The 72089-nt window shown below is 38.3% G+C and overlaps 1 protein-coding gene across 1 annotated transcript; it reads left to right on the forward strand.

The window, feature by feature from the left end:
• Positions 1 to 21341: 21341 nt before the first annotated feature.
• On the forward strand, positions 21342 to 40455 carry LOC122817222 (actin-binding Rho-activating protein-like). Its single transcript, XM_044090441.1, has 2 exons — positions 21342 to 21960; positions 37084 to 40455. The coding sequence occupies exons 1-2, from the start codon at positions 21388 to 21390 to the stop codon at positions 37519 to 37521; spliced, it is 1011 nt and encodes a 336-aa protein (XP_043946376.1). The 5' UTR covers positions 21342 to 21387; the 3' UTR covers positions 37522 to 40455.
• The last annotated feature ends 31634 nt before the right edge of the window (positions 40456 to 72089 follow it).

A 72089-nucleotide genomic window follows, 5' to 3' on the forward strand; every position in this document is an offset into this window, starting at 1 on the left:
ACATAGGCTGTCTGATGATTTTCTGGTACTTTTTGATAACCCCAAACATTCCCAGAGGTAGTTTTCTCTAAATGCCCTATATTCCAGAATAAGGTCTCCTCTTAAATATCTAGATGAGACATTGTACAAGTTCAGATATTTTAGTCTTTTATAATAACTTAAATTTTCAAATCCATAGATGCTCTTGATATATTCCTGCTGTACTCTTTCCAGTTTATTCATGCTTGTTTTCTTATAAGGTTCCATATTGTTATTCCATACTCAAGTCTGGGTCTGATGTAACAAACACACAATGACTTCATTTTTGATTTCCAAGACTTTATAAATCTTTTTATACAACCTATAGTTCTATAACTATCATTAACCAATTGGTTGATATGGTTAAAAAACTTAAAGCTAGATCTAGCCACATACTCAGGTCCTTAAATTAATCTACAGTTTCAGTCACTGTGTGCTGTATTACATATACCCAGGTCCTTTAATGAATCTACAGTTTCAATCACTGTGTGCTGTATTAAAAATATCTTCCGAATCTCATATGCTTAGTTTTTCATGCATTTATCAGCATATTATTCTCCTGTGCCCAAATGGTTAATTTAGTTAAGTTCTTTTGCAGACATGCCTTATCTGCAACATGTGTAATCAGTTTACCCAATTTCAGGTTATCTGCATATAGCCTGTAGAACACCTCAAATCAAAAAGTTACCTCTGAAAGATGCAATTTAAACAAGTAAGGGGCTAGGATGGAGCCCTGTGGGACAACTTGACTGTAACCAAGAATTTCACCTGTCCAATTGCTGTGTGAAACTTACCATGTCCTGTTTTTAAACCATGCAGCTATCCATCTTATGAAGAGTACATCAATACCTAGTTATTCTAATTTACTGATCAGTGTTTTGTGTATGACCCTGTCAAATGCTGAAGTTAAATCTAAATAAATTACAACACAGCACAATTTTCATTCATAGCTGTTATTACACTGTTATAGTGTTGCAGGTGGTAATGGATCTATTTTTCAACATATGGTGTCAAGTCCCATCCAGTTTTGACAGAAACTTATCCAATATTACTTTTTCCATTATTTTTCCACAACATGAAAGTAGACTTAAGGGTCTGTATGACTCTGGGTTTGTCCTACTCCCCTTTCCCTAAAAGACAAGTTTAATAAGCGCATGTCTCCAATCTCGAGGAATCTCTCCATATTTATATAACCTAGTAAATAATAGATAAAATGGTACTGTAAGTTCTTGGTGAAGTGTTCTCAGGTCATTATTACTAATTTTGTTTCCTCTCTGTTTTGTTTGGATCCCGTTTCATCACTTCTTTTTTCAATATAATCTCATTTGATTCTAATATCTGAGGTTACCTGGATGTCACTAGGACAACTTATCACCTGGATGTCACTCGGACAACTTATCATCCCTTTTGTGGAGCCAAACTGTTTTGCATATGAATTTGTAAATATATCTATAAACTGTTGTGTCTGAGAATACATTTTAGAATCTACACAGTGTATCAATTTGTGTGTCTTTACTTCTTCCACATCTTATGTATCTATAAAAAGGTTTCCTATTATGCTTAATATCTTTATATAAATTTTCTTCAAAATTTTCTTGATCTTGTCTCACACTGTGCTTAATTTCCTTGTCCAAGTTATTTATTTCAGTTTTCAAAGTTGTAGTTCGACATCTCTTCCTTTTTCTTATATTTTTTGTCTATCACCTTAATCAGGTTATCTTGCTGTTATGGAAATATATCCCCCAATGTTGTATGCCTATATCCTGATGTTAAACATTGTTTTGATTTTTTTAATCAAACAAAAAAAAAGAATCTGTAGTCAACAGAAATGAAAAAAAATTGATTCAGAATATAGCAAAGGAAAAAAAAAAAGGTGACATGGACCATGGCCAGGCAGTCATACTCTGTCAAGAAATGAATGTGGGTGGGGAGATGGGAAAATATTTATTAAAATCAAAAATACATTCCATAGTAACACAAAATTGGGCACAAATACATACAAGAGAAAACAAATTCCTCTGTTGCTGATAGTGTTTTTCCCTTCAGTAAGACATATCTTTTTCCTATAACTTCCACAGTCTATTATTTGTTGGATTCCATCAAAAACTTTATAAACCAAGATATAATTAGTAAAATAACTTTTCTAAAAGTAAAATACAATTCTTGCATTACATACATGTTACCATAAAGCCACACTCACTACTTTCCAGTTCCCAATTTTTTTGTTTCATTTGTAATTGTTACCCGTCATAGAGCAGTGACCTCGTGAACCTTCTTCAGGCTCAGACCGTGAGCCCTGTCTAGATTACTGACTTACTCAGAGTCACACAATAGAGAAATGGAGGCTGAGGGGCTCAAATCCTGTAGCACAGGACACAGCTTGTTAACTCATACAAATAGCCCTCTGTGATAAGTGGCAGATCAAATAATGCCACACTTTATAACCCAAACCCCATTTACCACATTTGCATATGTAACATGTTTCAGTTGGTTGAACCTGGTTCAGTTTTCATTTGCTAGCAGTAAACATCCAAAAATTGTAACTCAAAGAACATTCAAAAAACATATGAGCAATAGTTTCTTTTTGATATAAACAAACATTCAAAAAACATATGAGCAATAGTTTCTTTTTGATATAAACATTACCACCTGCTGCAGTACCCTTCATCCCATTGTTTGTATTTTTGAAAGTCCTTTACTGGAACCCTTTCATGACCAAACATCCAGTTCACATCTCACATACAGACTGGAAAAGACACCTCATTCATTATTTTCTTTTATACCTATTCTTAGTTCTCCAGATTTCTCATTCCATTGTAATAAAAACAAAAACCTCTTACATCACTCTTTCATATAGTTTTTTCCTGCTCTCCTCTCTCACCTTCTCCACTCTCATCTTTAATAACGTAACCTTTACGCAGCCTTAACTGTCGCATGAATGCTGCCTTTTAAACACCAGTTTTCTACTTTTGCTATCATTTTCTGTTGATCTGCTAAGTCTCATCCCCACCTTGTTACATATCTAACACGCCACTAGCTGATTTACTAAGTAAACTAGTAAAGAAAACACCACTGACTTCACAACACTAAGTCCACCTTCTCAAACTGTATTTATACAATGCACCTTAGTTCACTGGCTCTAATTTTGAATTCAGTAATGCCATGATAAAAAATATTAGTCTCATATCCAAATGTGACAGATATAAATGAATAACAAAATGCAGGCATGAAAAAGGGTTTAACTACAAAAAAGTATTTTTCCTTGATACCTAGCCCATCTGTGAACCATACTTTCAGCCAGCTCCAGAATGACAAACAAAAAGAACATAAACCTTTACATTTCCCATTAATTATTGTAAAATCTCTCTTACTTTCCCATTCACTATACACTGTTAACATGTTCAGCTCATTCTTTTACTTTTAATCAATACAACATTTTCATTTTATAAAACCTTTGGCACCTCTGTTCCTGACACATGTACATACCTGAAATTCACATTCTCTGCTACAGCCCTAATAAATGTATTAACTAACAGTACATACAAAAGTAGGGTCAGAGAACATTCATGATGAATACTCTCTTTGCATAGAAGTACCTATTCAAACTTTCAAATCAAAACTCATTCTCCCTTCATCCTGCAATATAACCCCCTTAGATAACCTGCAAACCTATTATGCAACCTCATTTCACTTTATTTATTTATTTACATTTGTTGACTGGGAGTGTCCGACTGGATGTAGGCCCATTTTCAGCGGAGACCCAGGGAGAAAAGCTCCACAGTTAAAATAAACAGACAGTAGTTACATTGGATTACATAGCGATTAACAATTTAACATAGCAATTACTTACAACATATTTACAGATGAAGAACATAGTACATCAGTAGACAACTAGAATCTTTTCTGGGAAGTACATAACAGACATTAACAAATGTTACAATAAGAAGTTCCTGCTGTATAATAAGTACTAGGCTTATGAGCATCTGAGCTTGCTATAATCAAGGTAGTTAGTGGAGTGGAAAGAAAGGTAGTGGTTGGATGGGGTGGGTGATATTAGAGTGGGAGTTGCAAGGGCATAGCCAGCATGTTTTTAGGTGCGCTTTTAGTAAAGTTTTGAAGTGGGTGAATGATGGTACAGAGGTAATTGTGGGTGGGAGGGAGTTCCATAATTTGTCTATGGTGCAAGAGAATAGTGCTTCACCAGCAGAGTCACTGGCTTTAGTGATCTGCAAGTGATTTTTGTTGCTGGATCTTAGTGGTCTGGTGGTACGATAGGGTTGGAGTAGATTCTGGAGGGATGGTACATTTAGTGGATGGTTTACTAGTTTGTGGGCAAGTGAGAGTTGATACCATTGAAGGAGGTGAGGGAGTTCAAGCCAGCCCAGTCCAGCAAGTGAGAGACAGTGGTAGGATGCCCCTGTGGCGAATTTGGCGATTTTGTTGTAGCAGGTCTCGAGCTTGTTTAGATCACATTGCCTTAGGTTGGTATATATTGGAGAGGCATAAAGTAGGGTGGAGATAAGGTGGGAATTTGCTATTGAAATCGTTGCTGCTTTGGTGAGAAGTTACTTATTTCTGTATAACGCTCCTAGTTTTTTGGGGACTTTTTTTATGGTCATGGATATGTGAATGTCAAATTTTAGTTTATTGTATATTTCCACACCTAGCAATTTGGTGTGTTCAGTTGGGTATATAGTGGTGTTGTCTTTTGCTGTGATGTTAAAGTGAGAGTTGTTTTGAGTATGTTTGGTGGGTTGGAAGATGAGTAGTTTAGTTTTTTTGGGTTGAGTATTAATTGGGCTTACATTTCTTACATTTACTTACATTTCTCTTTAACCTCCCATTATGAAAACCTTCTTTTATTTTATTAGAACATATTAATCTATCTGCCTCTTCTCTCCCTAGTCAGAAATGTACCATAATATTCTCTGAAAAAAAAGGTACTACATCCCTTGACCACACTTATCTGAAACCTACGATCACTTTATTCAACTGCACTGCTAACCTAGTCTAAAGGAGCTTCATACAAAGGATTATGATAAGGTCTCTGATCATAACCAGCTAATCATATGTTTGAGTCATGGATGCCATCTAAAGCAGCTTCATACAGAGGATGATGATAAGGTCTCTGATCATAACCAGCTAATCATATGTTTGAGTCATGGATGCCAATAAATTTACCTTGAGGGAAGTAAAGGATTAATGCAAAGATGCTGGCTTGCAGACTTCTTTCTGTTTGCTGTCAGTAGACCAGCATGGCTTTCTTAGTTTTTCTGCTAGAGAAGGGAGAGGTGAGGGTGGATGAACCTCACGTGCCTAAAGGAGTACATTGGATGTGTGGTCAGATAGGTGGAAGAACTCTATATCAGGAAAGGGGCAAAGGTGCATCCAGGGATAGAAGTGAGGTTAATTGCCATACATATCAACCTGTAGATATTGAAAATAGGTACAAAGACCCTTGAAAAGTAGGTATAGCCACCAAAAATCAGGACATCTAATTAGTCATATGTCAGAACTATCACAGTTTTATGACTAATTGCATATGCATTTGACAGAGCAGTAACAATGTCAACTAAACAGACTTTGCTTTGACTTGGTCTCACAGGGGAGGCTGATAGGAACATCAGAGAGTAGGAATAAAACTGAGGAATTGGCATACCTCTCAATCTCTTAGCTCAATAAATCTGGACAAAGGCAAACATAAAGGAGGATAAAGGTCCAAAAATAGGGACATATTTTAAAATATTGCTCATATAAATTTAGAAAGTTGCTAGAAAAATAGGTTTTGCATTTCTGTGCATTTTCTGAAGGATATGAAGTCTAATACTCAAATGCCTGTCATTATCTAGTGACTTCATTTCCAGAAAACCACAAATTTTATGAAAAAAACTAAAAATATAAGGCAAAAATCTGAACATTCTGAGAAAATCTGGACAGTTGAGAGGTATGAACTGGCTAGTTGCATTGTTGAATAGCGTGGTGAGAGGGACAGTTACAGGAATACAGAAGGTGAGTGGTGGGATACCGTAGAGGTAGGCCCTAGAACCAGTTAATAACAGCAATGACACATCTAAAAATATTTGCTAATACTAGCCAAGATGTACCCAAAAGCTTGCCTGTATAATATGAAAATTCTGATTGCTAGAACTGCAGAATCTGCTTTTATCAACTTTAAAGATAGCATGGTGACAAAATGTGCTTATTATTTTGCTGGACGTTATGCAAATGCATGAGAGCTGCTGCAGCATGATTACACTGGTTAGATCCCAAACATCTGTAAACATAAAATGACTAGTAAGTAGAAAACTGAAGTCGTGTGTATTTCCTTTAACACAGGTAGAAATGCAAATGTTTTAAGGGAAAGTGTTGTAATCCAGTAGCTATAGTACCTGTCTTAATAATACGTGATGTGATAATTGACCAAAGACTTTTCCAAATTCAAAGAGTTTTGGAAAGCATGGGGGAGGCAGGGTAAATGTTCAACAGGATATATTATCAGAAATACTTAGCCCCATTATAGAAAAAGTCCTACAACTGGAAAACTTATAAGGAGCTAAGATTTGGCACTGGGTAGAAGGGAAAGATAAATGTGGTACTGAATCTTATGAAAATACCTCAGTAATAAAAGAAGTACTTGTGGAGATTAAAAGGGAAGCACTGAAGGACCCCGTATTTAACCATATATTAATGAAACTGATGAACAGAAAGATCAATCATACTGAAAAAAGAAACAGAGAAACTTAATCTTCTTCTAGACAAAATCATAATCTACTTTTTCTGGTGCCCTATGCTGATCACCATTCCGTTCAATTTTTAAGTTGCAGGGCAAAAAAAAATGTTTCTCGCATTCTTAAGGGGAAAAAAAACTATTTCTTGTTTTATTTCTTGTTTTAAACATGAAACAAACCACTTGATGTGTTTATAGCAAACAACTCACTACATCTTATACAACATAAGAAGCGCTGAAGTGCTTATGCCCTGACCACAAATGCACTATCGTCAGTCATTTCTGAATACTTGCAGTACAGTACCAACTGACCAGCATCTCCCAATCATGATGTTTTGCTAAATGAGTATATCAGTTCCCATACCATGTCTGTGGGTTCTTCTGCCTGTCACATTTTCCATATTGATTCAACACTTTTCATAATATTATATCGTAAGTCAATTCAAGGCTTATAACCACAGAATACTACAGTTTTCTTAGAACTATTTGAATTTCAACATGAATGAAGGTATTATTCTATTCTAGTTTAGTCTCCCTGACAAGTAGTTGACTCGTTTGTTATTACCTCATACAAGTCCAGTGAGTGAAATCTCTCAAATGTGCAAAGCATTTAGGAGTAACAAATCATAGAAAAAAATTTAGAGGGGGCAAGACCCCTGCACCACTAACATCACTGCTAGTTATATATACAGCAAATTTGAGGTTGTACCATCACAAGGAAAGGGGAATATGTGGTATATAGGCAATTCACCTTTTAGGTAAAATCTGGTCATACACTTATGACCATACAAATGAGTGGTGACCACAAGTCTGTCATAATCAAGCCTGGCTCCCTATTTTCTATCAACATGACTGCATGTTTCCTTTACTTTTTGGATGTTACTATTTTAATAATTACATATTGGAGACATTTGACAGTGTTAATCATGCTTACTGAATGAAACAGAGCATGAACGTCTCTTCCTTCCAGAAAAACAGTACATTTCATCAGCTTAGTTGTACCAGCTCTGTGGTACATGCAATAAGTACTTAGTGCTATAGTGTATACTAATGGATAGGTATGGGTTCTAATCTCCAAACAATAACATAATACTGTACTTAGTGCTATAGTGTATACTAATGGATAGGTAGGGGTTCTAGTCTCCAAACAATAACATAATACTGAGTTAGTTCTTCTGTTTAGTATTTAACACACTCCATAGGAACAATTACATTATACAGCATGCATTTCAGCATTTACATTTCTGTTACCATCATCTTCGTTATTAGCAGCATAGAACTTTTTAATGTGAACTCTCCTTAACGTTTGAAACAAATAACACATTTTTGTTTCCAAGGAGAAGCTACATTTCTTATTGTAACTTTAGGCTTACAAGCAGATTTAAGCAATTTATCATTAACTAAGTGTTCCACTAAAGTCATTAGCTTATCACAGTTTTTAGGATCACTTTGCAACACCCATTTTCTTATATTACAAGACAAAGCTCTCTAAAACTAGTCTGCCATGAAAATATCTAACATTTTCAATTTGCTATTACTGCCAGGTTCTAGCCATACTTTTAAAATACATTATAAACCATGCATCTGCACTCCAAAATATTTTTCAGCAATAAAAGTCTGGTTAAAATTCTTAGTAGTTGTACTTCAGAGGTTATTCTAACCCTAGTCGAAAGTTGCTATTTAAATTTTTCATGGTACATATAATCAATTTCCACCAAGTCCACAAACATTTCATTGTCTCTGCTGTCAGCTAGGGTTACAGGTGTTTTGTCCAATCTGGTCAGTCCCAGTTCTGCTTGGTTACCATGGTGACATACTTCTTAATGTCATCAGGTGGGATTCCACGCCAACATCTTCATAGCAGGCACAAAGTGTGATGTTTTAGATACCTGCTCACCAACCACTGGAAAGTTTAAATTGTAACATGGATGTCAAAGGGGAAAATCTTGTACTGAAATAGGCCATTGGGGTTAGAATAAAAAAAGCATCTTTCTCCTTGGTTTCCTTAGTCTGGGTAGCTTACTAGAAGCCCTTTGTTAAGTCCAGTACAGGTAAAAGCTAGTTTTTCATAATTGTTCAGTTAACACCTCTACTTTGGGCATAGGATAACTATCAAGCTTAAAATTAATATTTAATTTCTTAAAGTCATTACAGAACCTAATGGCTCTGTATGGTTTTGGAACCAAAACTGTAGGGCTATTCCATTCACTGGTAGAATCGTTAATGATCCCCAAATGGATTTTGTTTGTGTCCTCTCACACCACTTTGCTTTGGGATTCAGGGATCTTATTGGGTTTCATGTTAACACTTTCCCCAGTCTGGTTTCAATATGATATTTGATTAGATTGGTCTTCATCAGCTGTTTGAAGAATATTTCTTTGTTCCACAGCAGGAGCTCCTCTACCTCCTGGTTTTGAGGTGTTGAAACTCTGTCATCTGCTTGCATCTTAGGTATTGAAAACAATTTTCTCCATGTCTGTTTCCCAGGCATTGCTGCCAGACTTACTACTGTTGCACATCAAAATATTGGTGGGATATATTTGTTTGGGCAGTCTGTTCCTTATCTCTCTGACTTTATAATTTATATTACTTAGCTTTTCTCTGACCTAAAAGGGTAACTGACACTTTGAGAAGAACTTTTTCTCTGCAGACAGAAACAAGACTAATAATTGGTCTCTGACTAGACACTTTCTATTCCTGTTGCATACTACCTGCTGGGTTCTATATCCCCTTTCACTATGCTCTTCTGAACAGGATGTCTTCTTCTTCCCATATCTCTTTGACAATGTTTAATATTTTCTGGGAATGCCTTTCAGATGCAAGTTGAAAAGGACTAAATTTTGTTGACACCTGTTGTCCCACTCTGATTGCAAATAAAAAGTAAGTTAGAAGCTGATCCTAGTTCCTCTATTCTCCTTGATGGCTTTTCTTAAAATGGACTTCTGAGTCCTACTGAAGGTGTCCATCATGCCATCAGCTGAGGGGGGGGGGGGGTGCACTGAGGTTTTAAGTTATTTCACATTAAAAGATTGTCATAGCTGATGCATTATGGGTTCTTGATCAGTAAGTACTTTCTTTGATATCCTCATTCTGAAGAACAGCAGAACCAGTTCCCTACTATAGCTAACAATAGCTGTTCATAATGGGATTGCTTCTGGATACTTAGTGGATTCTAGATATTATGTAGCATAACCTAGGATTATGAGTATGTATGTACTCAAATCCCTTACTGGACCTGACCATTAGTCCAATGATGTTCATCACAATCTGCTCAAAAGGCACATCTACTATAGGCAGGGAGATTAGGGGATGTTTTGAAGCCAGTGTTTGAGTGTTTTTTTAGTCCTCAATGCATTCTGCTCAAAACATTTTGATTTGTTTTGTTATGCTCATCCAATAAAACTTGACTAAGACACAAGCCTTAGTTATGAAGTGGTCCTTAAAGCGTACATTTTTTTTTTATGATTAATACCTACTCCAGAGCCATTGTACTGAGACCTCAGTTTCCTTCTTTTTAACTTCTTTTGACTTCTGACTTGGTCTTCACAACCTCTTTTTGATATACCTTTTCTGACACCTGATTGCAGTTGTCACATTTTACGTGTGTGTGTACACACACCTTCCCTTCACTATATCAGAAACATTTGGTATAAGTAAACAATCCCCACTCCCAGTTACTTGCAGTCCAAAGTCTTACAGGCAGAAGCTCACATATGCTGCTGCCATGGAGACAGAGAGAGAATAGAGTTGCCAGTTGCCATTCTAACACATAGCACAGTTCAATTCCAGTAAATGCAGAAGACATAGGGTTGGAGTAATAGAGGGTGGAAACTTAGCTGTTAGGATTCTGGATAACTAGGGTATTTAAGCTTGGGTTAAGAAGTGGAATTTGGGATTATGTTTAGACAATGACTGGAGAATTTAAGGAGTCAGAGGGGAATTCAGGTTTAGGATGTGGGAGGGAAATTTAGGTTTACAAAGAAGGTGGAGAGTTTAGATTTTAGTAGTGAATGCACCTCCTAAACCTAAATCCTCAAAGGAAATTAACGTTTAAGGAATTAATGTTTAAGGACTGATCAGTAAATTTAAGTTTAGGGAGTAGGAGAGGAGTTTAGAGTTAGGAAGCAATCAGAGTATTTCAGGGTTAGAATTAGGGAGTGAGATTTCAGGTTAGTATTAGGGACCAGATGGAAGTTTTAAGGCTAGAGTTGGGGTTCTGGGAGGGCCAAACTGTGGGAGGGCTATGTAATCTACTAGGGTCAGACCAATGAGAGGAAGGATACTTGCTGTTTCAAGCAAGTCAAATGCAAGCCAATAGCATGTGAGCATTTGTAGTAGACCCTTTATATACAGTGCACATATTCCATTCTTGTCAGCATTTTGCAGTCTTTCACAAACACCACATTTACATTCACCTCTTAAAAATATTTTATTCAATCACCTTACGTCAGATAAAATGAATAAGAATATTGTTCAACTACCTAACCAGAACTTATATAACTATATATAGATATAGATATAGATATAGATATAGATATAAATATAGACATACACACACACACACACACACACACACACACACACACACACACACACACACACACACACACACACACACACACACACACACACACACCATACGATTTGTTGAATTTAATTGACTCCTTCAACTGGTGTACATGTTTTATTGAAAGCATGTAATGCTTGAATGCTAGATAGATCAGTGCTGGGAACATCAACATTTCATAGCTGTACAAGGTTTCTTTTTGTGTGTTGGTGAGTGGGGATTGTTTACTTACACCGACACTTTCTGATGTAGTGACGGGAAGGTGTGTGTGTGAGTGTTTGTAGGTTAGGTCTAGAGTAAGGGCTAGGTAAGGGGGACAGATGCAATGTTTTGTCCACATGGTTATTTGAGGTATGTGTGCACATATGTGTGTCTGTGTGTGACTATGTGACTGTCTTATGTAGTGGTATGGTTAGGGAAAGCATTTTTTAAAAGTATTTGTGTAAATATTTGGGCAGTGTTAATGGTTCGCAGACATGAGTACTACATCCCTTACATTGCAGACATGAGTAAGGTGTAATATGGGGGAAAAGCCTCGCCCATCTATCCTTACTCATGTGTGATAACTCTAAGCCTGCTGCTAACCCTATTAATCCTTACTCATGTGCGATAACCCTAAACCTGCTGCTGTCCTTAACCCCAACCTTACCGTTTTTTTTTTATCACTTTTTCCAAACATTATCAGTATTCAGACAAAGTACGGCTGAAGATTCGGTTAAGGACTAGGTGTTTTTTTTTCCTGACTGGTAAAGGAAAAACATATGCTTTCCTTTTTCAATTAGTTTAGATTCATGGCTGTTTGATTTTGACATTTATTGATTTTGATCTTTATTTTTCATGTTTTGTACATTGATATTTGTTGAAATTGTGTGTGTGCATGTGTGCGTGTATATATTTATGATCTAGTTATACACACGAACATACATCTACCACACGCACACACACACACACACACACACACACACACACACACACACACACACACACACACACACACACACACACACACACAGACATTTTCACACAAAACACAATACAAAAGTCAGTTCAACTCTTCTGTCATGTCACTTGTGTAGAAACACAACACATCCAACACAAAAATGTCAGTTAATCTGTTCAGCTTTTCCATTATGTTATTTATATACAACTGTAGTCGTTACTTTAGCATAACAGCACCCCAAAATACCGTAGGAGTCTATACTTCAATGTAAATCAATAATTTCTGAAATGCAAAGTAAAACTTACTATAGTTACATCTTAAGAGTGAAGATCTGTTTTAAAGCAAAGAAGATAATTGTTTTTGCCGCATATTTTGTGGCTGCAGGTAGCATTGTTGTTTGGATGTCTATATGTCATCATGCTGTTTGACTGGTGTTACAACAGTATATAGTCTTAAGTGTTATATAGTACAATTTTACTCATTCATATGTATTATAATGCAGAACCTTCCTCTCTAGGCCTCTGCTGAAAAGGAGCTTTGCCCAATTGAACTTTCCCTGTAGCAAAGGCAAATACATACATTAAATAAATACATAGTCTACTTAACACATTAATCCCTAGTCATGCCTCCAAGTATTTCTCTAGGATCAGCCAACTGACATCTTATATTGTCTGTTGATATTTTACATTAACAATTCTAAAACCATGTTACATACAGGCCTTCATACAAGCTACTGATAAATTTTGTCTTAAAGCTTACATGATGGGCAACACAACCACATCGATGCTTGACCTCTGTTTAGTGCAACTAACAATATATTAAATGTTGCTCATATACTATTTATCTGTATTTTCACAATTTTCATATTTCTCTGAATATCTCAATAACCAGGCAACACAGATGTAATAGGTTAGCCTCATATGAAAGCTCACAGATGGACAGCCAAAACTCTACTGAAGTATTTGTAATATGAGTGGTTACTCAGCTGTTGTAATTTCTTTAAAAAAACATTGCAAAAATTAATATTAATTTTGTTTATTGTGACTTATAAAAGGCAGTTTAGATCTAACGGTTGTTGTGTACAACATGTGCTCAAGACATATTTGCTCGAGACACGTGTCCTCACTGCCACTCTCTCATTTTATCAGGTACTCTAACTCCCAATAACATATCTCCCATAATGTTAACTATCCCTTTCTGAACCCTGATCATACCCCTAAAGACTCCCACTCAGAGCCAAACTCTAAAGTACCCCATTGCTCCTTAAACAAAACATCCCCTTCCCCTCCCAAACTCTAAAATCACAATAGCTAGCTAAAGTCATGATCACTCCCTAAACATAAAATCCCTTCTCTTACTCATTCTGGATGTCTCCTTAAACATAAAATCTTCTTTACCCTCCAATCCACGATCACTCCCTAAACTTGATACCCCCCCCCCAAGTCTCGATTGCTCCCTTAACCTAAAATTGGCTATTCCCGTCCCCTTCCTTAAACCTAAATTCCTGATCGCTGCCTAAACCTAACATCCTCTTCCCCTTCTGTCCACAATCCCTCCCTAAACTTTAAATCCTCATCCCCCTCCCTAACCATAAAGTTTCCAGATCATTCCTCAAACCTAAAATCTGTGTCCCTTTTCCTTACTCTAAAGTATGCACTATATGCCCAATTCCCTACCCTAAATCTAAATGCACCCTCCTGCTCCCACTCCCCACTTACCTGGTCTGCAAGCACTTGCTTCTGTTTGTAGGACACGAGCAGATCATGTGGCAGCTGCATGCTGAACTCCCATTGGAGTTTAAATGTGAGTGGCTGCTCAGATGATGTAACAGATGTTCGAGTTTCTGGCTGTGGTTTACTGGAATTTGAGCAGTTGCTGCTGAAGTGGCTGTAGAACACCTGAATCTAACGAATACAATCACTGTAAAGAATAGTTTGTGTTGAACATAGCTCCATGGGTAATTAATATGCTAATGACCCCAGGTGGCCTTTTTATTAAGCCTAGGCAATTCTCCCAAAGGTGAGAATCAAACCCTGTACCCTGTACTTTGTGTCTGTAAGGTAAACACCTTAACCATTATGCCAACCCCCAAACCTACTTGCACATCTTTGGTTACCCTTATGCTTCTAGAGATATTGGATTGTTAGTTTTAAATGTAAGGATATAACGTAACTTTGACCAAAGGCTCAGGAGGCAGCCATTGGAAGCTAGTGTTCCAACTTCCAGAGCTCCACTGAATGGAACAAGAGCTTGTTAATGTAATGTAACACAATTAAAATATTCTATGCATTTTGATGCTTTAGGAATTAAGACATTATGACAAATGTGGTTAGACACACTCATTGAACACCTGCAGCATCATTTTGGGGTTGATGGATAATAGAAGATACATATCCCCATTAAATGATTTCAAGGTTGTTTATCTAGAATAAAATTATATGATTGGAGGTGTTAGGCTATGTGGAGTATAGGAAGCTGATTACTTTTTAGGCCATGGAATACGTTGTGTACATTAATATTTTTAATGACTCAGGGAGGTCTACTTGTAGCTTAACATGTTTAGTAAGGTTTACTTTGCACATGCATGTAGGTTTCTTAGTATCATAACAGAATACTAGGGTATTAACATGTCCTAATTACAATGGAGGCAAAGTTTAGGTCTTTGGATCATGTGTTCATGATGCTATTTGTTTTACGGATGTGCAACATGTCCATCAGGAGGATGCTTTGTAGATCAGGCTCATCTGCCTGTAGAAGACTGTATACATAAGGCCAAGGCTTTGAGGTGGTCCACATAGGACTTCTTTTCCACACTATTCTTGTTGTGAGAAATCTCTGTGGATTCCCTAGCCTTTACATATGCCTGGCCAGGTACATTCTGAAGAGTACACTCCACTCAATGACTGGTCTTATGAGAAAAGAGTACAATGGAATAATGACATGCTCGGATGTAGATGTCATACCCCTGTTTATAAGTTGTGCAGCACAGAATGACTTCCTCACTACAGTAAACACATGATGGTCAAATACCAAATCACTTTCTACATAAATTCCCAAAATCTCTGACTACAGAGTCCAATCTTTGGGGACTTTGGGGAGTATTGTCAATGTAGTAGTTTGCTGGGGTGGCTGTGTTTTGAAAAGATACCATGACGCACTTTTTAGCACTGAGTTTTAGACCATGACTCTGGCACCAGTTATTAGTCCATGTCAGACCTTCTTGAAGGATACTGGTGTCTTGGGGGATTCAATGACAGCACTCAGTTTGCAATCATCTGCAAACTTTAGTCAGCAAGAGGCCCTTGACATTAGCCTGGACCTCAGAGAAGTAAATGCAAACAGGAGCAGCCCTAGCAGTGAGTCCTGAGGCACCCTGTTACCCCACTAGTAAGTGGATGCCTTTCTTTTGAAGTAGACTCCCCTAGTCTAACTTCTTGTGCCCTGCCTGTAAGCCAGCTGGCTATCTAGCAGGTGATGTAGGGAGTTTTATCTAGTTTAATGAACTTTTTTACAATGCCTGAATGGGCCATTGGGTTAAATCATTTGACCAGGTTGAGGTAGGAAGTATGCACCATTTTGCCCTTGTTCATTGCTTTAGTCAGATTTTCAAAGAAGTCCACCCTTGGCAAATTCAGAACCAATGTTAACTATTTGTGCATGTGTATATTTTGACTCTACTAAGACTACCTGAAGTCAGCCTACCCCTGGGTATACATGCATTTTCCCTGAATGCACATACACTGCAAGTTTGGGGAAATTATTGGACTAATTTTTTGCAAAAGCCATGTCCCCTTCACCCCCATGTGGGCACTTCACCTGTTCACCTTCTACATTGCCCACCTGATCATGAAGGGATTCACATCCAGATCTAGTGAGGTCATTGTTCCCCTGTACTCTTCACTTATCAGACCAATGATCGAGTACAATGCCCCATTTGGGATGTATCTCACCTGACATCTGCAGCAATTGGAGAGACCCCAAAAGTTCCTCACCAAAAGGATAAAGGGACTCCAAAATCTGTCATATGCTGCCAGATTGAAGAAACTCCAGCTCTATTCAGTCGCATACCGTCTGCTCAGAGGTGACATGTGCCTGACATACAAGGCCATGTCCAACCCGGAATTAATGGACATGCTCCACCTCAAAAAATCCAAATCCACCAAAACCACTAGAGCAAGCGACTTAAACCTTAGCACGGACATAAATAGGACGTGCTGGAGGTATAGATTTATCACTCAGAGACTCCCTATGCTGTGGAATAAAATCCCGGTCCATGTGAGGCAGAGCACCTCGCTGGCTCTGTTCAAGAGAAATCTTGACCTGTGGATGGGAGATCGTAGGTTTACCCCGGGAATCATCTCTGTGTCACTGCTGGACAGAGGCACAACAAACTAATGGGCACAGTATTTTTTCATATAAGGGGTGGCGTAAGCCACAAAAATTTGGGCTAGGCTTATAAATGCCTTAGGGCAGATAGCCTAGTATAAACCTATGAACCTATAAACCTATGAACCATGAAACCTTCCCCAACCTATGTACTCCAACTCAATGGTTGCACAAACCTCAGGAAAAAGTGAATGCAACCTTTAAGAGTGAAACATACTTCATATTACAACAATTTTACACTATGGTAAACATTTTAGGAGCCAATTCATAGGGAAGATCGACTCAGGAAAAATCTTTTTAAAGGATCTACATTTGTACTGATGTAAATCTCTCATGTAGCTTTAATAAGAAAATTTAGTAGCAATTATTAAATGGTTTTAGCAAGTAAAAACGGAAAAAATGGTGGACATTTTGAACCTAGACGATACGGATACTCTGATATATATATATATATATATATATATATATACATATATAAAATATATTAGTATTACTTCTCTTAAGTGACACTATTTCCTTTTACTGTATACCCTTCTGCCAAGGGTATGTTTTCTTTTGTAACAATCAGCATCTAAATTTCAGTGAACATTTATCTTGGGTCCCCAAAGTACACCTTTAAATAAATTATTTCAAAGATATGTTTGCAATTCCTGGTGAACTACTGAAAATAAAGAAATTAATATTGTATTAGGTATTCTCTCGTTATATGCTGAAAGCACCAAAGAGTGGATCCAATGTAAAAAAAATTAAACCCCCCCATCTGCATCCCTTATACCTCCTACTAAATATATATATATATATATATATATATATATATATATATATATATATATATATATGCCAACTCCAAGATTGCACAGCAATGGAGAAAGGATAGGATAAATTCCTAGACACCTCTGTTCCATGATCTCGCACACATAGCAGCTGGCAGGCCTAAAACAAGGGAAAAAGAGTACTCCATCATCTGAACACTCACTCACTCTTACAGACTGAAACTATTTTAGTTTAAATCTCCTTGTTTAGATGAACAGGAAAAAATGCCAGCTCACAATATATAGAAAGAGCCTTTCCTCAGGACTTACTTCGGCTATGCAAACTATTTTCAGATAAACACATATTGAATGAATGACAGCACAGTGTAACCTCAAATTAATTTTGCTTTGTCATGGTGATCCTAACAAGGGAACCATCTTATTTTTCTTCAGAAGTAGTTACACTGACTTTTGAATTAAACAAATTAAGATATTTATATCACATGTGTGCTTGTGCTAACTGCTGAATACATTTTTCAGTGTTTTCATCAGGTGCTACTACCACTGAGATAATACTGACCACATGACATCAGTACAAATTTTGGTAGTTTATTCTGCTCTCTTTAGAGTTGCATATTACTTTATGTCATGTTTAACATCAACTCACGGCAATTACTTTTAACGTTTGTTGCTGAACTTCTTAGAATATATTAAGTAATCTATGATCGCCTTATCCTGATGCTGTTGGCAGTGTATGCCATCTTTGTTGTTCTTTTTATCATCTATATATTCTGTATAGTATTGATATGTTTTTAGCACATATTCTGTATAGTATTGATATGTTTTTAGCACATATTCTGTATAGTATTGATATGTTTTTAGCACATATTCTGTATAGTATTGATATGTTTTTAGCACATATTCTGTATAGTATTGATATGTTTTTAGCACATATTCTGTATAGTATTGGTATGTTTTTAGCACATATTCTGTATAGTATTGATATGTTTTTAGCACATGTTCTGTATAGTATTGATATGTTTTTAGCACATATTCTGTATAGTATTGATATGTTTTTAGCACATATTCTGTATAGTATTGGTATGTTTTTAGCACATATTCTGTATAGTGTTGGTATGTTTTTAGCACATAGTCTGTATAGTATTGGCATGTTTTTAGCACATATTCTGTATAGTGTTGATATGTTTTTAGCACATATTCTGTATAGTGTTGGTATGTTTTTAGCACATATTCTGTATAGTGTTGGTATGTTTTTAGCACATATTCTGTATAGTGTTGATATGTTTTTAGCACATATTCTGTATAGTGTTGATATGTTTTTAGCACATATTCTGTATAGTATTGGTATGTTTTTAGCACATATTCTGTATAGTATTGGTATGTTTTTAGCACATATTCTGTATAGTATTGGTATGTTTTTAGCACATATTCTGTATAGTATTGGTATGTTTTTAGCACATATTCTGTATAGTATTGATATGTTTTTAGCACATGTTCTGTATAGTATTGGTATGTTTTTAGCACATGTTCTGTATAGTATTGGTATGTTTTAGCACATGTTCTGTATAGTATTGATATGTTTTTAGCACATGTTCTGTATAGTATTGGTATGTTTTTAGCACATATTCTGTATAGTATTGATATGTTTTTAGCACATATTCTGTATAGTATTGATATGTTTTTAGCACATATTCTGTATAGTATTGATATGTTTTTAGCACATATTCTGTATAGTATTGATATGTTTTTAGCACATATTCTGTATAGTATTGGTATGTTTTTAGCACATATTCTGTATAGTATTGATATGTTTTTAGCACATGTTCTGTATAGTATTGATATGTTTTTAGCACATGTTCTGTATAGTATTGATATGTTTTTAGCACATGTTCTGTATAGTATTGGTATGTTTTTAGCACATGTTCTGTATAGTATTGATATGTTTTTAGCACATATTCTGTATAGTATTGATATGTTTTTAGCACATGTTCTGTATAGTATTGGTATATTTTTAGCACATGTTCTGTATAGTATTGATATGTTTTTAGCACATGTTCTGTATAGTATTGATATGTTTTTAGCACATGTTCTGTATAGTATTGATATGTTTTTAGCACATGTTCTGTATAGTATTGATATGTTTTTAGCACATGTTCTGTATAGTATTGATATGTTTTTAGCACATATTCTGTATAGTATTGATATGTTTTTAGCACATATTCTGTATAGTATTGGTATGTTTTTAGCACATATTCTGTATAGTATTGATATGTTTTTAGCACATATTCTGTATAGTATTGGTATGTTTTTAGCACATATTCTGTATAGTATTGATATGTTTTTAGCACATATTCTGTATAGTATTGGTATGTTTTTAGCACATATTCTGTATAGTATTGATATGTTTTTAGAACATATTCTGTATAGTATTGGTATGTTTTTAGCACATATTCTGTATAGTATTGATATGTTTTAGCACATATTCTGTATAGTATTGATATGTTTTTAGCACATATTCTGTATAGTATTGGTATGTTTTTAGCACATATTCTGTATAGTATTGGTATGTTTTTAGCACATATTCTGTATAGTATTGGTATGTTTTTAGCACATATTCTGTATAGTATTGATATGTTTTTAGCACATATTCTGTATAGTATCTGTATGCTATTAGAACTCTACCATTGCTGTTGCTAATTAGTTTCTATTAACTACATATATTCTATCTTACACTGTCATTGTAAAGATTGCCAATATCACCCAGGTGGTGCCTGAAAAGGGTCCTTCGCCAGGGCACTTATCTGACTAACAAACATAAAAATAATATAAATATGCAAAACATTGTGGCTCTACTGAAACAGAGTTTTTTCATATACAAATAAATGGATACCTTTAAAAATGAGTAAAAGTAATAGTTACTAATATCCTTATCATGTCAGAAGGATGGTAAGGAATTGTTAGACTTGTCCTCTGGAACTGTAACAGCGTCTTCAGTTCTGCAGACACAGAAATATAATAATCTGTTCTATAATGAGCCCTCAAATTATAGGCAACAATGCATAGTAAACAGGTGTTTCTAGAGAGTTACAAAGATTTTATCATGCACAAGCAAGTGTGCATCATTTCATTGCATTTTTCTGATTTAAATGAGGCAAACCATGATATCAAGGTAACAGTTTAAAAGTTCCACATATATGTATCTTTAACTATCTATCTATCCATCCATCTATATATATATATTATAGCTGGATATATTGATGAACTAGCACCAAGAAACACAAACACTATGCAAAAAGTAAGGCAGGTAGCGCTGAACTTCCACAGCAGCTGTGGAAGTTCAGCTCTACCTGCCTTACTTTTTGCATAGCTGGATATATATTATAATGTCAGCCTAAAAGTTTAGCTGCTAAATATCATGTAAACACATTTTATAAAGACTTGCTAAAGACTCAAAGGGAAAAATAAGCATTTATTTACAGTGGGCTTTCCTGCCATTTGTTTTGCCTCTGGATCCCACATTGTGGTGCTGTTATTTAAAAACAAAGCATATATAACTAGCTGAATTCACACTTAGGCAGTCATAGATCTCAACAATGAGAGATGGTGGCAGTGAATGGGCCTTGCGGGATATAGCTAACATAAGGGAGAGATTTGTTTAGGTTATTAATTGATATGAATAGAGAAAGATGCCTCTTGGAATTAATACCTTGTTTGTATGGCAGAAATAATGCACCTGCCATTGTGATGGAAAAACACATCTCCACTTGGGAAGACTGCAAAGACTGCAGGGTATGCTGACATCAAAGAGTGTGAAGTGTGATCTCTGAGTAATGCCGATACCACGCATAACTCAGTGACAACACATCCGGAGTATGGCTCTATTTAAGGAGCTTAAAGACAGATGCACTTTGTAATACCAGCACTAACTGTAGCGTGTGAAGGACTCAGCCCTTTCAGATTCCTTTCAACACTAGAAATGAGTAGTGCGGCAGAAGACCATAAGCCCTGTGGCAGAGTTGTGAAGAAGCCAAAGTGTGCCACAGCGGTGGGCAACTTGACCAAAAACTGGCAGCAATGGGCAAATGAACATTCTCTGAGGCAACAGGCTGCACCTACAGGCTGGGTTCCCGACTCTGTGATAGAGACCAAAGCAAAAGGAAACTGCACTTCAAGTACCAGTCAAATCAATGAAAAAAACCTCTGCAATGATTTGATTCAGATCCCAACTAGAAAGACTAAATGTGACCAGAATACAAACAATTCTGCAACAGTTAATCTTAATGACAACACAATAACAGCTGGACACCAGATCAATAGACTGCTGGTTCCCAAGCTCCTGCAGTCATGGACTCCACCTGAAAGGGAAGCTAAAAAGATGCTTAGCTCAAGAAGCAGCAGCCTGGACACGGAGGACAGCGGAATCGGGGAAGAGATTTCAATTAGTGATGCTGAGGAAGAAAGGAAAAAGAAAACCTCCAACGAAGATGATTTTAAAAGGGATTCCTTAGCTTTATTAACAAATAAAGTAAAGGACCGCATACGCCCCAGGGTAAGCTTCACAAATTTTTAACTGCCCAAATGCATGAGTCTCACAGTTTTATCTCCCACATAAATATAAGTTCATTTGGAAAATACACAGCACCAATTGAGCTAGAGAAGTTAAGTACTCAGAAAAGCTACTTTAAAATAGCACAGAACATATTGTCCCCCAAACATGAAACACTGCCTGGAAATATTCATAGAAACAAATGTTTCTGCCATTTGATTTCTATTTCTTTCAATAAACCAGGGCATTACAGAGTGTTAGCAAATAGCCAACAGTGTAGTGCCCAGAAATAAAAAGTTTCTGAATACACTGTTTTTATTTTACTAAAATGATGAAGACATGCAACTTTTTATTACTCAGGGCAAGCCTGAACACACAGAGACAGGTTCTAGTATGACTGTTGAAGTTAAAATATATCTTTACAGTCACGGTGAACAGGATGCCACGGTACTAGCTCAAGCCTTATAAAAATATTCATGTCGAACGTCATAGACTTGGCCTGACTAGAGCTTACATCTGCTCAGAAAGTTCAAACCCAGTTTATAGCCTGACATGAAATGCCAGCATTTCTACTTCAGTGTCTCAGTAATGAAACTATGACCTTAATGACCTCAGAATATATTTTTAAACAACAGCAGTTTTGATAAAAAAAAAACGTTTTTTTTAAGAATAGGAACCATAGTCAAAAAAGCCTTTTACTGAAAACTGGTGTTGTATAAAAGACATGTAGTGTTTTTTCCCTGAAACTGACAATACTTATTCCTATTTCTTTACATGTAAAACAATCGATTTACTGTCAATGTCCATGGTACGCCCTATGATCGAAGAATACCACGGTGTCTGGATCCAGACAAGGAGAAAAAGTATAAGGAGCTGTTGAGATGACACATCAGGTCTGCTTCTGACTGGAAGCTGCCTGAAGGCACAGGAAACCACAGAAATCTCATTTGTTCATCAGTCATAGTAGACCTATACAGTTTCTTAATGGGTTTCCAGGGGTCTAAACTGGGCCGATGTATGTTAACATTCAGCACAATTCTGTCATCAGTATTTCTAAAGCTTTTGTAGTTTTATTATGACATCTGCTCCACAATGTAAACCAAACAAACCCATATAAATCGCATACATGTAGAGTGTGAAGCAAACAAGACACATAAATGACACATCCGTTTTACAATTTAAACCAAACCATAACTCTCAGTTAACTGGAACTCACGCAACTGTCAAAAAAAAAAAAAATCGAAGAAATACAGTGCAATCTTCACTTGTTGCACCCCCCCCCCCCGCATACCTTACGTTTTTAGAGCTTTAGAGTTTTAAAAAGGAAGATGGGAATAAATTCCCTCTGTCCCCAACCTGAGAACAAGTCAAATCAAGCAAATAGTTTAGGGTACAGTACTAGTCAGGCCTATTTTTAATAGTAACTCTCAAGCAACTAGAAACTGCAGTTATCCGGCATATACCAATCCCCATGGGTGCCGGTTAACTGAGAGTTTACTGTAACCAGATACTCATCAACAGATGATGGCATAATAGCCTGTTCTGCTAATTTTAATAAACTAGGTTGCCCCCTGGTAGTTGGCTATTGATATACATGCATATACACATACCTACCTACTTACAGACATACAAATATACATACAAGTATACATACACACACACATACAGGCAGCTTGTACTGCTATTATTGTTTGCATTTATGAAAAAAAAAATACAGATTGATAAAGTACCATATGAGGGACGATGTATACGTATGTAAATGTGAAGGGTCACTAGGGCTATAGGAGCAGCAGGCGTTTCTTCATGAAACATAAAATTCTTGAGGACTTTGTATTATTGTAAGGAGTTTTTTATACATCAAAATTAAGGAAGACTGTTGTACAAATGTAGATTTTATGTATCATCTTATAGTGAGTTTAAGCCACAGCACTTTTTTTTTTCTAGAGTCAGATATCATATTTTTTTATGTATGACACGTTACGAAATCAGGAATATCCTGTAGAATACTAACAGGAAGCAACAGTCTGGTTAGATATACAACTCTTTTAGTGAAATGTGTTTATTTAATGGTTTACAAGGCAGCCTATATTTCTGAAGACTGTATTTTCTCCTCCTCTTTATAAAATTACTTTATACACATATGAAACCATGTTTAGCAAATACTTTATCTTAAATGTGCAGTACTTACTGTGAATTCATTAATTACAGCAATCATGCAGAAGTGCAGTCAAAAGGCTTGAGAGTATGAGCCATACTCTTTCGATTTGCTTTGTGTTTCTACCTTTTTTCACCTCAAAGATGTTACTTGCTTGACTTGCATTTTAAATGTCTATTTGCTTTGCTTCCTGTTTCACATTTTTCCTTCGTCAGTTCTATCTTACTTTGATAACAGTTACCCTCTTATAGGCAGCCATGCCATTTATTAAAGTTTTACACTTGTTCATTAGCACTTTTCCATTGAACTCCCTTCTGAGCTTTCCCGGGTCCTGCTACCCATTTGAAACCTGTTTTACTGTAAAATTATCTGTATATTTTAATTTCACCATTCCTTTCACAAATATAAGGATTCCTTCAGTGTACCTTTCCTCCATGTTCTTTGTACTCACTTTGTTCAGACTGTCTATGTTACCTTGCAGACCCTTAATTACCCTTTTCACCCTTAGTTGCACCCTGGTTAACAATATAAAACTTTTCATTGGATAAGGTCACCAGAAATGTCCTAACAGTAGCCTGTAATTATAGATTTTACCTGACCTGTCTTGGAGGATATTGTCCTTGCTTTGCATCCCAGAACATTTTTAGGCTACACCTGACTTTTTCCACATGAACACATCTGTTCCTAACCATGATCACAAGTACTTCCAGGCATTTCTCTTCCATGGTACTGTCAACTTTACCCTACCAAATGATGCACCTTTTTTGGTTCTTTGCTTTCAACTACATGGTATGCTATTTTATGGCAATGAACCCCAGCTTCCATATTTTCCAACATTCCCACCATCTGCCCAGTTTATCCATTAGCACGTATCATATTGTGAACTAAAACTTCCATTACAGTGTCATTTATTAACTGGCCAGTTTTACTTCTGCCCTAGGACACTTATCAGGCATGCAGTACCAAAGCAGCACTGCTTCTAACCCAGACTGGACATGTCCATTGTTTATCAATATTGTCATTATCGAGTGGTTTTAACACTATCCTTCCTTTCTGCCTATCTGTTACCAGTTCAAAGCCTGTTTCCAACTCTTTGCTATTGCACTCCCAGCTTCTAACTTCACTTTACATGCTCTCATTCAGCACAAAATAAAGAAATCTGTTAAAAATCAAACTACAAGATGTATATTCTATCATCTGGGTCTAGTTGCATGGTTACATGCTGTTAGGTCCAGTCCAGCATGATATGCCCAAGCTGGCCGTATACCAGTGCCAGCCACTGCTTTCCAAGAAGGTCATCAGTGTCTTTCCCGTTCCCCTTTGAGCCTCCTTACAAATGGTATAAAGTTTATGGGCCTCTCGTTTTCTGGTTCATCTAATCCAGTCAGATTTCTGTGGCAATTCCAAGAGCTATGATGTCCTTGTTTGGGAAAGTGAGACTGAAGGTAGAGATGTAGGGGACATAGAGTAATTGCAAGGTTGTGGCACTTCTCACATGTCCTCCTTCCTCTAAGGTACAGCAGCCTTGGAGTTAGCATATATAAGTAGCAGAGGGGTGGCAAGTGTAGAGTGTATTGTGTGTTTGTGTGTGTGTGGGGGTGAATTCTCCATGAAAAATGGGGTTTGATGGTTTTATAGCGAGCTTTGATTCTTTCTGCTTTCATCTAGCAATCACAATTTACATTTTCATAGTTGTAGATCAGACAGTTATAGTGGCACATTTCTAATAGGCCATGGATGGGAAACTGGAAATTATGCCAGGGTCTGGCCCCTATATCTCTGGTAGACAGAGGTAGACAGTATTGTCTAAATTAACTACCCCTGCACATAATCTCTAGAAACTTCCTAACTAACATATCCCCTCCTAACAAATGCCCATGATACATAGGGATATAATTGGGTTTATAAAGCCCCTGGTGGTCATTAGCCTAGTATATATCTATGAACAGATATTACCAAGTGATAAAGGTTTATAAAGGCCCTGGTGGTCATTAACCTAATATATACCTATGAACCGATGTTACCAAGTGATAAAGGTTTATAAAGGCCCTGGTGGTCATTAGCCTAATATATACCTATGGACCGATGTTACCAAGTGATAAAGGTTTATAAAGGCCATGGTGGTCATTAGCCTAATATATACCTATGAACCAATGTTACCAAGTGATAAAGGTTTATAAAAGCCCTGGTGGTCATTACCTAATATATACCTATGAACCGATGTTACCAAGTGATAAAGGTTTATAAAGACCCTGGTGGTCATTACCTAATATATACCACTGAACCCATGTTACCAAGTGATAAAGGTTTATAAAAGCCCTGGTGGTCATTACCTAATATATACCTATGAACCAATGTTACCAAGTGATAAAGGTTTATAAAGGCCCTGGTGGTCATTAGCCTAATATATACCTATGAACCCATGTTACCAAGTGATAAACGTTTATAAAGGGCCTGGTGGTCATTAGCCTAATATACCCATGAACCGATGTTACCAAGTGATGAAGGTTTATAAAGGCCCTGGTGGTCATTACCTAATATATACCTATGGACCGATGTTACCAGGTGATAAAGGTTTATAAAGGCCCTGGTGGTCATTAGCCTAATATATCCCTATGAACCAATGTTACCAAGTGATAAAGGTTTATAAAGGCCCTGGTGGTCATTACCTAATATATACCTTTGAACCGATGTTACCAAATGATAAAGGTTTATAAAGACCCTGGTGGTCATTAGCCTAATATATACCTATGAACCCATGTTACCAAGTGATAAAGGTTTATAAAGGCCCTGGTGGTCTTTACCTAATATATACCTATGAACCCATGTTATCAAGTGATAAAGGTTTATAAAGGCCCTGGTGGTCATTACCTAATATATACCTTTGAACCGATGTTACCAAGTGATAAAGGTTTATAAAGACCCTGGTGGTCATTAGCCTAATATATACCTATGAACCCATGTTACCAAGTGATAAAGGTTTATAAAGGCCCTGGTGGTTATTACCTAATATATACCTATGAACCCATGTTACCAAGTGATAAAGGTTTATAAAGGCCCTAGTGGTCTTTACCTAATATATACCTATGAACCCATGTTACCAAGTGATAAAGGTTTATAAAGGCCCTGGTGGTCATTACCTAATATATACCTATGAACCCATGTTACCAAGTGATAAAGGTGAAAGGTGAAAAAGAGCTTGTATATTGGAATATAGCCCTCAGGTTACTTTAATCAAACAGATATTAAGAAGGTATTGGAATATGCTAACAGTAGATGAGACTGTAAGGGATTTAGTGGGAGATGCACCTATATTTGTGTACAAGATGGGAACCAACTTGAAGCACATATTTGGAAGAAATAATGAAAATGAAGGTAGTAGAAGCAAAGCTATTGGTACTAAAAGTGTGGTTGCTGTAGATATTGTCAGTACATATCTGAGGAGGAGAGTTTCATTCTTGAGAACATTAATAGGACTAGAATAACATTCAAAAGAGGGAATTGCAATACCAAGCTTATTATATACATGGCTATATGTCAGACATGTAGGAGTTTTTATATAGGTAAGACTGAATGAGCATTTAAGAGAAGGATATATGAGCATTTATATGCAATAAAGAAAAAAGATTGCAAAAATGCTTTGTTCAGGCATATAGAAGCCACTGACTGCAACCACGATTTTAAATTTGCCATTATTGAAAAAGTACAAATAAACACAAGAGGAGGTAACCTGAAGTTATTACTGTCTGAAAGAGAGGTAAAATGGCAAATATTGACTGATGCGTCCACCTCACCAGGATTAAATGAATATATAAGTATAAAACCCATATTGAAAATGGTACAATAATCAGTAAGGCTTAGCAGAGAAATATTTTCACAGTTTATATTAGTTAGCAGGATATATTTTAGTAATCAATAAGACACAAGTAGGATTGTATAATTCGATAAAAAAGCAAATTCTTTATTCGGTTGTTAGGTGATAAAAATCCAAAGGTCAGCAGAATGAGAAACAGCAATATCAGACAAGCGCTTTCGCTTGGGTAATACCAAGCTTTATCAAGTCAAAAGTCAAGTTTTTGACTTGATAAAGCTTGGTATTACCCAAGCGAAAGCGCTTGTCTGATATTGCTGTTTCTCATTCTGCTGACCTTTGGATTTTTATCACCTAACAACCGAATAAAGGATTTGCTTTTTTATCGAATTATTGTCTTCACTGACGGTCTTGGAGTTTTTTCCTGGTTTTGTGTGGCTTACATTTGGTTTTCCCAGGATTGTATAATTATTTATGGAGACGAAATACTACATGAATTATCCACATTTGCATAGGTATTTTATTCCATTACGAATTATTGAACTGTTTATGTATTAATTTATATTATTATTCATTTACTTATTTATTTAATTATTTAAGTATTTAAGAATTTATATACGAACTATTGAGTCGTATTTACGAAAAGAGTTTAGTTAGGTTTTACATTAACTTATTGTCATAATATTATATATTCCCATGGTATTGTAGGTATTATATATTTTTACAGCATATTTTTACAATATATTTTTGCAATGGCTTTACATAAAGATTTTTATAAAGTTTCTATATAAGAATTTTTTATGGTTTTAAAATAAACGTTCAGACATTGTTGTATTGTATTATATGATTTGTATTACATATATTTATGTACATCCCCAGTGTTTTATAAACAAATATTTCACGTAAAGGAAGTTACATTTGGAAAGAATACACAAAGCATATTTTTAGTATTAATTATTTAGTAGATTATTTAGTCGATTTTTAAGGTTGGATTGAGGAATATGTATTTATTATTTATTTATTATACAGAATTATACAAATTGTTTCTGGAGTGAAGTTTGACGTCAAAAAAGATATAAATTGGTTCAGTTAATTGATTAATTGATCCTGAAGAAATCCACATACTGGTGGATGAAAGAGCTAGAGCAGTTATTTGCCTGATTTATTTTTATCCTTTTAGTATTGTCGTTTATGTCACAAAGTTGTTGAGTGCTATTTGTTCACAATAAAAGGTCGTATTATTGTTTATTAGCATGTTTCTCCTTCTGAGCTTATTCGCATTTAGTTCCAAGTGATAAAGGTTTATAAAGGCCCTGTTGGTCATTAGCCTAGTATATATCTATGAACCTGTGAAGTATTTCATCTTTCTGGAAAGTTTGTAACACAGCCCATAATAAGGACTTGTCAGATGCATTACAAGACTGGACGTATTTTGACATACCTAATTGCCCTGACATACCTCAGTTTGTTAGCAGACTATCCCAGAGCGAAAGATATACAGTGCTTGCTTTATCTGGCATAGCTTGAAAACACAAGACTTGAAGTATACTATACTGTTCCTCATCACCAGCAGCTCTGTTCAAGCACTGTAATACTTTTTCTTAAAAAACCCAAGTCCAAATAATTATTATTGTGCACTGATTTCATTAAATGTTGACATCCAACTGCTTAACCACCAGGACAAGAAGAATACAGAGCTTAACAGAAAAGCAACAGAGATATGGGCTATGTCTATAGTATACCTGGTAGGGACACATCACTATTCTGAGTGAGCTTGTTTACGAAATGTATAGAGCTATTACCACCTGAGTTAGCAAGGATGGTCCAAACTAGAATGGTGAATTCAAAACACACAGAATAAAACTCAGAGGCACACAAGTGCTTGCTTACTTGTATGAAATAAATGCCTTTGGACTCCAAGGTGCCACAGCAAGGTGCAGTCAGAAACTGAGGGAGCACAGTTATTTAGGGGACACAAAGTCCTGTATTTGAAATGCTGCGTAAAAGAACGTTAATCTTCTCTTTCTTTGGTGGTGAGAAAGTTATGTTCAGTGTAGATATCAGTGGCTTTGGGATGTGTAGTAGTCAGGAAATCATTATATGTTGTGGAACTTATAATCAAAAATATGGCAACTAAGTCCAAGGAGGAAGTCATTGTTCCACTGTATTCAGCATTCATCAGACCTATTATTGAGTACAGTGACCCCTTTGTTATCTACCTAACCAGGCATATCCAACAACTGGGACATTAACAATGGTTCCTGAATAAAAGAATACAGCGCATAAGTAACATGTCTTATGAAGAGCACCTCAAGGACCTATCCCTGTATTCTGTCTCCTACAGGCTGTTGAGGGGACATCTATGTGTGGCATACAGGGCATTGTCAGACCCATCTTTGATAGACCTCCTGCATATCTACAAAACAAACAGCACCAGAATTGCCCATTCTAAAGACTTAAACCTTGCCTGTGATATAAATAGGACCTGCTGGAGAGATAGGTATGTATCACAGAGACTACCTTATCTATGGAACAGGCTCCCCATCCATGTGAAGCAGAGTTCCTCCCTAACCCAATTCAAGTGTAACTTGGACAATTGGATGGGAAACCAGAAATCCATCCCTGGTTTGGCACCTCTGTCTCTAATGGACACAGGCAGTGTGTAAATTGTTCGTCTCCCAGGCCTCTGCTTACACTTATCAAGGGTAGCAGAACTTGTCAGAGATTTGGGATGCATGGCTAGGCTTAAAAAGGCCTTAGTGGTTATTAGCTTAATACATACTTGTGAACCTAAGAACCTATGATGCTCTTACCTCATTTCTGAGCAGGAGACATATTCTGCAAGAGCTTGGAATCACAACAGTACAAGGGAGGCTTATGCAATAATGAAAAATTTGTAAGGAGTAGTACTATTTCAAAGGTTAATGACCTGTCACATTTCAAATGTGTCACAGTTACGTGGTAAGAGACAAAGATGAAAATACTGAAAAAATGTATATTTTTGTGGCTGTCTGTGGTGTTTTCACAACAAATGTATTCTGCTTTTGTGACCTTTGCCAGCAGGATAGAATGAGAAAGCTGAGTGGTGGGGCAAAGAAAAGAAGCTTAATGGAATGAGGGGGGTAACTAGCTCTGTAAAGGGACAATGCTTACAGAGGACCATGCCTAAAAGTCTCCTTTATACCACAGGGCTTACATAACCACATGGACCAATCACTGTGACTCCACATTTCTTATGACAGAAGTGGCATTCTCCACAATTATGTTGCAGATCTGTGACAAACAAATGAGAGTCAGTTAATGAGCATTAAGGCAACTTAAGGCACTCGATAAGGAAAGTTAAAAAGTGAAACATTAAAAAACTGAAACAGTGTGTCATACAAAACATATTTTGAAAGGAAATTTCTCTTTTCTTCTACAAAGATATTTCTGAATGTATTCATTACCTCCGCTTTCTCATTAATCACTTTTTCTAGACAGTATATGTAACCACAGCAACCTTTCACCATCACCTGCCACTGCTGAACTGGTATAAGCTCCATTACCATTACATCTTGCCTCATGACTGAACTGGTATACATTCCCTTACTATTAGCTCTTGCCACATTACAGAACTGGTATAAGCTCCCTTACTATTAGACATTGCTATATGGGTTCAATTCTCATGTAGTTCCCCTTTCTGAATGGGTATCTGCCCTTTTTAATGGACAGATACTGGTGCAGAAGACATTGTAGCTCCTAATCCTGGCATCACAGAAAGTAGAGGGACCAGATCTTCACCTGGGACTGTCTACATATTTTTTTTCCATTGATGATGGCACACAATTACATTGTACCAGACAACAATTTAAATTCTGATTCCATACTAAATTTTGTTGCATTTGTTCCTACACAATTAGTCTTTAATTAAAAGAATACTAGCTTTATGGAAAAGCTCCTCACAAGCCAGTATATAAAGATAGTCAGTGGATACCTGATGTTCCTGATCCCTAACTAGTCTTACTACCTTACCTAATGTTCTTCAGCCCTAGCTAGTCCTACTACCTTACCTGATGTTCTTCAGCCCTAACTAGTCCTACTACCTTACCTTATGTAATTCAGCCCTAACTAGTCCTACTACCTTACCTGATGTAATTCAGCCCTAACTAGTCCTACTACCTCTCGATCAGATCTCTGCTGGAGGTGCTCACATCTAATATGGAAGCTGCCTATGCACTAGTACAGTACCTGAAATATTTGTCACTGCATTCAGATTAAAGGTGCATTTACAAAAATTTGTCTAACGAGAAAGCCTACAGAACTCCTCAGTGATTCCGAACCATTTAACACTGTGGTTTCCATGCTGTTCACATAATGGAAGCAAAGGTCCCTAGTAACCATAGCCATATAATTTACTTATTTATATATTTGACATTTGTTGACCGGGAATGTCCAACTGAGCTGGTGCCCTTTTTCAGCGGAGGACAGTGAAAATAGCTCCACAAAAAGTAAAAGAAATTTAACATAGTGGTTTAACAAAAAATAATAACTTTGCATGAACTTTACAACATTAAAAAGAGAAATGTAGAACTGAATACACTTGAATACAAACAATAATGCTGTGAATTGACAGTGTGCAAAGTTTTCTGTTAGCAGTTGAGAAATTTAACATGAAACCCATATAATTATTTACATTAGATGAAGAGACGATAGAGATGTGAAAATACAGAATTTAGGAAAGGTCCGATATTTTTGTGAGAAGGTGTAAGGGGGTAAAGGTAGTGAGAGCTGTAGCAACAAGACGGAAATTAGTGTAAGAGCCAGGAGTAGACCAATTTAGAGGAGGGTGAGAGAAGAGCACAACATTGAGAATTCAGAGGAAATACTGCTGTTGTGAGTATTTTGAATACTTTGGGTTCACTAAAAAAAGTAAATCAATCATGTCTAATAGAAAAGAGTACATGATAGATCCATATTAAATACGTTTGCAAAGTCCAGCTAATATATCTGCAAGCTGTCAGGAGCCTGATGAATTACTGATTAGCACAGCCGATTGGCTAGACTCACAACGTAAACGTCATATGTCACATTGTAAACACCATGTGGCTCGTTTCAGATAGTATTCTTTGGGTTTGCCAGTTACATAGATTGCTGACTGGTTAACTGGGTTCTAAAACTTGTTAAGATTACAGTTAGTGGTTGACCTGTAATTAGTCAATTATAACAGTTCAGTGGTGATTTCACTTTTGTTATGGTCGTGCGACCATGAGATTGGCATACATAAGTACGGCGTGGGGGGTAAAACCTCCTCTTATGTAAATGGATAACTTTTTATTGATTTGATTTTTTTAAGCTGTCTGAAATAGAAATTAGATCTCAGACTGCAATGAGTATGAATTTCTTATGCATTTTGCTTATTTAGGGGTACATTTAATATCTGCTTTTGATTATAGATGTTGCAGACAAGAATAAAGCGTGTATGGGTTTTCTTCTAACTTGTGGATTTTGATGTTGAGTTGTCTGATTAACTGTATCTTTGATGGGTAATGTTTTCCTTACTATGGTACCAATGGTTTGTGCAGTTATCTAGAACTATACTTTTATGGACGTGTCTTGTGCACATTGTACAGATGGTGCTAGGAAAAAAATTACTAAAATAAGTTACAAAAAGGCATCTAATGGCTGCTAAGGAGACAGCCAACCCATTATTCAAAGGCCAGGCAACAGTGGCTATACGCAGTCTATGGGTATAAATGAGGAAGAACATTCATTATGGATGCAGTCACTCGGGAATTGGTTACCGGTGAGAAAGGTAAAGGAAATGTAGGGAAGTCCCACTTTACTAAGAAGGAGGTGGAACTGCAGAAAAACGATCCTGCTAGAAATGATATGAGCAGTCTCCTTAAGTAAATTTTAAGGACAGAACAGGACAAACAAATAAAAGGAATGCACAGAGAGCAGAGTATATGAAAAGGGTAACAGCTCACTAGCAAAGAAGATTGGGGTGACCTAGTACAGTGAACAGAGCTGATGAACTTTAATATTCTTTTTGCATTCATACTCATTGCTGTAAGCTTCATGATGCAGTGCCATGGAAATGGTATCAGAAGGCATATTGTATGATGCAGTGCCTTGGAAAGGGTGTCAGAAGGCCTACTGCTTGGTGCAGTGTCATGGTAACAGTATCAGAAGGCCTGCTGTATGGTGTAGTGCCATTGTAATGGTGTCAGAAGGCCTATTGTATGATGCAGTGCCATGGAAATTGTGTCAGAATTATTTTATTATTTTATTTATTGATGTTTGTTAACTGGTTTCGTCCATCTGGGTTAGTAGCCCATTTTCAGTGGAGACCCGAGGAGAAAAGCTCCGGTTAAAAACAATTTACAGCATGTGGAGATTTAACAATACAAGAATAATACTATTTCAATACAGGTAAAAAAAAAAAAGAAGAAAAACAAGTGGAGAGAAAAAAAATACAAACAGCAATTCAGAAAAAAATAGCAAAGTCAGTAGCTATAAATGGGTTTTCATTCATTGTTAAGAAATTACAATTTCTGGATAAGTACCCGTAGGTCATACAGAGAAAAAAGGTTGGGACTAATACAAGTGGATTGCAATGGGAGTGAGATATAAAGAAAAAAGGAGGAGTTAGGTAGGGTCCTGACAGGGGCAAGTTTTGTTAAGCAGATAGAGCTTGAGCTCTATCTATGGTGCAGTGCCATAGTAACAGTGCCAGAAGGCCTACTGTGTGGTGCAGTGCCATAGTAACAGTGTCAGAAGGCCTATTCTATGGTGCAGTATAGTTTTAGGTTTATCTGCTATGGGAATGCAAATTCAAAATACTTTACAATGACAAAAGTAGAAAAAGGAAGCCACTGCTTACTTAAAACTGCATAAACTACTCAACTGCACCCTAGCAGTTTTGTTAACAGTGACCCTAGTACGATGTATTATGTTTCTTTATTTTTTATACTAGACATATTGATATAGAGCAACATTAAGGTATTATTTAATTTTCTAATACCTGCTGTATCCTGTTCAAGCTTTGAAGAACTCAGAGCGTTTCTTGGAATGAAATGGGAACAGGTTATAGAACTAATCCTGGACAGGGTGGTAGACCATTGCAGAGCATTTATTTTCCATTGTTAATTTAGTCCAACTAGACTTAAAGCCTATTTTCAGGGGTGACCTGAGGTGATATTTATACAATTCTGAATAAAGTAATAGTCCTACTGAGTAACAATAAAGAGAGGCATATTAAACAGAGATACATTTTAACAAGTTAAAATTAATAACAACACAATATAGAAGAAATAAAAGTCGGACATATGACCTTATTGTGCCATTTTAGAAAAGCAACAGATGGCATTACCTTATATAAAAATCTTTGTATGAGAGCCATCTGTTAATTTTATCATCTATTACCCACATGGTACTTTTTATTTTATATTTTTGAGAAAGACAGATGTAAAGCCAGATTTTTACTACAGATACTTGATAAATTCCATAAAGTAATGGTTATATATGCAAATGATAATTCCACATTTGGTCATTGTTCTAATATTTCACAACATCATGTTTTATTGCTTTTATCATTTGTGTCATGTGATGAATGAACTTAGATTGCTTTTATTCCATAAATCAGGTTTGCATGTATTATTTATTCTTCTTCCCTGTGGTTATTTGTTAACTTAAAATTGAATGATGTGCCTTGACGTCCAAAGCCCAAGCCATGCATAAGTGTGGCCCAAAAGGTACAGACAGATGATGGCATAATACTTCAGAGAGCTTGGAGGCTGCACACAAAATTTGGTTTAAACCAGACTTCAAGTCATGTTATTTAGTTGCACATTATATAACAGAGATGCAGCTCAAGTCTATGACACAATAATTAATGACAACACTGAAAAGTAAAATCACAAAACAGCGACTTCTAAAACACATCTAAATCCAATATGTACGGAGACATTTCTAAAGTATTTTTGCACCATTCGGTATGCAGCCACAGACCCCCCAACTCACACACACACACACACACACACACACACACACACACACACACACACACACACACACACACACACACACACACACACACACACACACACCTTCTGTTTATGTATACATCTGCCAAAACAGTTCTACCTCAGATTAAGTGAATATACCAAAGTACCAGAATTTTTAATTTTTTATATACATAATGTCACTTGCACATTTGTGATGGCACGTTTTGTAGGTTTACATGGATTTGGTCGTATGGCCAATTGTCGAACAGGCTGTTCTTCGAACTTATATGTTGAAGATTTAGATGTCGAATGGTCGGAATGTCATATAAAATTCGAAATTTGACATTTCCGACTGCTCTACCACCTAAACAAGCGCTACCATGGGTCAAAAGGGGGGGGGTTTGGCATTTCGACATAATTGCATTCGCAATTATGCCGAACTGGCATTCTGTAGTTTGACATGTTGTGTTCGACAATTGGCCGTACGACCAAATCCATGCATACCCTTTTTGTATATATGGTGTGCTTAGTTATATGCCTTCATTGCTGGCTTTTCTGCTATTTGGATATCACGGGCTTTTCTTTTGCAAGATAGATGTTTCCAGCTAAAAGTATAACAAATAAATATATTAATGAATGAATGAATCACTGGCTGTTCATATCCAACCAATGGTGGAAACTTCAGATTGAAAACTCCACTTACCAGGGTTTGAGTCATCACAAGTGTAGTATAAGGCCTAAGGGAAAAATCAAAAAAAAAAAGGAGAGAGAAGAAAAACTTTCATTTTCACTTCCAAGAAACTTCTGAAAACCCCCACTAACTTATCATATCTTTCTTTAACAGACTTACATGTATATCAGTAAAAGGCAATGATAATAGCTGCTAAGAATCAAGGCAAAAAAGGTCTCAGCCCCATAAACCACATGTATTATGTACAAACAACCAGATTCACACACCAGTTTGTTCACTTAACATTAAAGGACTTGTAACAACATGTTCTGGGAAGTTAATAGTAAGATTCACTGTCTGTTTTAGAGCTGGATTTTACACTCGTTTATGGAAACAGAACATTATATTTATCTTCTCTATATGATCACTAAATATAAATTATGCAGTCAGTTTAGATGTCTGAATCACCACAATAATTTTTGTCCATTTGTCTACTTGTTTTTAGGTGAAAATTGCCTCACTGAATGACATCAGGAAGAACTGGCAGAAATGGGCAGATGAGCATATCGAGAAGCAGAAGCTAAACCCTTTCAGCGAAGACTTTGACTATGACTATGCCATGGCTACTCGTTTACAGAAAGGGGACGATGGATACGGAAGGCCTAAAGAAGGGAGCATGACAGCTGAGAGGGCACAACGTGCTCATAAACATGTATACAAAGAGATGGAAGAAATGTGTTTCATAATCCGGCAGATGGGAGTGAAAGGAAAGGACGGCAAGGTGCGAATCAGATTCGGTGACCTTTTCGAGGACTATGTTCGCATCTCTGATAAAGTAGTTGGAATAGCACTAAGAGCTCGTAAGCACGGGATGTTAGACTTTGAGGGTGAGATGCTATGGCAGGGGAGAGATGACAAAGTAATAATTACCCTGCTAGTTTAAAGAAACAATCTCATACTAACAGTCTTATTTTCTAACTAAAATGAAAAAAACATCTTTCAGAAAGAATGAACTTCAGATTTTTATATCTCAAGGGCACTCATATATATATTTATTTTAGACAGTGGCAACTCTTAATGGAATATGTGAATTGTATGTTTTGCTGAAGGCAAGAATGACCAGGTTTGCCTCTCTTTGTGTTTACTTCTTTCCTAAGCAGGTAGGACAGACATGTAATACATATAACCAACTGCCCTTCATGCTCAGGAGACTTCACCTATATGCAATAATAGTATGTGATAATAACTCTTGAGACTTTATTGCAATGTTGCACTTGGATGTAATATAGGATGCTCATGGTAGGAAATACTACTACATAAAAAATATTAATGCAGAGGTGCTCCTATACAGACGGCAGGTTTCGTAACATGTGCAAGTTATTTAATTATTTATTTATTTATGTATGTATTAATTATTATTATTTATTGTTATTTATTAACAAGTGTGTATACACCACTGGTTTCAGAAAGTCTGGACAAGAGGGCTGATAAAGCATGTATTTTTGGATGGCATAACATTCTCTAATTTAGGACAGTAGTTGACAAAGGGGTCTTATCTGATGACCTTAACCAATGGGAGGCTGAATTAAGAAGATCTGAGTAAGGCAGAGTTTTGGGGAGAAAATTAGGGAGGAAGTTACTGAGGAATCTTCTTACAAATAGTATCAAATATGATACTTAATGGATGAGAGATAGAAACGTATGTAAGGTGGGAGCAAGCTTTAGGAATATTTTACTATTATAAGCTTGCAAGCAACGGTGTGACACGTGTTATTGTGAAAGTAGACATGAGGAAGATAGACAGACTACAAAAGCATGTAAGAAACATAGTACATGACTAAACTGCACTGAACCTACTGAGGCAGCGGTTATGGTTAGCTATGTAAACAAGCTCATGGCTGACCATAGGAAAACAGCCTATAGCAGGCACACTGGAGGGTAGGTTGCTGCATATCTGCTGGTCAGACAGAAGGAGGGCAGTGCCACTTTTCAGTGAAAATGTTTCTGAAGTGCCTTTTCAAGGGACAGATTTGCTTAACTTAGGGAAAGGATACCAAAGACTACAGAAAAGTTGAGTTAAGTTGTTTACTCAGGGAAGACAGATAATGAACAACACAGTTTAACATTCTACAATGATGTCATGAGGGTTGTTTGATATAGGCTAGAGCAGAACACATGAAATGTTCCACACAGATATGAATCCAACATTCCAAAATGGAACACACATCTGCCAATAGAATATAACTTTCGCTGAGCTATGGTGACATTGGAGTTGGCCCATTTAGTTGAGGGAGTGTGGGGAAAATGACCTCTGAAAGTAAACTTTTTTTTTAAGCTCATGGGATTATAGGATCATACTTTGGCCTAGCTAACACCCTCCTAGTGTCATTAAAGCCTCATAAACCATAGTGAAAGATGTTTTGTGACCATATTTGCTATGTGTATGGATGAGGATGAACTCATCAACTGCTACAGAGCGGGTCATGTGGATATACAAAGCAAGTGAAGGGGTAATTAGTAGACAGAATTAAATATGGCTGTATGTAGGTAAAGGTAATGCTGTTTGATTGTCTTCTAATGAAGAGAAATAAACTTTATTGCAGTGCAAGTGGAATAATGAAAATACTGCAGTTTGGTAGTAAAAGGTAACAAAGGATTGTAAATTTAGTAGAATTGTTTAAGTGTAAACACAGAGTTCTAGATTTGGCATACACTCCAAATAACTAATCATGTTAAATTTACTAATTACTAGTTTGTATCATTGGATTAGTTCTTATAAAATGAAAAGTTATGCCTATAGCTGTATAGCCTAAATGCAAAAGCTTGAGTTTTAGTTTGCTGTTGCCCTAGTCCAGATTGGTGTATAGCCTCTCAGCCCTAATGAATGAACATAAGGACAGGGCATAGATTTAAGCAGAAGAGGCCAGTATAAGCAATACACATGGTCTGAAGCCAAATCATGTGATTTAAACCATGTGAGATCAACTCAGAAACTGAAGGATGAATGAGAGGCAGCAAACAAGCAAATTAATAGAAATACGTCATATGGAAAAGGAAAACTGAAATGTTGAGCCTACGTTATTCTTACAACTCAAATGTTTTAAGCTTGCAAAAAAGCTCAGAATGAACCTGGAAAGTGATAGTACTCAATGTGTAACAATAAATGTCCTCATCCCATTACATCTCACCGATGTATCACATAACACCATGTGGGTAGTGAATGTTTATCCGTATGTACGCAGATACAGTGGCTGGTTTTGCCAGATGTGACCATATGACCATTGCATTGTAACACATTTTCCTCTCCCACTGTAATCTTAAAGGAGGTAAGCTTGATGAAACTGAAATTTAAAACAGGAAGGATATAATGTGCATCCTTTTAATAAATGATCATGTTATTATGATACATTTCTAATTCCTTTCAAAATGAAAGTTCATGCTATCTTTGTAAAGAGGTGCTGTTATATTAATGCAGTGTGTTTAATACTTTACTGCCTAATGGTATGTGTGTGATTTGAAGGGACAATTTCACATTTATTTTATATTGTATATAAAATGTTTGTTTACAAGTACGTATGTATGTATGCATTAATTTATACAGGTGTTTCAGCATGGGTTTGAATACAATTACAGACATACTCTCAAGAAGACTGAATAAAGTTTTACATTGAATTATTTTCTTAATTGAATAATATATTTATCCCTTTCCATATTACTACATCTGCATCTCTTCTATGTGCTTTTATCTTTTTTACACTAAAAAATGAAATACAGCAATTATATATATACATACATACATACATGCACTCATAGTATTACTAACTAAAATCAATTAAAACGGACTGTGCCATTCATTATAAAGCATTTTAAAAATAAAACTCATTTTGATAACACTTTTATTTGCATTTATTATGTCTACTGACTGGATTTGCGGTGTAAAATTGAGGCCTATAGACTGTGCCTTGTGTGTATTAAAACTGTCCACATTCCAAAAGAGTTGCACTCAGTCTAAATCTGTCCTGATTCTGAGAAACTTGCTGTTAAACGTAAACAGGCTTACACCAGTGAAAAAATTCCAAAAGACCTGCTCTTAGTGTAAATGGTCACTATCAGTGAGAGCAAGTCTTTTGGAATTGGCCCTATATCTCTCTGTATATATTTCACTATGCATTTTATTAAGGTTTTACCCTGTGGCTTCATAAAGTTATACTAGCCACAACTATCTATATTGCTAGAAGGGATATCAAGGCCATAATACAACATAATTTGAAAAATTGTGTGCCTCTGTCTGTCCAAAAGAGTGATCCACAGAAATTTTGACTACTGACTGCACTATTTTGGATGGTTTTGAGTTCAGTTGCTAATTAGTGATACAGGATTACAAACATAATCAAACTGAGAAATTTAATTCTCAGCCCCCTAAATCCTAAGTGCTTGTCCGAAGGTATGCTTTATTTTATAATTTCCGGAATTATGGTTGTTCTTCTGTACTTTGGTGACATGAAGTAGAGTTCTTTAAAATAATTACTATCAGTAAATTTTGTCTGAGGGAAGATTAACTCGGGTGTCTGTTATCTAGCAGTTCCTCCTTCTCTTTCTATAACTGTTAGTATCTCTCCAGAGATTTAACTAGAGTTCAGGAAATGGTGATATGACATCCCTCCTCTGGACCAGTAAACAGGAAGCCTTGATCTTCACACTGACACCAGTGAGGGACATTCACTTGGAACAAAAATAGATACACTCAGTATTTTCAGATGCAGCTTTCTGTACCAAACACAATTTCCCTTAGGAACACACTGGAAGCACGCTCAGTCTAGGGACTCGGTTTCCCTCTCTCTATCCAGGCCCCCAGTAAGACTCCCCACTGGCACAGCTGTAGAGTTGAGTCCTCAGCCAAGTGCTCCAAGCCAAGTCGTCCACTGCCCTCACTGTGAAACCAATGCTCTGTGACCCTGCTCCAGTTAGCTGACACACTCACTCTTTGAGATTTTATTTACACACACACACACACACACACACACACACACACACACACACACACACACACACACACACACACACACACACAAACACACACACCTGGGAAAGGCTGGTACACATGTAGCAGTTATGCCCAGACTATAACTTAGGTACTGCCACCAAAATACTTCAAAGCCAGCTACTCTAAGGCTCTTGCAAGGATACCCAATTATACTGAGTAAAATTAATACTAATACAAATGGTAGTGTTTGACCAATGAGCAAGGCTTTTAACAGTGGCCACAGTGTCACCAAATAAATATAAGCACTTTCCAAGGTTAAAATATTCTCTAAAAGACCAGCCACAATGAGAAGTTTAAATATATTTAATAATAAATAAAATAACATGAAAATACTAAATATCTATTTACAATATACACCAGAGTTTCAATCACAGGAAATATTAAAAATAACACAGATGGAAAGGTTAACACAGATACAGAAAAAAATAATACTTAACTAATCTTCCTATATTTTCCTGACTGATCTAAACATTTACTATTTCTTAATTCACTTACTAGAGCAAGGCAAGATGATGTAGGTGAAGAGTCTTTCTTTGTCAAGTTTCAAAAACAGACTGCTCTGAGACGTCTGTCTTATCTAGTATTAAATCATCATTTCAGTGCTGGATTATAGAATAACATCACATACATCTGGTCATCTGACTGGCTCCCACACTCTCCCCCCATTTACTAGAAACTAAACCAGAATTTAGCACATGTGTGTTACTGCACACACAGACAGAGCTTTGCTAAGATGTGTTATAGCATTTGGAAGCTATAAAACCATTTCAAAACTTTCACCCTTCCAGGGTAGCAATTAGTTCACCCATAAGGACAATACAGTAGGATTCCTATTCCTAGTTTTTATAGATATTTTTGTCTCTGGCTGAAATCAAATCTGTAAGATGCAATCTTTATGGCCTAAATCAGGTAATTTAATTTCAGACTATTTTTCAAAGTTCGCTGGACTGAGATTAACCTATTCTCTTACAGTATCCTATGTTACAATATATTAATTTCAACAGTTACAATACAATCTGACATACAGATGTATTTCTTTTCTGTCCAGCAGAACCCATTGTTTGTACATTTTATTTTTAACACAAGCAGCTCTACAAATACATTTTCAACACAAGCACCTGTACAAATCAGTTCGACATACAAATGACATATCCTTCTTTAAAAAACTCCAGCTAACTATGCTGGCATATGTTACACATCCACTGCCCTACTTCTCCTGGCATAGCTGGCAATCTGGCAATACCTCACATCATCACATCTCTCCCCTTTGAAGACTCAAACTAGTCTTTTCGGTGACCATGGGAAACGTGGCTTGAGGGACATGACCCTGTCTGGGAGCACATTAACCCATATCCTGTCTTGACAGTCCATCTACATTGACATCGCTGACCTCACTATGGTGCTGCACTGTCATGTCATATGCCTGCAACCCTAGGCTCCACCTTAATAACTTGGCATTTTTTTAGCTGGCTCGATGTGGCCATAGATCCTCCTCAGACTCCTCCTGCCACCCACTGCAAATACTCAGCACAAGGTCCTCCCTATCATGGTAAAACTTCATCATGTTAACATGGTATAATTTGTGCCCCGTTTCCTGCCTAGCAGGTTTACTATGTAGTTAACATCACTGACCTTCCTTATCACTTTGAAGTGTCCCTCCAAAGCTGCCTGCAGCTTATTGTTTGTGACAGGAATGGGCGCTATAACCCACAGCATACTCTTAGGCTCAAGCAATCCTGTCATACCAGCCCCTTTTTTTGCTGTTGTTGGGCTAATGCCAGGTTCTCCAGGCCACGCATATGAACTCCCTAAGCCTTGTCCTGAGGTTTAGGACTGATGCCACAACAGACTCTTTGTGGGATTCACATTTACCCACCCACTCATCACAGATAAAATCTAAAGGCCCCCTCACCCTATGCCCATATAGCAACTTAAAGAGTGAAAAAAAAACTGTTGATTCCTGGGGTATCCCACTGTATGAAAACAGCAGATGGGGCAAAAATTTGTTCCACTTTCTTAAACTAGTCTGAAAATGCCTGTAGCATGGTCTTTAGTGTACAGTTTAACCTCTCCACAAGACCATTAGTCTGGGGTGGTAGGGGTGGTCTTTAAATGCTTCACCCCTCAACAATCCCACAGAGAAGCCAGCAGGTCTACATGAAATTGGCACTTCTGCCATTCAGTATTTCTCTTGGGAAACCTACCCTGCTGAAAATCTCTAACAAAGAATTTGCCACCTTTTCTGCCTGATGGAGGATACAGCCAGTGCCTCAAGGTATCTAGTAGCATAATCCACTACCACCAGGATATACTTCTTCCCTATGGAACTTGGGGTACTCAGAGGCCCCACAGTATCTATAGCTACTCTCTGAAATGGAGCCTCAATCACAAGCAAAGACATCAAAGGAGCTTTGACCTTGTCTCCTCCCTTTCCTACTCCTTGGCAGTGGCACAGGTCCTGCAGTGCCATGTTACATCCCTTGCAATCCCAGGTCAATAAACGTTCTGCATAATATGTCTCTTGGTATGCTTTATGCCCATATGACCCGCAGAAGGAATGTCATGGGCTATGGCTAGAAGTGCCAGACAGTAGGCTTTGGGCACTACCAACTGCTGTATTACCTCACCCTCTAGTCCTCCCTCAGGGGCCAACTCACTATATAGTAACCTTTTGTTCCAGTATACAGATTCCCCCTTTCCCTGAGAATGAGGTGCTGCCCTAGCTACCTCCCTCAAGCCTCTTAGTTTAGGGTCCAAGAGCTGAACTTGTCTCAACTCTACCTTTGTGATCCTTCCCAACTCCCCTTCCAAAGGAAGTATGATATCCTCTGACAGTGGTGCCTCACTGTCAGCCTGGGTACTACCACTCATCTCTGCCCTTGCAGTCACTCTGACCAAGGGAACATCAGTACCTATCAAGAGTCGTGGCTCACTGTTAGAGAGTAGCTTCTTCCCTGAAATAGGCACATCACCTCCCTTGGCTTCAGGTGTGGGGTCTGTCTGGGTCTTTCCCAGTCTACTAGTCCCACATGCCTGTCTCCAAGCCTGACTGCATGTAACTGCATGCACACATGGTACGGCATTATCAAAATCATTCCCTATCAGGACATCTACAGGGGTTTCCTCAAACACCTCTACTTGCTTGCTTCCTTTTCCACCTTCCCAGTCATAGTGAACCCTGCCAAAGGCATTTGAAATGGGGCCCCTCCCAAAGCTCTGACTGGAGTGGACTGCCCAAGCAAGTATTGCTCCTTTTTAAACACTGTAGGCTTCAGAATGGTTATGTCAGAGGCTGTGTCTCTCTTAGCAGTAGCCTGTTTTCCTTCCACTAAGATAGGATATACACTCTAGTGATAGTCTGGTACTCCTGTTGCCTCTACACAACTTACCACTGGCATACTGTTATTCTCACTGGCTGGCTCACCCACCTTTTGCTCCCCACCTTGCTTCCATGGACATCTGTATGCAATATGCCCCCACTGGTTACATCTAACCCTCTATCCTGGCCATGAACCTGAACTAGGGGCTTCCCCCATTACTGGTGGACTCTTTTGGGGTAGTTAAGGCTGCCCACCATGGGTTCCCTTGTATCCATGTGCAGCACTGGATATCCCCTTCTTGTGCAGTGTTGCCCTGCTTGCTTAGTATCGACCCACTGTTTTCCCCAACTCATCTGCAGAGTTACACTCCCAGTCTGCAAACCAGATTCTCATGTCTTCAGGCAAAGTGCTAAGGGCCTGTTCCCTCACCAAAATGTCTGCCAGGCTTTCAAAAGTGGAAACCTGACACCCACTCACCCACCAATGAAAATAAAGTGATTAACTCAGTAATATAATCACATACACTTTCATCTGCCTTGCATCTATGCTCACATAACGTTTTAATCTAAGTTTCAGGTGTTACCTTAAAAGATTCCAATAAACATTGTTTTACTTTATTATCGTTTAAGCAATCAGTATCAAACAATGTAGAAAATATCAGTTACAGCTTTATCATGAGATAACGGGGTCAGGAGCCCTTTGTCAAGATTATACTGTTTACATACTCTTTCAAATATATAAATAAAACTATCAAAAGTATCACTCTCTGTAAACTGTGGAAGAACTTTACTGACCTGTTTTGCTTCTGTGGTTCAGTTATTATCTTCCCCATTACCTCCATGACCCTGATGAAGACTCAGCATCTCCTTCTCATGCTGGCACTTTTTCTCATTTTCTTCGCCCTCCAAACCTTGCAGTGACTCATTTTCTTTGACCTCCTCCAAAAGCTGCAGTCCCTCTGCTGATTCTCATTTCATCTGATTTTCCTTTTCTTCAGCCTTCAAATGCTAGAGTCTTTCTGCTGATTCTAATTCCAGGTTTTTGGCCTCCGGTTCAAATCTCTTTAACTCTAAACAGATTGTTAAGTCCTCTGAGGAAAAGGTGAACTGTCCTGTTTCTTAGGGCTGCAAATCCGCATCACCAGCCTGTTTGTCTTCCTGGTTGCTGGTTCTTGCTGCAGCTCCAATTAAGCTGAAATCCTTTCCTCTTTAGTCAGGTTGGCATGCACCAGTCCTTTGGCTTCACATACCTTGGCCAGCTGGTTCTTTTGTCAGCTTGCCATAATTCTCTGCTGACATTTTTGCATGCTTTCCCTGAATAAACTAAAGTAACAAAAATGAATAAAACTGTTGGGAAAATGAAACACTGTATGTTTATCTTGTGGCTGCTGAGACTACACACACCTTCAGTGACAATTGCCTACAGGCTGCAGAAGTTCAATTAATATCCCACCACTAGCATGGATATGTGACATCCCTCCCTAGGCCAGTAATCAAGGAGCCTCAGTCCTCACACTGACACCAGTGAAGGATATTCACTTGGAACAAAAATAGATACACACCGTATTTTCAGATGCAACTGTCTGCACCAAGCACAATTTCCCTTAAGAACACATAGGGAACACACTCAGTCTGGTGTCTGGGTTTCCCTCTCTCTTTCCAGGCCCCCAATAACCCCCCCCCCACTGGCACAGCTGTAGAGTTGAGTCCTCAGCCGAGTGTTCCAAGCTAAGTGCTCCACCACTCTTTCTGTGAAACCAGTGCTCTGTGTCCCTGTTCCAAGTAGCTGACACAGACACACTGAAATTTGATTTTCACACACACACACACACACACACACACACACACACACACACACACACACACACACACACACACACACACACACACACGAGAAAGGCTGGCACAGATTTACCAGTTATGCCCAGATCATAATATAGGTACTGCCACCAGAACACTAAAGCCAGCTACTCTAAGGCAGTTACAAGGGTACCAATTATACTGAGTAAAATTAATACTCATACAAATGGAGTATTTGACCAATACAGCAAGGCATTCAGGAGCAGCCACAGCATCACCAAATAAATATAAGCACTCTCAAAGGTTAAAATAGTCTCTAAATATTCTCTAAAAGACCAGCCACAATGAGAATTAATATGTTTAATAATAAAGAATAAAAGAACATGAAAATACTAAATATCTATTTACAATAAACACAAGAGTTTCAATCAAAGGAAATATTAAAAATAACACAGATGGAAAGTTTCACACAGATACAGAAAAACAATACTTAACTATTCTCACTAGATTTTCTTTAGTGATCTAAAGACTTACTGTTTCCTAATTCACATACTAGAACAAGACATGATTATATAGATGAAGGGTCCTTCTTTGTCAGGTTTCAAAAGCAGACTGTTCTGAGGTTTAAAACATCACTTCAGTGCTGGATTGAATGCATCACATATTTCTGGTCATCTGACTCTCATTCTCACACTACCCCCCACTAGAAAATGAACCAGAATTTAGCACATATGTCTTACTGTACACACAGATGGAGCTTTGCTAAGATGCATTATAAGCTATAAAACCATTTCAAAACTTCCACCTTTCCAGGGTAGCAATTAATTCACCACTAAGGGCAATAAAGTTCTGGCTTTCACTGATATTTTGTTTTTGGCTTTAATCAAAACTGTAAGATACAACCTTTATGGCCTAATGTCAGACTATGTTTCAAAGTTATCTGGATGGAGATTAGCCTCTTGTCTTCCAGTATCCTCTGTTAAAATAGATTCATTTCAACAGTTACAATACAATTTGACATACAGGTGTTTTTCATTTCTGTCCAGCAGGACCCACTGTTGACACATTTTTAACACAAGCAGCTTTACAAATACATTTTCAACACAAGCACCTGCACAAATCAGTTTGATATACAAATGATGGATTCACTTTATATCCTCAAAATACTAAAATGTCAAAATTCAGTATTTTGAAGCTATAAAGTCGAATCTTTCAAGCACAGAAAACTCAGAAGTGGGAAATTCAAAATCTTGAACACTGGAAATTTTGAATTTCACACTACTACTGCACACAGACAGACACCATCCTCCCCACACACAAACACAAGCTCTCTACTACATAAAAGCAGGGGGGAAGCCTCCTTGTACCCCCCATGTGGGGGGCTGCACCCCCCACACCCCCTTACTTAAATATTCTAACTCCGAGATCTCACTACACACAAACACACACACAACACCCCCATACAAGCTACATTCTACTTGTGCACGCACACCACAGCAACAAAACACACTAACACACACCAAAGCCCCTACTCAAAACCCTTAACACACACACTTACCTGAATCTGTAACCACAGCGGAACCTCAGAAGCATGAAGTTCAAAACCTCCGGTATTTGAGGTTTTGAATTTCGTGCATCTAAGCTTTCGCTCTTTTGAGGATTCCACTTTATGGGCTCAAAATACTGAATTTCGACATTTCAGTATTTCAAGCTTCTAAAGTGACTCCACAAATGACATACAATTCTTTACAAAACTGCAGCTAGATGTTCTGGCATATGTTACACATCCACTATCCTACTTCTCCTGGCATAGCTGGCAATACCTCACATCATAACAAGTGGGTTGCTTCATTCCTTAATGGTATGACAGAGGACATCACAATGCTGGAGGTTAATACAAAAATGGCCATGAAGCAGTGGGGTAAGGGTATATTTTTTCTTCCTAAATACATGTTCCCAGGGGTGCTTCATGTATTAATCATAAATAAGAGAAAATGCATATTCTAATGCACATATTCCATGGGGGGTGCTGACTATCTAACTAGCCTGAGCAAGGTGTCCATACTATGGCAGGCATATCCCAAGCCTTTTCTGTGGTTCACTTTGCAATTAATTCTCATGCTCTCCACAAGAAGTTTGAAACGTCAATCTCAAGCCACTAACTCCTTCTGCCGCACCTGCCTGTTTCAGTGTCCTGGTCATTTTTCAAACCCAGATTGCTGGATGGATAGAAGAAAACAAATCCTGCACCAATGAAACTGTCCTTGGTTTATTTTACTTGTACTCTGGAAGATAAAAAGGCCACATAAATCTTTGAATTTGCTCTTTAGAGTTATCTAGGTGATGAAATCAAACAACTATTTTTTCCTAAATCCTTTACTTACCCAAGATTCATTACACTCAGCAACAAAGATAAGTGAATGTTTTTTAATGTCCTGATCTATTTTAAGCTAATTTTAACAGTTTGTAATCTGTTTTAGCTAAAAGGTTATATTAGTTATTCCAAGAAAATGGTTGCACTGCATTGTGCCATTTAAGTAGACTAACTGCTGGTATTAAACCCTATTTTCTTTCTTATGTGGGAAGGGTATGAGGTAAAAATAGCCACCCAGTCCAAGGATTACCACAAGCATTCTTTAATTATGTTAAAAATCTCAGAACCAATGCCCAGTACTGGGCAGAGGTAATAGTAAATTATATCATATACTCAGACCCTGAGGACATAGCTAGTCTACTAGTGGACACATTTAGCTCAAACTTCACCCACATCTGTCCTCCAATATTCTCAGATCATGCACCCACACCTACACCCAACCCACCAAATCACCCAAGAACAAGTTGTCAAAGCACTGTCTAATGTCAAGAACACTATGTTCATGTGGCCAGATAGGATACCAAGCCGCTTACTGGTCAGCATGAAACAAGACTTGTCTGATTCCCAACAGAAGTTATTCTATCTGTGTCACAATAGGCTTTGTCAGATAGAAGGAGGACAGTAACAGTTATCCCTTTGCACAAATATGGGGTTGCAACAGACCCAGGTACTTATAGACCCATTAGCCTGACCAGTCTCATCTGTAAGGCTATGGAAAGGATCATTATGGAATTAATAACTAAGTATATATGTAACCTACAGACTCTTGACCCAACCCAGTTTGGATTTGTCAAGGGAAGGTAGTAACTACTTAACCCTGTGAACTTCTTCAAAAAAGTTACAGAAGCAATGAGCGAGGGCAAAACAGTGCACCCCATGTAACTAGACTTAACAAAGGCATTCAACACCCTTTCACACTCAGGTATCATATATAAACTCTGACACCTAAATGCCTTATCCTCATGTAACTCACTGGATAGCAAATTGGCTCAGAAATAAAACCCAGGATGTTAGGGTGGGGGTGGCTCTACCTCCTGCAAAAGACCTGTCACTATAGTGTACTCCACAATTCAGTCCTTAGGCTACTCTTTTTTGGCATTTACTTCTCAGGGGTCAAATCTTATAGTAAGAGTTTGTGGCTTACCAAGTCCTGAACAAATAGCTGATGTCACAACCATGAACTAAAATTAAATGCTAAGAAGTGTATAATTGTGTCCTTTGGCAAGCATGACTCCCCTTGTGACAATCACATTGACAAAACACACCCCTGAAAGTTGATCCCATAGTTAGGGATCTAGGAATCTATGCTGACACTGAATTTCCCTTTGATCACCACGTAGCCACCACTGTAAGGAAGTCCTTTTCATTGCACAGCTTATACTTTAAGGTTTTGCATCCAGGTCCAGGGATGTCATTGTTTTACTGAACTCAGCACTCAATAGGCCAATCCTTGAGTATAATGCTCCTGTACTCGGCACTCGTTAGGCCAACCATTGAGTATAATTCCCCTTTAGCTATGTACCTGTCAAAACACTTGTTAAATCTTGAATGACCACAACACTTTCTCAATAAAAAAAATCAAGGACTTAAATCATAAAAACTACTGCAGACCATTTCAAACTCTGTCCCTCTTCTCTATAACACACATTTTACTGACAGGCAACCTCTATCTCACATTGAGCTTCAGTTTTGTCAGACGAATTACACATTCACAAGTCCAGTGGTATAATAAGCACCCACTCAAGGGATCCTGGTCTCCTTTGGAAAATAAACAGAACCTGATGGAGGGATAGGTTTGTACCATAGAGAATATGATTTCTGTGGAACTGTCTTCCACTCCACATAAAGCAAAGTACTTCTCTTACTCCATTCAAATGTAATTTGGACAAATGGGTGGGTTACCATAAATTCACCCCTGGTTTAGCACCCCTTTCCATCATGGATGGGGGAAACATAAGTTTCCCAATATATCCTTTTCGGCCCATCTCTAGTTTACTTGTATGTAAAATATAAGCACTAAAAACTACTACAGGAATGCAAGGCTAGGTTTCTTAAGATCCTCGCGAATCATTAGCCTATAAGTATCTACGAACCTATATGATGATAACCACCAGAGGAAGTTATAACATAATATGCTAGCAAAGCCTAATACTGATAAATCCCATACAGTAAGTTCAGTATTCCCCTTGGCAAACACATTTTCATTGCTTTAATTCAGTGATCTGTGATCACACTATCATTACCTGTCTTTCAAACTTTTGTGGTTCATTAAAGTAGGGAATTGAAACAACATTTATGAAATGTTTATTTTTTTACAAATCTTCAAACGAGCAGCAAGAAATAAAGCCACATAATTAAGATAACTGAACTCCTGGTAAGAGAATAAAAATGACAGAAACTGATAGAAAAGACCATATCCATGTACCCTGGATATACGCTGCATTAGTATTTATACTTTGTGTTCACTGTACACCTAACTGTTACAGGGGCTGTAGAACTCATGGACTCATGAATCACAGTTGCGTCATGTAATGTCGATAGCTGGATGAGACAACTTCTCTGTCCAGTTTGAACATGTAGCAACTGCTGCCTTCCATCCAGAGTTATACATAAACCTTTTAGCTGTTAAATGTTCTTCTGAAGTCCTCTATGGATCTGCAGGCCACCATCTTTTCAGGGAGTCTTTTCAATGATCCATAACTCTCTCTGTGAAGAAATACTTTTTCAGGTCCAGGTTAAAGTGGTTACCTTCCAATAGCTGTTAATGACTCCTTTTTCCTCATCTGCCTTTGTGCCTCAGTTCTAATCCCTATACTGTCCATATAGCATCCAGTACATTCATATCATATCATGGAATACAGATATAACACATTTTCTTAGACCAATGTAGAGTTTACAATACAGCTAATCAGGTTTTAGACTAACAGAAGCCCTAAATCTGGAGTTAATAAGATAGTGATACCAGATACAGTACTTTAATATCCTATTGTCCTTAGAAACGAAGTTTAAAAACTTCAGCTTTGGCCGGCTAAGATCTAGCTGTATTCAACTGGACGTATAAGAGAATTTAAGTACCTTTTATCTGCACATTTTTCAAATAATACGGCATTTAAATTGAGTTATTTGTGTTACATTGAATATTAACTGAACTGGAAGTTTTGACTCTGTTTTGTCAGTTAGTTCCCCATCTACTCTCCCTGTTTATGTTTTGGTGTTAATCTTGGTGGCTTTGAAACCGCCCATCCCTCTTGTAAGTTTGTGTTTGGATACTCCTTCTGGGCCCATCTCATTTGCTCACTCAACTGAGTGCAGTGAGATCATATTCTGATTTCAGGCACTCCTACTGTGTACAAAGAGAGCATCTGGTAAAGAAAAAAAAATTTAAGCTTGTTTCCTGCCTTTCCTGTAAGTGGTCTAGACTGTTTGTAGGCTTCTGAGCCCCCAAGCCTTTCTGTTTTGGAGGGACGCCTTCTAGCTTAATTTTGTTTCTTAGAACTGGCCAGTTTTCTAGTTTCAGCACTCAAATCTGTTTCTTTGAACTCAGCACTTGTTCAGAACTCATTGTAAGCACTAAATAATTAAAAAATTACTACAGCACTCAAATTTCCGCACTTGTCTAGAGGAAAGCAGTTTTTAGTACTTAATAAATAAGCACCTATCCAGGCATGTCTAAGGGTCAGCTCCAGGTAATTTCTCCTGTCTACCTGATGAATCTAGGCATCTTGGGGCAATGCAGCAATTTTCTCATGTACACAGACAACCCTCTCCTCCTACCACCCAACACTACAACTTGTGAGAGATGCACTTATATTGCCAAACTGGAAGCAAAGATCTCTTCACTGAAGATTGGACTAGACAGTCAAGAGGAGAAGGTAAACACTTGCACCACACCACACTCATCACATAGTCCCTCAAAACCTACACCACCAAAACACACACATAGAAACACAAAACACACACCTACATTCGCGGAGGCTCTCAATAAAAACCTGCCCAAGCATCAGGCACCTCCAAAGCAGAAACGCAAGCAAACTCCACCCCCCAACACAACCCAAATGACACATAGCCCACAAACTCAGTGTGCCACTCAACCACAGCCCATCAGGCATAACAATGTACCCAACACTCTCTCAATAAAAACCTGCCCAAGCATCAGGCACCTCCAAAGCAGAAACGCAAGCAAACTCCACCCCCCCAACACAACCAAAATGACACATAGCCCACAAACTCAGTGTGCCACTCAACCACAGCCCATCAGGCATAACAATGTACCCAACACTCTAGTCATAGGTGACTCTATAGTCAGGCACATTGATGTTCCACTCACCAGGCGAAACAAGGAGAAAGTTACTGTCAGCTGCCTGTCAGGTGCCAGGATCCGCCATATAATGCACGCACTCAGGTCACTCCACAACAAGTATAAATATGACACTGTCATTGTCCATGTTGGTGTGAATGACCTGAGATGTACCTCCCTGGACTTAATGAAAAGAGACATGGAGGAGCTCTCCGATCTTGTAGCCCAGGCAGGTATGACCCTGGCCCTGAGTAGCATCCTGCCATCACCCAGAATGATGCCACAGTACAAGGGCAAAATGATTGACTTCAACAATTGGCTAAGCTTCTGATGTCATTCTAAGGGGATCCAGTATTTGTCTGCCTGGGATGACATGATCGACAGACCACAATGCTTTGCCAGAGATGGCTTGCACCTGTCGCCCTTGGGATTCCAGATACTGGCTAAGGCTCTTGCCACCCCTATAGTGCCTTTTTTTAGGCAAGGTTCAAATGACAAATTCACCACCGCAACAGGTACAAGCAAGCAAAATCTGAGGGTAATGCTACTCAATGCTAGAAGTCTAAACCTCAAAATGCACTCACTCGAGGCACTTCTTAAAATGGAGAACATCGACATCTATGCAGTGACAGAGACCTGGTTCAAAGCTCCAGAGAGCACCCCTGCATTACCAGGCTATAATTCATACCACACCTTTCGGCCACCTAACCCAGAATGAAGCACTAAAGGTGGAGGCGTATCCATATTCATTAAGGATATCCGCACCTCCATGCTAGTTGAACAGCATAATGCATCCGAGATTATTCAAGTGCAACTAACTCTGGGCATGACCGCAATCCAAATTGTAGCTTGCTACAGACCCCCCACCATGCCCCAGGATTCCCACTCCTCATTTCTTGATACACTGGAAAGTATTAGGGTACAACCTAATACCCTAATAATGGGCGAATTCAACTACCCCACCATTAACTGGGAAAACTCCTCATATACCAACTCTTTTGCTCAATGTTTTCTGGAATTCATAAATTCCAATGCCTTGGATCAACTTATTCACAACCCCACCAGGGGCAGTGATATCCTAGACCTGGTCATTATCAACATGGGCAACCGGTGTTCCACACCAGAGGTCAATTCCTCGTTGGTCAGATCTGACCACAAGCTAATTACCCTAGACATCCACATCCCGCCCCCCACTCCCAATTAAGGAAACCACCGTAAAAAACTTCTCCAAAGCCAACTTTACACTTCTTAAGATAGAAGTGGCAAACTTCATGAAACCCATGCAGATGGACAATAGAGTTATGACTGCTGAATCTTACACAAATGCACTTTATAAGCACTTACACGAGTGCATGGATCATGCTATTCCTAATAGAACCAAGATGCTATCCTCCAAAAAAAGGAAGCCGATCTGGTGGTCCTCTGCCATAAACAAACTCTACAACAGAAGAAAGAAACTGTTGCAAAAAAAGAGTAAAATCCCATGACTGGAGGAATGCCCTGGTCAACCTCAGTAAAAAGCTGAGATCCCTCATAAAATCCTCCAAAGCTAGTTACGAAAACAAAATTGCCACTGACTCTAAAGACAACCACAAAGCATTCTATAGCTATGTCAAGAATCTCAATGGCAACACTCAGATCTGTTCTGAGTTACAGCACAATGGCACTAAATATACAGAACCATCTGATATTGCCAACATCCTGGCAGATAGGTTCAGTGCTAACTTTACCCCTCTCTCACCCCCTAGAGGGCCCATCTCTATACCGGAAGAATGCAAAGTTCCTGTAATCATGGCTGCGCAGGTAAAAAACACACTCTCCAAAGCCAAGAACACAGCATCCATGGGACCTGACAATATCCCAGGCTGCATTCTACATGAACTACAGAATGAACTGGCACCCTACCTAAGTACCATGCTCAGTCATAGCCTCACCTCAGGCTTTGTGCCCACTGAATGGCGCACTGCGACGGTTATCCCACTCCACAAAGGGGGAGCCATGACAGACCCCAAGAACTACCACCCCATTAGCCTGACAAGCCTGGTCTGCAAGGCCATGGAACATATCATCATGGAACTCATAAACAAAGACATTGGTAATCTCCAAACTCTAGACCCTACCCAGTTTGGATTTGTAAAAGGCAGATCATGTCTCCTAAACCTGATTGACTTCTTTGAAGCAGCCACCAAAGCCATAGATGAGGGTAAGGTGGTTCACACAGCTTATCTAGATCTCGCCAAGGCTTTTGACACCATCCCCCACTCTGGAATTATAGATAAGCTCACTAAACTAGGTATAAATCCCTATGTCACAAGATGGGTTGCCAACTGGCTCACGGACAGAACCCACACTGTGAAAGTAGCAGACTCAAAATCCGACTTCAGACCAATGACAAGTGGAGTGCCACAGGGTTCAGTCCTGGGTCCTCTCCTGTTTGGTATCTACTTCTCTGAAGTACAGGCAAACACAGAAGGTCTTTGGCTAACAAAGTTTGCAGATGACTGCAAAGTAGGAGCCATAATCGAAACTCCTAACGATGTAGACATACTACAATAGGGCCTCACTGAGACAGATGCCTGGTTTCAAAGCCATGGCCTGAAGCTCAATGCCAAAAAGTGCATTGTCATCCCCTTTGGTAAAAACTCTGTACCCATGAACTACCACATAGCTGGTAGTCTACTTAATGCCGAAAATGTGATAAGAGACCTTGGGACACAGGTGGACAGTAGTCTCTCCTTTGATAATGACATCACCACAGTGGTCAGGAAATCCTTCTACGTGGCTCACCTCATCACAAAAGGTTTCTCATCCAGAAAAAAAAAGGTCATTGCTCCCCTCTACTCATCATGCATTAGACCCATTATAGAGTACAACTCTCCTTTTGGTATGTACCTCACAAGACATCTACAACAACTGGAAAGGCTGCAAAAATACCTCACAAAGAGGATTACTGGCCTCAAACAGATGCCCTATGCAGACCGTCTCAAAAAACTCCAGCTTTACTCCGTCACATATCGTCTACTCAGAGGCGATCTCTGCCTAACATACAAAGCTATGTCAAACCCAGAGCTGTTGGACATGCTCCACTTAAAGAAATCCCAATCCCGCCGAGCTACACACTCTAGGGACCTAAACCTCATCACCACAATAAACAGAACATGCTGGAGGGGTAGATTCCTGTCCCAGAGACTTCCCATACTCTGGAACAGACTACCTATCTATGTCAAACAGAGCTCCTCATTAGCACTCTTCAAGAAAAATCTTGATGATTGGATGGGAGATAGGAAATTCACCCCGGGGATCACTTCTGTGGCCCTGCTCGACAGGGACACAGGAAAATAATTTTCTTGGGTGGTGAAAGCGAGGGTACATTTTTGGCTAGGATTATATAGGCCCTAGGGCCAATAGCCTAGTACCCTGCTATGAACCTATGAACGTATGTACATGATTTCTTTCCCACTGACTAAAATACACATAAAATAAAAAAACAGTGAAAGAAAAAAATATTTCTTACTATGGTTAGTGTAGGTCAGAGCATGTGTATGTACCTTTAAGAACCATTTCCAGATGTAGCACATGCATATAAATAGTGAGCATGTGCAGGCAGCAGTGCCATTTTGAGAGAACAGCCAGAGTGTTAACATGCATGACTGTGGTAATCAGTCTGTTTATAAGTTTATTTAAGTTTAAGTTACAAAGCCTCATTTCTGGTGTGTTTGTGTGTAATAAAGCTGCTTGAACTGAACCCACAAATCTTTGTCTGTTTTATCCTGACCAAACGAGCGACACGATGTCAAAACTGGTATTAGAAGAACAACTTCTACAAGCTACGAAGTGCAGAGTTGAAGGTGAAGGCAGACTAAGCAGGTTGAGTGAAACAGAGCTCAGACAAACAATAAAGGGCCAGAAACAAGCTAAAAGTTAAGAAAACTGCACAAATGATTTACTTGGCAAAGAAAATAAAACAATGTATTCATAAGGCACAAAACACATTATTAATCAAATGAGTAGCATAAAACATATTATTAAGCAAACGAAAGGCACAGACCACATTATTAACTATACGAAATATTAAAAACCATGATATTTGATAAAACTATCAGAAATATTTATATGGGGCTCAGAATTACCTCTGGTTTGCATAACGAGCATGTTTAAAGTAAAACGAGCGCAAGAAAAGTATAACAAGCAGGATAAGAGGTTAAAAGGGCATAATGAGTACAATAAAAGGGCAAGATTGAGCTTAAAGAGCAAGGCAACTGCATGTTTTTTTAGTAAAATACTGTGTTTTGGGCACGAACTACTATTCTGCATTGTCCAAACCATTCAAAACATAACTAGAGTTGTTTGAAGTCTCTTGAGTGTGCAAAGTGTTTGCAGAGTGTGTGCTTTATTATGGTGCGATTATTTCAGAGTTTGCTGTGTGCAAAGTACAGTTGTATTGCAAAGTGCAAAGTACAGCCATTTTGAAAAGTGTCTTGTGCTGTGTACATTTATTTGCAGAGTGCCGCCATTTCAAAGGGTTTCTTGCACGGTACAGAGTTATTTCCCAAAATACAGCCATTTTGAAAGGTTTTTGTGCTGTGTACAGTTTATTTGCGAAGTGCATTCATCTCAAAGTGTTTCTTTCTCTGAGCTTTTTCCATTGTGTACAGTTTATTCAAAAAGTACAGTCATTTTGAAGTATTTCTTACACTGATAAGGAGTGGTTTCATAAAGTGCAGTGATTTCAAAGTGTTCTTGCGCTACAGAGACTTATTTGGCAAAGTGCAGTTATTTCAGAGTTTGTTGTGCTATTGGGCATAATTAAAAGTACTGGCATAGAGTTCTGGCATATATATATATATATATATATATATATATATATATGTGTATATATATATATATATATATATATATATATATATATAGATATATATATATATATATATATATATATATATATATATATATATATAGGTCTATATTACAACGTCGAACTCACAGGAGTTTGAATGTTGTAATATTGAACCGTACCGTTCAAAACCCAGTAATAACGAAAACACAGAACAGTGATCCCTGTTCCGTGACAAAAAAAAAAAAAAAACTTACACTTTAAACTTTAACTAAAGTGGGGGGATTTACCCCCCCCCCCCACATGTGCCCCCACACCCCCCTACTTAAATATACCATCTCTGAGATCTCACCACAGTGGAAGAAATAGCAAAGCTGCAAAAACAGCCCACCCATAATTTTCCCTGGGAAAAAAATTGGTGTGCCATGGCTTTGCTATTTTTGTATTTCACACTTTTGGGTTCGATATTACAACGTTCGAACTTCTATAAGTTCGACGTTGTAATATAGACCCTATATATATATATATATATATATATATATATGTTTGTACATAATTTCAAGCACATTCACTACTGTGTGTTGAGATGGCAGAGGCATTTCCCAGACCAGGTCCACTTGTGTTTGATCATAATATAGCAGAAAATTAGAGAGTATTTGAGCAGGAATATGATATTTTCATACACGTGGCTTTTTCCTGAAAAAGATGCATGTGCAAGGGCATTCATTTTGCTTAACCTAGCTGGGTCAGAAGCTATTGAAAGACAGTGTTCATTTGTGTATGCACAAGAAGTATATGCAGGCGAGGGGGAAAACCATCATATTGTTGTACTGGCTGAATCTATGGAGGACCCTGAGTGCCTAAAAAGTAAATGTAGAGAAATGTGCAACCCTCAGACAAATGTTACAATAGAGAGGCACTTATTTTATACAGGACACCAAAAGCCAGGTGGAACTTTTGCAGCTTATATCACTGACTTCAGAAATAAAGCTGAAACGAGCAGATTTGGTGACTTGAAAGATGAGTTAATAAAGGACAGGATTGTGTGTGGTGTTATTAGTGCTGCAGTGAGAAAGATTTTGGTTTGTGACAGTGATTTAATGTTAAGTAAAGCTATTGTCAAATCCATGAGCTCACACAAAGGCACACAAGTATGCTTACAAGTGATAAAAGCATGATTTCAACAGCCTCTAGAGCAAACGTAGGCAGCATGTAACATGTGGCAAGCAGAAACAAGCCTAAGCACATGGCCCTGTGGGTGTGGCAGGGAAAAGCTGTAGCTTTCTAGCAAGTTCCAAGACTGGTTCAGTAAAAAGGGCATGTGCAGTACAGTATAAGAGTGAGTGTGCAAAACCCAAGTCAAGATTTATTGTTAACTGCCGTAACTGTGGTGCCAATCATGAGTCTAAAAGAGAGAAGTGCTTAGCAATGCCACAAGTGTAAAAAATGGAATCACTTTCAAAAGCTTTGTAAATCAAGCAAGCCTCATTCAGTTTTAAGAAAGGTCACTCAAGAAAGCAAGATGATCATACAGAGAGCTGGAACATTACTTTCTATGCAGATGGTGTAGCAGTGGTCAGTGAAAAGGTTAATGCAGTAGATTTGATGGCTAAAAATGAAGTATTTTATACTGTCCTGATCAATGGTAAACCCCATAGTGTTTAAATTAAACACTGGTCCAAAGTGTAACGTAATGTCAGAACAAACATTTGATAAAGTGAGAGCTGGTGGACAACTTAATTTGGGTAATTTTGTGAAGCTTGTTGCTTATGGAGGTGAAGAGATTCAAACAGAAGGCTCAGTAGTGCTTTCATGCTATTTGGCTGGGAACAGTTACAGCTTGCAATGTTATGTAGTCCGAAGACCCGTGCAGTCATTATTAGGTCTAGAATGAAACTACTTTATTTTACCAAAGAAGTCCATCATGTAACCACATGTCCCAGCTTTACTGATGTGATTTTCTCAGAGTATGCTGACGTATTCGATGACAAGCTAGGCAAATGTCCAGTTGTGTACTCCATGAAAGTAGACCCAGAGGTCAGTCCAATGGTCAGACCAGCAAGAAGACTTCAACAGCTATGCAGGACAAAGTCAAGGTCCAGCAAGGTGTGATTTTTCCAGTCACAGAGCCAACTGAGTTGGTGTCTTCCATGGTAGCTGCTCATAAGAAAAATTCAGATGAAATCAGAATATGCATTGACCCAAGAGATTTGTATGAGGCATTAAAAAGACCTCATCATCCTATGCATACAGGTGAAAAAATTGCAGCCCTCATGCCAAATGCCACTGTTTTTTTCTGTCTTAGATGCAAAGAGCTCATTTTGGCAAGTGATGCTTGATTGCATATCTTCACTACTGACTACATATCTTCACTACTGACTACATATCTTCACTACTGACTACATTCAGTACCCCATTTGGTAGATACAGATTCCTCAGGATGCCTTTTAGAATAAATTCTGCCAATGAAGTCTTTCAGCGTGCAATGGAGAAAATTTTTTCAGGCTACCCGCGTGCAATAATAGTTGATGATTTATTGGTTGGAGGTAATGGTGAAGCAGAGCATGACAGAAACCTCAGGAAAGTTCTGGACAGAGTGCATGAATTGAATTTATAGCTCAATCCTCTGAAGTGCAAATTCAGACTACCAGAAGTTACTTACATAGGTAATTTATTTACCAGTACAGGCTTATGACGAGATCCTTCCAAGCAAGCAGCCATTCTTGAGATGCCAGCTCCAGACAATGTCCAAACCTTACAGTGTTTTCTTGGTAGAGTTAACTATTTGGGCAAATTTATCCCTGATGTTAGTGAGTTAACAACACCTTTAAGAGAGCTGACACACAAAAATATTGCATGGTCATGGTTAGAACCCACCAGAGAGTATTTGATAACCTCAAACAGCAAATTGCTAACCCTCCTACATTAAGATACTATGATTTCCACAAACCAGCAGTTATTTCCTGTGATGGTTCAAAGATCAGTCTCGGTGCAGTTTTTCTTCAAGAGGGCAGACCTGTTGCCTACGCATCTAGAACTCTTACCCAAACAGATGTAGAATGCTCAAATTGAGAAGGAACTTTTGGCAATTGTGTTTGCATGTTCGAAGTTCCATGATTATATTTATGGCCGAGCTATCTAGATAGAAACTGACCATCAACCTCTAGTCACTATTTTAAAGAAGTCTATGCATTCCACTCTAGCAAGACTATAAAGAATGATGCTCAGATTGCAAAAGTATAACTTCAAAATGGTCTGTACAAAAGGTAAACTTCTTTATCTGACTGATACCTTATCCAGATCGCCCAGAAATACCACGGAACAACTTGATGTGGAGAATTTTGACCTTGATGTCATGGAAGTATGTAATTTTTCTACCATGAGACTTGATGAGCTAAGAGATCATACAAAGATTGATCCAATTTTGTAAAAGCTCAACCACTTGATCAATGTAGGATTGCTGTCAAAGCAATCCTGTGTACCGCCAGAAGTACAACCTTAATTTCCATACAGAGATGAGATGCTAATGGAAGATGGTATCATTTTCAAAGGTCCAAAAGTTGTTGTTCCTACCTCCTTGCAACAGGAATACATTCAGATTTCACATCGTGGCCACTGAGGTTCCAACTCTACCAAAAGAAGGGCAACAGGGCTAGTATTTTGGACTTCTCTAGCGAAAGATATTGATAAAGTGCTTTTTCCCTGTTCAGTGTGCAACAGTACTAAGCCGCATTTGCAAAAAGAGCCACTTCAACTAATCCAAATTCCTGAATTACCTTAGTCAACAGTAGCAACTAATATATTTGAGTGGAACAGTCAACATTACTTAGTGTTGGTAGACTCTTATTTGAAATGGTTTGAGATCGATTTGCTACCTAACCTAACGTCCAGTGCTGTTATTACTAAGATGAACCTTCATTTCTCAGTCCATGGTAGTCCACACAAAGTTATTTATTTAATTTTTATTTATTTTTATTTGTTTATTTATTTATTTATTTGCAGTTTGTTAACTGGGAAAGTCCACTGGGCCAGAATGAGCCCATTTTCAATGGAGGCCCGGGGAGAAAAGCTCCATATACAATTATTACAAAGCTAATATCAACCAAGTTAACAAATTTCTGACAACAGTTCTCAATTTACCAGTCAATGGTTTCAGAGATTTGCTAAAGAGTGGGACTTTATCCATGTTGCTAGCAAACCTGAATATCCACAGTCAAACGGCCTTGCTGAACATGCAGTACGGAGTGCAAAGCAATTACTGGAGAGGTCAAAACATGACAATACCGATGTCTTCTTGAATTTACTCAGTCTCAGAAATATACCCCATGACAATCTACTTGGCTCACCTGCTCAGAGACTTCTATCTAGGCAAACCAGAACAGCCTATCAGTTCTAGTTTGTTGGTGCCTAATGCTAAAAACAACAGAGTGATCAAAGCCCAACTTTTCAGAAGTTCAGCTATGATAAAACAAGCAGATTTCTTTGTCCGTTAAAAGAAGGAGAGACAGTGAGGATGCAAATGGCGAAAGGCTTTGATCAAACTGGTCAAGTGAGAAGTATATGTACCGAGCCGAGATCCTACTTAGTGGAGTCTGAGGGTACAGAGTACAGGAGAAACTGCAGACATCTTCTGTATCAGAAACGATATAGCAGCATTGTACTTGTGATACAGATTCTAGATCTTAGTGTAACCCTAAAAATGTTCATACCAAAGAACATGTCTCTGTATCCATTCCCATTCCTGATGATGTGCCAGATGTCCCCAAAGTTGAACATTCCTTGAAGACAGTCCCCATTGCTAGATCCAATTCTGACTTTTATGTTACACAGTCAGGTCTTATTTCTACACCTGGTGTAAAATACACAGCAACCTGGACATAATTGTTTTACATGTGTCTGATTTTGTATAATTGCATGTCAGATAATTAGTTCTGTATAATTGCATGTCAAAACATTATTTCTGTAGATTGCACGTCATTGAATACTGTCATTTCATATATGGATCATTTCTCAAAGAGGGAGGATGTAGATCAGAGTGTGTGTATGTACCTTTAAGAAGCATTTCTAGATGTAGCATGTGCATGTAAATACAGAGCACGTGCAGGCAGCAGTGCCATTTTGATAAAACAGCCAGAGTGTTAACATGTATTAGTGTGGTAGTCAGTCTGTTTATAAGTTTATTTAAGTTTAGTTTACAAAGCCTCGTTTCTGATGTGTTTGTGTGTAATAAAGCTGCTTGAACTGAAGCCACGAATGTTCATCTGTTTATCCTGACCACATGAGTGACAGACTTCAGACACAGATAAAGAGACAGATCCAGTGTGTGTGTGTGTGTGTGTGTGTGTGTGCGTGTGCGTGTGCGTGTGTGTGTGTGTGTGTGTGCCTGAAAAATTACACTGCATTGTTTATGACCTACTATAAACATAAAGAAGCTGCTTATGTAGGTGGCAAAGAGAAGTAAAGCCCTGACTGCAGTGCAGGTGACTCAGATTTGGTTAGTGGCTTGGCTGCTTGATGGCATAGGCAATGAGGCTGGCTATGCCCATCCTGGGAGGGAAGGGTATTTGCTTGGGACACATTTGAGCAGTTTATTTTCCCCGGTTGAAACTGGGGAAACAACAGAGTATGTGTTGCCTCTGGGTGGGCTAATTATGACCTCAACAACTGAATCACCGACAGAACACATACTGCCAAAGTTGTGGATTCCACCTCTACCAATAAACCAATTACCAGTGGCATACCACATGGATCTGTGCTGGGCCCTTTACTGTTTGGAATCTATTTCTTTAAAGTCCAGGCAAAAGTAGATGGCCACTGATGACTGCAAACTGGGTGCAATCATTAATCCCTAAATGATGCTAACATATTACAAAAGGGGCTAACACAGACAAATGATGAGTGCCAAAGCCGTAGACTAAAACTAAATGCAAAAAAGTGCATTATTATCCTGTTTGGCAAAGAGGTAGTCCCTGCAAATTACAATATTGACAGCACCCCTCCCAGCTCAAACCCAGTGTTGTGAGATTTGGGAACACAGGTTGATAGCAATCTAAACTTCGATTACCATGTGTCCACATTGGTAAGTTAAGCCTTTTAAGCTGCACATGTTATAAGTTAGAGCATCACATCCAAGACTAAGAAATCATAAGTCATAAGAAATGTAAGAAATGCTCGATTATCCTCAATAGGACTTTCATAACACTCCTCGTTGTGGTTCCTTAGTTACCTATCTGGAAGGCAACAAGCCATTAAATGGCAACAAATCTACTCATCCTTTCAACCAGTTACTACAGGTGTCCCTCAGGGCTCTATCCTGGGTCCTCTTCTATTTAATATATTTATTAATCATCTCCACACCTCCACTCACCATGCTAGTTTAGTTCAGCATGCAGATAACATAACATTAATATGTACGACCTCAACTGTAAATAAGCTCTGAGACATTACCCAAAAATCTTTTCCCACTGTAGAAACCTGGCTCAAAGAATCAAACCTCCTACTTAACCTCAAGAAAACTAAGCTAATGATTTTTACCTGAAAACGTTGCCAAAATCAAAATCAGTGATTCGCCATAAAGTCAGCAAATAATACTGTCAGTGAAACTATAACTCACAGCAAACTTTTAGGCTTCATAATAGATGACAGTCTCAAATATGACCACCATATACTGCACATCGTTAAATCTACACAGCAGAAACTAGGCTCCCTTTATAGGATCAATGGATTACTTACAGATACTGCAAGAAAAATCTAGCCACCACCTTCTTAATGCCGACTTCCTTATATGCTGCTCCTATCATAACGAACTTAAACAATACTCAAAAAAAAAAGAAAATTGTCTCCTCTTACAATAAAGTAGCTAAATTTGCCACTGGTCTCCCTCATAGAACCCACCATTGTCATAGCTTAAAGCAATTAAACTGGCTTGAACTGCACAATTACCTAACATTCACAACTGACTACAGCACACAAACTCATTCATCATCCACAAAAATACCCTGCACTGCAAAACTTGCTACTACCCTACTGTCCAGCAAGGCACCTCCATTCTAGTAACAAATTTGTATTACTTACAAATAAGTCAAATAATGCTACAGGAGACTCATTCTACTCCCAGTATGTTGCTAAACTCTGGAATAGTATTTCCACACAAATAAAACTCTCCAACAAACCTGGTAGTTTTAAACCACTGTTTAAACAACATCTTAATCTGTCCTGGTCCTGAACATGTTCATCACAGGGTTAAAACTATTTCACTGTACAATACTATCCAAATATTCTCCTTAAACATAGTATTGTCAACCTCTTACTAAAATGACAAAACCGTTTTTGTACATAACTGTTGCCTGTACAATCCAGTAAGTTGCACATGTGCTTTCTCTTTAATAACTTCCACCACTGCAAAATCTTAGAATGTATAAATGTAACTACTGTTTGTGTATAAATGTAAATAGAAATGTAATTACTTTGTGTTTGACTGGAACTTAATATAATTCAATGTAAACAAATGGAGCTTTTTCCCTGGGACTCCATTGACAATGGATATTACCCAGTTGGACTTTCCCAGTAAACATATGCAAACAAACAAAGACTAAGGATGTTATAACTCCGCTGTACTCAACCCTCATCAGACCACTAATAGGGTACAATGCTCCCTTTTGCATGCATCTCACCAGACACCTGCAGCAGCTAGAGAGACCTCAAAGGTTTCCCACCAAGAAAATTCAGGGCTTCCAAAACATGACCTATATGGAAAGACTGAAAGCCCTGTCACTGCACTCTGTACCCTACAGGCTGCTGAGAGGCAACTTGTGCCTGGCCTACAGAGCAGTCTCTGACCCTGCCCTAATGGGAATGCTGCACATCCACAAATCATATGAGACAAGAGTCACTCATTCCACGGATCTCAATCTAGCCTGTGACATTAACAGAACATGCTAGAGAGACAGATGTATCTCCCAGAGATTGCCGCTCCTCTGGAATAAACCTCCAATTCACGTTATGCAGAGCTCCTGAATGACCTATTCAAGTGCAACTTGGACAACTGGATGGGAGACTGTAAATTCACCCCAGGGGTGGCACCAGGGGCAGTCAGTGCTGATCACAGACTCACTCTGGGAATAACAACCATTCCTTAGCAAGGTCCGCAACCTCAAAGGCAAGACACAATGGCACGCAGAGCGCATTGTAAATGGAGCCACCTATACTGAGCCAGAAGATATAGCAAACCTCCTGGCTAATAAATTAAATTCCAACTTTACCCCTCCCCCCACCTTCCCTCAGGAAATATCATCAAATATAACTCCCCCTACTATCACTAGGGAACAGGTCCTTGATGCTCTCTCTAAGACCAAGAACACTGCATCAATGGGCCCAGACAATATCCCAAGATGCCTTCTAAATAGCATGAAACATGACATATCAGGGCCTCTGGAATTACTATTTAACTGTAGCCTCCAAATAGGCTTTATGCCTCATGAATGGAGAAAGGCAACAGTCATCACTCTGCACAAAGGTGGGCCATCTACAGACCCTGGAAACTACAGATCCATAAGTCTCACTAGTATTATATGTAAAGCCATGGAAAGAATTATCATGGAGATGATCAATAGAGAGATATAGTAAACCTCCAGGCGCTGGATCCAACCCAGTCTGGTTTTGCCAAGGACAGATCATGTCTACTCAACCTGGTGGATGTCTTTGAGAAGGTCACCAAAGCAATGGATGAGGGCAAAATTGTTCACACTGCCTACCTTGACCTGGCTAAGGCATTTGACACAATACCCCACTTGAGCATTGCTGACAAACTCAAGAGGTAAGGTACAAACTCGTATGTCACCTGGTGGATAGCCAGCTGGCTCACAGACAGGACACAGGAAGGGAGACCACCTCTACAAACAGACCAGTAACAAGTGGAGTTCCTCATGGATCGGTCTTTAGATAGCTCTTTTTTAGCATTTATTTCTCAGAAGGCAAGGCCAGTGTCAGTGGTCTCTGGCTGACTAAATTTGAAGGAGCTGTCATTGAATCTCACACTGGCACAAATATTTTCCAGGAGGGGTTGACACAGACAAACGACTGGTGTCAGAGCCATGGACTTAAAATAAATGCCCAGAAATGCATAATAGTATCCTTTGGGAAGCCATCCATTCCTGGTAACTATCATACTGATAACACACCACTTAGAGGAGTTGACCCAGTAGTCAGGGACTTAGGGACACACATAAATAGTAATCTAACCTTTGACCATCATGTGTCTACAGTGGTGAGGAAATCATTCTATGTTGCGCAAATTATAAACAAAGGTATGGCATCTAAGTCCAAGCAAGTCATTGTTCCACTGTATTCAGCGTTCATCAGACCTATCATTGAGTACAATGCCCTCTTTGGTATCTACCAGGCATATCCAACAACTGGAACAGCCACAGAGGTTCCTCACTAAAAGAATACAGCATATAAGTAAAATGTCCTATACAGACCACCTTAAGGCCCTATCCCTGTATTCTGTCTCCTACAGGCTTCTGAGGGGAGCTCTATGCTTGGCATACAGGGCATTGTCAGACCCCACTCTGATGGACCTCCTGCATATCCATAAAACAAACAGCACCAAAATTACCCGTTTTAAAGACTTAAATCTTGCCTGTGATATAAATAGGACCTACTGGAGAGATAGGTATTCATCTCAGAAACTACCCCATATATGGAACAGGCTCCCCATCCATTTGAATCAGAGTTCCTCCCTAACCCAATTCAAGTGCAACTTGGACAATTGGATGGGAAACCGGAAATTCATCCCTGCTTTGGCACCTATGTCTCTAATAGACATAGGTAACATGTAAATGGTTCATCTCCTAGGTCTATGCTTACGCTTATCAAGGGTATCAGATCTTGTCAGAGATTTGGGATGCATGGCTAGGCTTAAAAAGGACCTTGTGATTGTTAGTCTAGTAAACACCTATGAACCTATGAATCTAACCAAGGTCAGTTAGGGAACATGGATATAACATGGCTAGGCTTGTAAAGGCCCTAAAGCCATTAGCCTAGTAACCTCTTATGAACCTATCAACCTATGAGTTTGACTATTAACTCAGGGACTGGAAGAGCAAGGAAGGGGAGGTGAGGGTGGGGGTGAGTGATTTACATCAGTGCACTCATCATATGCAAAGATCATCAAGGAAGGGCATAGAGTCCCCCAGGATGGCTGTCTGTATGACCACTCTCAAGGAAGGGAGAGCTGTTAGTCAGAAGGCAAACTGGCAGTCATTTGGTGTAAAACTGTGCATACTTGATTGCAGGTGACTTTCATTACGGCATGTATTCAGAATACCTACAGTGCTAAAACCACATATTCTATGTTAGTTAAGAGCTATTTTATCATCTCAAATTTCATTTTTTTTATATAGTTGCAATGCTATATCTGCTCTATTTTTATTCAATCGCTTTATTTATTTATTCATTTGTTAAGTGGATAAGTGAGCTATTCTCAGGACCATTTTAAAATCATTAAGTGGCTATCAAGACAGAAAAACAGAGCAATAATACAGACAGAGAGAGAAAGACTGATACATGCAAATAAACAATTTACACACACACGCGCGCGCACACACACACACGTGCACACACGCTCACACACACACACACACACACACACACACACACACACACACACACACACATGTAATCAGTATCCAAAGGAAAATAGCTTAAATAACAGAGTTTAGAAATGGAAGCAGTTTTCAATGACAATCTTATGGCTCTAGCAGAAGGTAACATAGCCTAAACAGAAGTTGCCTTAGAATAGTATAAGGAAGTGGAACAAGCCAAACACCCACTGGTGGTTACCACAACAGAGGTCAGGGAAAATGAAGTGCTCATCTAAACAACTGAACTTGCTTCTCTCCCAGGTGATTTGAATCATTCACATTTACTGTAGCCAATACATGGTGAATGACTGCAATCAGGTAAAATTGAGACCCGACCATTAAACCAGTATTTTAAATGTTAAAAATATATATATGGTTCAGTTGTTGACTTTTTGTTGTGTCTGTTTAATGTGCATGTGTAAGGAAGTACTTCCTCTGAATGTGCTTGCATCTGTTATTAACAGTTTAGATAGGGTAAAAATAGTGCTTGCTTGTAAAAGCTTCGCATGCATGCATCTGCTTGGATCCTGCTGACTCATGCTAAACATCACAGGCATGCATCTGCTTGGATCCTGCTGACTCATGCTAAACATCACAGGCATGCATCTGCTTGGATCCTGCTGACTCAATAAATGTCACATGCATGAATCTGCTTAGATCCTGCTGACTCATGCTAAATGTTACATGCATGCATCTGCTTGGATCCTGCTGATTCATGCTAAATGTTACATGCATGCATCTGCTTGGATTCTGCTGACTTATGCTAAATGTCACATGCATGCATCTGCTTGGATCCTGCTGACTCCTGCTCATTCATGTTGATAATAACACCCTCCAATAGGGATGATTTATTGTTGGTGTCAATCTGCAGCCAGGAGAAAAGGTTCAGGGCTCTGGCTGTCTAGGTTTTTTTGTCATACTAAACAATGGAACATTTGCACTGCTTACCTACCAGCCCCAAAATGGAGTAGAGGTTTGGAGTGTATAATAATTTTTTTCATGGTGATGGTAACATCTTCACTAGTTTTACATGTCCTATCATCCCCTGAATAAATTATAGTGCAATGTGGATGCTTCCTCTGTTATTGTACACCATCACAGTTGTAGTTAATAAATCAGCAAAAAAGCGCCCACGCAAGGTCAGACTTGCTGCAATCTGCAACTGATGTTGCTAGTACCAAAATTAAAGAAAGTATATTTAGTGGAGACACTATATATTCGATTACAAACATTAGCATTCAGCTGTGCGTAGACAATACAATCTTCTAATACTGGCATATATTTTTGCCTTTAGCAACTGCCCACATAGAGTCAGATGGAGAACTCCGAACAGATGAGGACATTAACTCTGGTATGGGATCATGGTTAGAATGTATGCCATCTGGAAGAGTGGAAAATAAGAATGGGCAATGGTGCTGGGGCTTGGCAAATTTGACATTCTAAGTTAGATATGGTTATGTTCTGCACCTAATAGACTTACCTCAGACCACTTATCTGTCAAAAACACTGCTTTTATGTTAGCCTCAAATTTATCGTCCATTCAAGGGTACAGTCACAAAATCATAGACTCATGACTATAGAAGACAATCCACATAACCAGAAATGACCTAACAAAGCCAAGCTCATGGCATCTTACTGACATCTTAATCACAGGATCACATTTCATCAAAATAAAATGATCAAATATGAGTTTGAATGTGCCAGCTATATAGTTACATATAACTACAAACTGCTTCAGCAGGGGCAGTCACCTCTTCATCACCACATCTGGTGGTGGGGGTGTGTACCATCATCATACCTCAGCCAATTAAAACCAGCTACCTATAACTACAATCTGCTTCAGCAGGGGGCAGTCTCCTCTTCATCGTTCCATGTGGTAGTGGGGGTGTGTACCATCATCATACCTCATCCAATTAATTATTAGAACTCTGATGTCACAAAACCTCTGAGAAGAGAAAAATCACAAACCCCAGCCTCCTAAAAAGTACTTACATGTGCCTGCTAAATTCAACAAACTCTGAACTGGTTTAGTTTGTTTGAACAAACTGATTTGGTAAGCCGGGATCTGACCACATGCCATGTTCTTATAGACATGCGTAACACTAGTTGTTAAGCATATCCATATTTGTTGATGGTTTACCAAAGTATGAATAAATGTCAGTTACTATAAAAACTGATGCAGATACTTTCAGATCACTCTCTTCTGTTGTACAGTCACCTGACAAAATTGAAACAATTCTTTCAAAGGAATTCCTTACAAAAAAAAAATAGACAGTGTCATATCTGAATGATTACAGAACAATGTGAAACCTGTGTGCTCATTTTTATCACAGAAAGAGTGCCGATACCATAGTGTCATCTGGAAAACTAAATCCAGACCACCTTTTCTTGCAAGTTGTTTACTAAGGCATACCTTATTACACGCTAGATGCTCACCAGCAGCACTCTGTGTGAGGAAATAGTATGAAAACTATATCAGCAGATGGACATTTACAGATTTACTGTGGAAACTAAAATGTGCCCAAGTACCAGCAGATATACATAACAGTACCCACAACATCAGGAATGTCAGAGTCAGTGTATTAATGTGGAAGTTGAGAAGACAGAGGGGGTAAGGGTGGAAATATAAATCCATACAAAATTCCACACATTTCAGTGTTGAGTGAACAGAGACAATGCATGTCTAGCTGCAACATTTAATTCATAAAACATTGTCTTATGTGACTGTGTGTATTTCAAAAAAGACTAAGTTTATTGTAGTTGTCAGAAGCATCTGCAGCATGTTTTCCTTACCAGTGTACACTTACCCAGGGTTTCATTAAAAGGCCTAGCACTAGGAAAAGTATTTTCACATGGCCTACTCATTTGCCCATAATTGGCGGCACAGTGGTGCAGTGGTTAATGTTGTTACCTCACAGTAAGAGGTTCTCCGGTTTGATTCTTGGCTGGGGTGCCTTCTGTGTGGAGTTTGCATCTCCTCTCTGTGTTTGCGTGGTTTCCCTCTGGGTGCTCCAGTTTCCTCCCACATTCTGAAGACATGAGTCTGGAGTATTTCTCCTGGGGCCACTGCTGAAAATAGGCTCTGTCCTAGTCAGACTTTCTTGGTCAAGAAATGTTAAATAAATAAATAATTTGCAATTCAGAGATACGTTAGCTATAGTGGGGTAAGATCTCATTATACTGGCTAATCTGCATGTCTC

Source organism: Protopterus annectens, chromosome 12.part0, assembly GCF_019279795.1.
Source record: "Protopterus annectens isolate FY-2018-M chromosome 12.part0, PAN1.0, whole genome shotgun sequence".
Taxonomy (NCBI): domain Eukaryota; kingdom Metazoa; phylum Chordata; order Ceratodontiformes; family Protopteridae; genus Protopterus; species Protopterus annectens.

Coding starts and splice junctions, on each gene's coding strand:
- LOC122817222 (XM_044090441.1), top strand. CDS start 21,388: ATGAGTAGTGCGGCAGAAGACCATAAGCCCTGTGGCAGAGTTGTGAAG. Junction 21,961..37,083: donor AGGACCGCATACGCCCCAGG/GTAAGCTTCACA, acceptor ACTTGTTTTTAG/GTGAAAATTGCCTCACTGAA.